The sequence below is a fragment of the Brassica napus genome, chromosome C4 (assembly GCF_020379485.1).
Source record: "Brassica napus cultivar Da-Ae chromosome C4, Da-Ae, whole genome shotgun sequence".
NCBI classification, from domain to species: Eukaryota; Viridiplantae; Streptophyta; class Magnoliopsida; order Brassicales; family Brassicaceae; genus Brassica; species Brassica napus.
The window spans coordinates 30,560,064-30,629,584 of record NC_063447.1 but is presented as its reverse complement, the minus strand read 5'-3'; the positions used below and the strand labels follow the sequence as shown (position 1 = coordinate 30,629,584).

At 38.5% G+C, this 69,521-nt stretch overlaps 11 protein-coding genes across 16 annotated transcripts in view; 8 read left to right on the top strand and 3 right to left on the bottom strand.

Annotated features, from left to right (window-relative positions):
• The window catches only part of LOC111215411 (expansin-B5-like), a 2,419-nt gene extending 2,281 nt beyond the window's left edge, over positions 1–138 (top strand). The window contains exon 4 of the mRNA XM_022718896.2: positions 1–138. This exon is cut by the window's left edge and continues 777 nt beyond it. The gene's annotated coding sequence lies outside the window, so the exon portion shown is untranslated.
• A 195-nt stretch (positions 139–333) lies between these two features.
• Positions 334–3,338, top strand: LOC106395328 (zinc finger protein ZAT9-like). The gene has a single exon (XM_013835822.3). It carries the CDS (start codon positions 2,202–2,204, stop codon positions 3,093–3,095), a length of 894 nt encoding a protein of 297 aa, XP_013691276.2. The 5' UTR covers positions 334–2,201; the 3' UTR covers positions 3,096–3,338.
• Positions 3,339–10,412: 7,074 nt separating this feature from the next.
• On the bottom strand, positions 10,413–10,928 carry LOC111215292. Its single transcript, XM_022718737.2, has one exon. It carries the CDS (start codon positions 10,926–10,928, stop codon positions 10,413–10,415), a length of 516 nt encoding a protein of 171 aa, XP_022574458.2.
• Positions 10,929–13,479: 2,551 nt separating this feature from the next.
• LOC111215151 lies at positions 13,480–15,056 on the top strand. 3 transcript variants are annotated; one of them, XM_022718490.2, is made up of 2 exons: positions 13,480–13,613; positions 13,938–15,056. In XM_022718490.2, exon 2 carries the CDS (start codon positions 13,965–13,967, stop codon positions 14,928–14,930), a length of 966 nt encoding a protein of 321 aa, XP_022574211.1. In that variant the 5' UTR covers positions 13,480–13,613; positions 13,938–13,964; the 3' UTR covers positions 14,931–15,056. The 3 variants fall into 3 exon arrangements, with proteins under 3 accessions (XP_022574211.1, XP_022574212.1, XP_022574213.1); XM_022718491.2 differs by having other exon boundaries at positions 13,494–13,613; positions 13,933–15,056; XM_022718492.2 differs by having other exon boundaries at positions 13,502–13,613; positions 13,918–15,056.
• A 331-nt stretch (positions 15,057–15,387) lies between these two features.
• Positions 15,388–17,373, top strand: LOC111215152 (vesicle-associated protein 1-1-like). Of its 4 annotated transcripts, none has more exons than XM_022718496.2 (8): positions 15,388–15,541; positions 15,642–15,712; positions 15,807–15,888; positions 15,982–16,097; positions 16,166–16,324; positions 16,418–16,462; positions 16,831–16,908; positions 17,043–17,373. In XM_022718496.2, the coding sequence occupies exons 1-8, from the start codon at positions 15,490–15,492 to the stop codon at positions 17,151–17,153; spliced, it is 714 nt and encodes a 237-aa protein (XP_022574217.2). In that variant the 5' UTR covers positions 15,388–15,489; the 3' UTR covers positions 17,154–17,373. The 4 variants fall into 4 exon arrangements, with proteins under 4 accessions (XP_022574217.2, XP_022574215.2, XP_022574214.2 ...); XM_022718495.2 differs by having other exon boundaries at positions 15,389–15,541; positions 16,412–16,462; XM_022718494.2 differs by having other exon boundaries at positions 15,807–16,097.
• Positions 17,374–30,831: 13,458 nt separating this feature from the next.
• On the top strand, positions 30,832–34,163 carry LOC111215412. The gene is made up of 3 exons (XM_022718897.2): positions 30,832–30,983; positions 31,072–31,156; positions 31,295–34,163. Exons 1-3 carry the CDS (start codon positions 30,931–30,933, stop codon positions 32,288–32,290), a joined length of 1,134 nt encoding a protein of 377 aa, XP_022574618.1. The 5' UTR covers positions 30,832–30,930; the 3' UTR covers positions 32,291–34,163.
• A 196-nt stretch (positions 34,164–34,359) lies between these two features.
• On the bottom strand, positions 34,360–36,495 carry LOC106391896 (scarecrow-like protein 22). The gene has a single exon (XM_013832628.3). It carries the CDS (start codon positions 36,199–36,201, stop codon positions 34,507–34,509), a length of 1,695 nt encoding a protein of 564 aa, XP_013688082.1. The 5' UTR covers positions 36,202–36,495; the 3' UTR covers positions 34,360–34,506.
• Positions 36,496–41,948: 5,453 nt separating this feature from the next.
• On the top strand, positions 41,949–52,196 carry LOC106394214 (root meristem growth factor 10-like). Its single transcript, XM_048753659.1, has one exon. The coding sequence runs from the start codon at positions 44,660–44,662 to the stop codon at positions 44,966–44,968; it is 309 nt and encodes a 102-aa protein (XP_048609616.1). The 5' UTR covers positions 41,949–44,659; the 3' UTR covers positions 44,969–52,196.
• A 6,813-nt stretch (positions 52,197–59,009) lies between these two features.
• LOC125585123 lies at positions 59,010–64,909 on the top strand. The gene has a single exon (XM_048753658.1). It carries the CDS (start codon positions 62,532–62,534, stop codon positions 63,693–63,695), a length of 1,164 nt encoding a protein of 387 aa, XP_048609615.1. The 5' UTR covers positions 59,010–62,531; the 3' UTR covers positions 63,696–64,909.
• On the top strand, positions 63,812–64,887 carry LOC125575541. The gene is made up of 2 exons (XM_048755745.1): positions 63,812–64,167; positions 64,278–64,887. Exons 1-2 carry the CDS (start codon positions 63,812–63,814, stop codon positions 64,885–64,887), a joined length of 966 nt encoding a protein of 321 aa, XP_048611702.1.
• Positions 64,910–67,517: 2,608 nt separating the features above from the next.
• Positions 67,518–69,247, bottom strand: LOC111205283 (protein RGF1 INDUCIBLE TRANSCRIPTION FACTOR 1). The gene is made up of 5 exons (XM_022700904.2): positions 68,961–69,247; positions 68,682–68,858; positions 68,515–68,589; positions 68,250–68,390; positions 67,518–68,078 (listed from the first exon to the last, which is right to left on the bottom strand). Exons 1-5 carry the CDS (start codon positions 68,961–68,963, stop codon positions 67,746–67,748), a joined length of 729 nt encoding a protein of 242 aa, XP_022556625.1. The 5' UTR covers positions 68,964–69,247; the 3' UTR covers positions 67,518–67,745.
• Between the last annotated feature and the right edge of the window lie 274 nt (positions 69,248–69,521).

Genomic DNA, 69,521 nt, shown 5'->3' with positions numbered 1-69,521 from the left:
GCCTCAGAAGCCCACGGTGTTATAAAAAGGGGTGGGGTACTTGCTACTTAACTTGCTTTGTACTAGTAATAAAATTTTTGAATTGTACTTAACTTGTTAAAAATGAATATTTGATCAAAAATAAATTACTTGCAAGTTATTTATCCCATTTTATTACTTGTTATTTATGAATACTTGTGAATTATTTACGAGTACTTGTGAACTATTTACGAGTTTTTCTGAGTATTTAAAAACTACTTACTAAATAATACTCTATAAGAAATAGACATGAAAATTTGTTTTGTTTATTCTACTAAAATTAACATGTGAATTACTTTAAACAAAATATTTGTTCATATTTTAAAGAAGACAAAAAGAATATATATATATATATATGAATATTTTGATATATAAGCATTGTATAATTTTCACGATGACGAAAATATCTTCTCTAAATAAATAACATGTGATAACAAGCCGTATTGCCAAAAATTTAATGTGTGTTACTATTTAATATTAGTCAAATATTTAAAAGTTAAGACGGATACGAAACAAGTAACAAGTATAAGAAGAGTAATTATGAGTATTTGTGTTCATCTTATATACAAGTAAAAGAAAAGACAATATGAACAAATATTTAATAGATTATTTAACAAATAGCAAGTAATGGGCAAGTAACGAGTCAAGTACTAAAAATAATAATGATATTTGATACTTGACTTGGTTTTGCGAGCAATATAAATTGTCGACTTGTTACTTGCCTTGACAATACCGAGTACTTGAATTTTCAAGGCGGATAAGAGTCAAGTAGCGAGTTTAAGGCGAGTAACGAGTAATAATGCTCAGCACTAGTTATAAATATAGAACCCATGCTATTATTGGCTTAGGGTTTTGCTTTTCTTTTCTTTTTTGTAACAACTTAGGGTTTTGCTTTGAATATTTTTTTGTTTGCTAAGAGTTTTGCTTTGAATATGGAACGTAAAGTCTTTAGACCAGATCGGACCGATGTAGGAGAGGCGTTAAATGGTTTTCACGTGAAAGAAAAGGTGACTGATGCTGATGCACATAGCACAATTGGCGCAAGACTAACTTTTCACAAGTTTGGTAAATAAAGATTACTCAAAGTCTTGTTGTAAATCACCTAACTATTTGAAGATCGTTGAGGTTAAATGTTTAAAACGTTTTTGTTAAAAAAAAATACAAATATGAATGGAAAAGATATACAACGGTTTTATTTTGTTACAAGAAAAGAAAAAAACTCTAAATTGGTAATGGGTTTGCTCAACTTATGGCATCTTGACTTGTTCTTCTTTTCTTTTCGGTGTAAAAGACTTGTTTCTTCTTCCTATCACAACCGTACCTTTCTTATATTTTCTTTTAACCAAGAAAGATCTAAACTAAAAGGAAATATTAATCACACGTTGCATGTTACTTTGGTTATCTATAATGATTCTTTGCATTGAAGCTTAATTCATCCGTTACAAAAGTATATTGAATATGTTATGAATAACTTGTAAGAAGGTCAACTCACATTGAATATAACCAGGTTGTTTTGCTTTATTCAACCTTTGATCGGTGAGGGTAATTTTAACAATCGTCGTTGGAGTACTACGTGGATGTCACGTACTGCAAACTCACAGGCAAATGATGTTAACATTCTCTCGTCATTTATCTCGACAACGTTTTTGTTTTTGCTGGTCCGTCGGTATACAACCAAACCTTCCTCAGACTTTTGTACAAACAGCAAATTTTAAAACTCCGAATATATCCTTACTAGAGTTTGACGTAAACTAATTTATTTTAAGCGAAAATGTTAAAGTTTTTTTTTTCATACGAACCTAAAAATAGTTAAAAGCATCTATTTCTGGTGAACAGAAAACTTTGTTATGACTATTTTAAAACAAAATTTGAAAAGAAGGTTAAACCGGGAATATTCAAGAAAAATATTAGCAGAAACGGGCAAATTCGCAATGTTACATTCTGTCGCTTCTTCAACTTAATGCATAAGCTTAATTAGATTTATTTTATTACACTTTCCGTTTTTACAGATCAAAATTTAATTAAGTTTTGTTAAACAGTAAATTTAATTTAGTTGTTTTTAGTTTTTATTTTTATAATATTCTTACAAATACATTAAGCTTATTGGTGGAGAGGAATGCTTGTAGATTCCACCTTTTTCTTCTTCTTCTTCTACTTCTTGAACTCTGTATTCACTATTGAAGATGGAGAGCTACAAGTGCAAGTTTTGCTTTAAGAGCTTCGTCAACGAAAGAGCTTTAGATGGTCACGTGAGATCTCACATGCCTACTCTTCCCAACTTTTGCATTGAGGAAGAAGAGGAAAAGGTAAGACCGAGTCAACTCAGTGGTGATACTGAGTCGGATGTTTCTTCTTCTTCCCCTGAAGAAGTAGCGAGAAAGAGAAATGGGTTGAGAGAGGAGAGGCATCGGACCATGGATGACGATCAGAAGTTTGCTTTTACCGGCTCCCAGAGGAATATTATTAACCTGACACGGAAACGATCCAAGCGAACTCGGAAGCTAGACTCGTTCGCGACGAAGAAGATGAAAACGAGTCAACTCGGTTACAAGACCGAGCCCGAGCCGCATCACAGCTCAGCTTCTGATACAACCACGGATGAAGATCTCGCCTTTTGTCTCATGATGCTCTCAAGAGACAAATGGAAGAAGAAGAACAAAACTAGTAGTAGTCATAAAGAACTAGTGGAAGAGATCGACGACAACTCGAGCAAGATGAATCGAGCAACAACGACGAAAGGGAGATTCACGTGCGAGACATGTGGGAAAGTGTTTAAATCTTATCAAGCATTAGGTGGGCATAGAGCAAGCCACAAGAAGAACAGAGTTTCAAACAAAACAGAGCAACGAAGCGAAACAGAGTACGATAATGTAGTTGTTGCTCCAGAGAAGAGGATCCATGAATGTCCGATTTGTCTAAGAGTTTTCGCGTCAGGACAAGCACTTGGTGGTCATAAAAGATCACACGGACTAGGGAACTTGTCTGTAAATCATCATCAAGTACATCGAACAGAGTCGGTGAAACAGAGGATGCTAGATCTTAATTTTCCTGCACCAACCGAGGAAGATAAAAGGTAGCAGACTTTGCGTGATTTGGGTCGTCCAAATTTTCATAAAGTTTGAATCTTTTTGAAGTTATGTTTTAAACTATTGTTATTATTATTATTTAGACCAAAAAAACTATTATTACTATTGTTATATAAAAATGTTTGTTTTAACTGCAAGGGAGGCTAGTTTCACATGTTCTAACGCCGGTTCTTGTTTCGTATTGGCCTCACGTCTTGTTCGCCTGACCATATCAATCGAAGAACATTCAAATTAGTAGTTTACTTTATAGACTTTTAATGTACATGTATGTTGAATTATAACTTCTTGCTTCTACTCTGTTAATGAAAGCTACTACTTCTAATTGTGCCCACTTGACTGATACCGTTTAGCTTTGTATTAGAGTTAGCCAAGGCTCTTGAAAAGTTTTAGTACATTTTATAATTATTTAGTTCAAAGTGGTATAAAAGACTTGGTTGCATAAGTAGATTTGCGTTTGGTCTACCACAAATGTAATACTTTATTCTTTACTTATGACTTGAGGCAAACCCTCCCCCCCCACTAGCTTTCACCGCCCAATAGAATCCAACACATTGTGATTCAGAGTAGTTGTATCCAAGTTATTGCAAACTTGACTAATCTCACACTAATTCTTTGGTGAGACTAATGACTTGGGATTTGGTGAGATTAGTCTGCTGAAACCATTCAATCTGATATGATCATTTTTCAAAATTTGGAGGCATTAAAGTGTTTGAAGTTGGAATGAAAAAAATACAGTGAGTGGATTTGAAAAACCGTAGAGTTAAATAGTTTATGAAACCACTTTTTAATAAATGTATCTTCTATATGTCTTAAACTGTGAGCCCATGAACTAAATACCAGCCGTTTGTAAAAAGATCCCGAGACTGACACTAACCTTCACTAATACTCGCCTATGAAAAGAATAAAGCTAAAGCAAACCCAAACATTCAACAAGAAATATATAAAGTAAACACGATTAAAAAGCTGAACTAGTTTGGTCTACTCAACTTATGGCTTACTTCACAATTTTGTTGCTATTGATTGGACAAAGCACTCATGCTTACGAAAGACTAAACCCTATTTCTTCTACTTCTTATTTTACTTATCTGATATCTCATTTTATATACATATATATATATATATATATATATATGTGTGTGTGTGTGTGTTTTGTTGTAAATATTACTAGTATTTTTTTATTAAAAATTGATAACAAGAGAAGCAAACAAAGGGGACACATCACATTGGGTGTGGTTTAAAACAGAGAGGCACAAAGAAAAGATGTGTGGTTGGGCGTGATTAAAGTGACTCTCTGACTCAATGCACCAGGCTTGAGAGCTCAAGTCTTCTTCATTTAATTTTCTTTCCGTAGTTAATGTTTTCCAGTGCTCCCTCTTCTGCTTTTCCTAACTTCAATTTGTTTTATGTAGACAAAAAAAAAACTTGTGAAAATGACTTATACTTCACACATATCAACCCTCATATATCAATCAAATACTCCTTCACTTATAAAATTTTCAGGTAACAACATTATACAGTATTAGGAAAACGGCATGTTCGAAACTATGCTAGGCGTAACGTGTGCGGTCGCGTAGGGCCTAGCGCCGAATCAATTAATCGGAGATTAGACGTGGATTAATCGGCGCTTTATTTTGGTTATATATGATATAGTTTTACAATATTTCAGTAAAGACGGTGTGGTGCAGTGGTCAGTTTTGTTCACATTTAATCTAGCAACTCAGCTTCGAATGTCAAATAGAGCGTTTTTTTATGGTTTTTGAGTTTTTCATTAAATGAGGGATAGAATCATCATTTCCATTTCGTCTTCTTCCCTAGTTTTTTTTCCTGCAACTTCAGAATGCAAGTTACGCGGCGGCTGTATGATTTTGACGATTTCTAAAGCCGTTTTCTTCGTTTTCCTTATTGTTTTTGCCTACACTTCATAGATCTTGAGTAGATAAATCGATTTGCAAGTTGAAATGAGTGAAACTTTTAGATTTTTTTCAAATCCGATTTTCTGAACGCATAACTTAAATTTGCCACGGTTACTCACCGTTGAGCGATTTCTCGGCCGTTAAATCGGCTACGCGGCCGAGTTTTAGAACTGGGGGAAAACTGAAAGGACCTGACCCATTTTTTCGTAACATCAGTACGAGTCTGGCTCGACTTCCTCGATCAGACTTGGGCCGTTTTCAAAATTTTCCTTACTTAGAATTATTTCAGAGTGTTAGTTCTTTCTCAGACAGTCAAGTAAAGCATAATACGATTTGAATAGATAATCTGAGGTTCGAGTTAACAAGTCAGTTTGCTATAGGCTATTACATGTTAATCTCGTCCTATATCTACCCAAACCCACCATCCTTCCTTCCTGCCCCTGTCCCGCGTTCAAGCTATGTCTTTACCCTTTCGGGTCTGGTCCTGATCTGCATCCAAACAAGGAGGCATAAGCAAACAGTAAGCTTAGTGAGAGCGGTCATTCCATCCCACTCAGCCAAGTAAAGCAATCGAGTCAATCAGTCAATAAACGGACATGCTTATCATCAGTCAGTTACTTAGCCGACCCAATCGTTCCAAGCCAAAGCGCCATCAGATTCAGTCAAGCCCTAGTAGGCCAATACGGCTCTAGGCGCATGATCCGATCCAGATGCGTCGATGGAAGGAACCGACTGTTCAGACCAAGCCAGAACTTAGCAGATAATTCGAATTAGACAAGCAATCAGAACATAGAACATTCCTATCAATCAGACTACGATTCAGTACGATAGGCTACGGTCACGCACTCACCTTTTTCTTAGAGCCGGTTTGTTCTGTTTGATTCGGTTTCTTCTGACACCTCTTGAGCGGTTTCCGTCGAATCTTCAAACGCTCAGACAGTCGGATTCACCCCACATATCGTTCTTGACTCGGACTTGATCAATCCAGCCAAATATCGAAAACTCTCTCTTAATCGGACTTTTCTCTTTCTGAGTTTCTCTCTGGTTCTTTCTTTCCGTTTCCCGTACAGAAAATGGCGAAATAAGACGAAGAAGACGATTAAAATGGGCAGTTGGGCGGTTTAGGCCCGAGAAACTGCCAAGTTAACCATTCCCGCTTATTTTACTCGCGGCTCTTAATCCGTAACCGCCACCCTGCGCTCCAAAGCGTTCCAGCGCGAGTTTTTCCCCTTTTCGGACTTTAACTGTTCCCGCCAGTTTTACTTAGACGAAACTCGAACTAGAGCTGACTGATCCAGTCGACAACTCTAACCGCCTTGTCTGAATCAGACTGATACTACTGAATCAGCTCATCTCAGCTTAGTCGACAGTCTTGACTGTCTTGTCTGATTTCAGACAATCGCTGTCTAGCCAACCAGTTCAACCGTATTGTCCGAATCCAACAACACTTGTCCGGATCCGACCATCGCTGTCCGAAAATTCTACTTTGCCTGGATTTTCATCGAGTTGCCCGAACATCCTGAGTTTCAACAAACCGAACGGCCTGTCCAATAACCCGAGCGTAAGACCAACTGATGGAGCTTTGTTTGGCTCAAAAATAGATCCGTTCCCAGCTTTAATCGGGTACATGGTTCCGCTCTAGTCGCTACTAATCAGGCGCCGATCCAAGTTCTCCCATCCACCCACGGAAAGTCCTTCGAACTCTGATCAGCTCTTTCTAGCATCATCCAATCCATTCAGTACGTTCTCACAGTTCGGCCAGTCAGTCCTTAGATCATCCTAACATCGATCTTCGGAACACGGTCGCTACAAGTTCTCCCCCACTTGGCTCAGACTCGTCCTCGAGTCTTTCTTCCTGAATCTTCCGTGAGTTTGTCTAACCACTTTGAAAATTCTGCTTTCATTCTCGCCTCTGGCTCCCAAGTCATTTCTTCTTCTCCATCGCAGTCCCAAACGACTTGGATCATTTTGATATTCTTTCTGCCTTCAGGTTTGGTTTTTCTTCCAATGATCCGGACTGGTCGTCCCTCTACAGTAACGTTCTCTCTCAAGTCAGATGGTGGTTCAGGAACCACGTTGTCTTGATTCCTTATGCATTTTCACAGCAAAGATACATGGAACACGTTATGGAACTGAGCCATCGATGAGGGCAGCTCCAGTTTGTAAGCGACCTTTCCAATCCTTTCCAGGATCATGTACGGCCCCATGTATCTTGGACTTAGCTTGGCATTCTTTTAGGATCGGTCCTTGCCTTTGTAGGTGACGTTTTTGAGATATACCATGTCCTGAGACTCTTTCATCTTCAGTTTCAAGACTCGGATTCTTTCAGTTGTCTCTTCTACAAAATCTCGGCCAAATATGCTGCGCTTCCCCCACTTGGGTCCAGCATAACGGTGTCCTACACGGACGTCCGTACAATGCCTCGTAAGGCGACATTCCAATGCTTGCATGATAGCTGTTGTTGTAAGAAAACTCAGCCAGATGCAAGTGCTGATCTCATTTGTCTTCCCAATCCAGAACACAAGATCGCAGTAAGTCTTCAAGTGTTCAGATTGTCCTCTCTGACTGTCCATCTGCTTGCGGATGATATCCTTTACTCATATGGACCTTGGTCCCCATCGACTTCTGCATAACTCTCCAGAAGGCCGAATAAAACTTGGAGTCTCGATCTGACACTATGCTTACCGAAACTCCATGAAGTCTGACGATCTGTTCCACGTACAACTTGGCTAGCACCGCTGCATTGTCTGTTTTGTTGATAGCCAAGAAGTGTGCAGACTTGGTTAATCTGTCCACGATCACCCAGATAGCGTCCTTGCCGTTCCTCATTGGCAAGCCAGTCACGAAGTCCATCGTGATCTTATCCCAAGGCCATTCTGGGATGGGTAAACTTTGAAGTAGTCCACTCAGGACTTGATTTTTTGCCTTCACCATTTGGCAGATTGGGCACCCAGCTACCCATTTTTCAACATCACGCTTCATTCCAACCCAATAATAGTATCTCTTCAAGTCTCGGTACATCTTATTGGCTCCTGGATGTATCGAAAACTTTGACTGATGTGCCTCCTTTAGGATCTCATCCCGCAATCCTTTGTCGTTAGGAACACACACTCGGCCATTAACCATAATCATCCCATTGTTTGAAGTCTGATACTCCATTTTCTCGTTCTTGGAAGCTTTGATCAGATCTTCATCCTTTTCCTGTGCAAGGCGAACTCGGGACAACAAGTCCGCCTGATCCGCTGCACCAAGACCCAACGGTTCCACTTCGTCAGTCAAGGCAGCTAGTCGTAAGGTTCCAACCATGTGAACTAGTTCCTCCATGTCTTTCTCTGAAGCCGAAGCTACTCTCTTCCGGCTCAAGGCATCCGCGACCAGATTTGCCTTTCCCGGATGGTAGGCAATATCCAAGTCGTAATCCGCAACCAGTTCCATCCAACGCCTCTGTCTAAGGTTTAGCTCTGGTTGAGTAAAGATATACTTCAAGCTCTTATGGTCCGTGAAGACTTGGACCTTAGCACCATAGAGATAAGACCGCCATATCTTCAGGGCAAACATGACAGCAGCCATCTCTAAGTCGTGTGTTGGATAGTTCCCTTCGTGTTTCCTTAGTTGTCTAAACGCATACGCGATCACTTTGCCTTGCTGCATCAATACGCACCCAAGTTCAACTTTGGATGCATCTGTGTACACCACGTATGGCTCGTTGTCCACTGGAAGAGCCAATACTGGAGTAGTCGTCAACATCATCTTGAGTTTGCTGAAACTCACATCACAGCCTTCTGTCCACACGAACTGAACATCTTTCCGGGTCAACTTTGTCAACGGTTGAGCCATGCTGGCAAATCCCTTAACAAAACATCGGTAGTATCCAGCCAGTCTGAGAAAGCTCCTGATCTCTGTTGCGTTCCTTGGTCTGGGCCAGTCCGCAATGGCCTTGATCTTCTCTTGGTCCACAGACACTCCCTTGTCTGAGACCACATGACCCAAGAAACCAATTTCTCTTTGCCAAAAGCTGCATTTGCTGAGCTTGGCGAACAACTTATGTTCCCGCAGCTTATCCAAAACCATTCTCAGATGGTCCTTGTGCTCTTCCTGATTCTTTGAGTAGATCAAGATGTCGTCTATGAAGACTATAACGAATTCATCCAGGTAGTCTCTGAAAACGTTATTCATCATCTTCATAAAGGCTGCAGGGGCGTTGGTCAGTCCGAAGGGCATGACCACAAACTCGTAGTGGCCGTATCTCGATCTGAAGGCTGTCTTACGGACATCCTCTTTAGCAATCGGAATCTGATGGTATCCCGAAGCTAAATCAATCTTGGAGAAACAAGTAGCACCTCGGAGTTGGTCCAATAACTCGTCAATCCTTGGAAGAGGGTACTTGTTCTTCACTGTGACTCTGTTAATCCCCTGTAATCAATGCATAGCCTGAAGCTACCATCTTTCTTCTTCACGAACAGAACCGGCGCGCCCCAAGGTGAACTGCTTGGGTGCACACACCCTTTCTCCATCAGTTCATCTAATTGTTTCTTAAGTTCTGCCATATCAGCCGGAGCCATCCGGTACGGAGCTTTCGAGATTGGCTTTGTGCCCGGCTCAAGCTCAATCGTGAAAGGATCAGAACGGTCCGGTGGTAATCATGTCAAGGATTCGAACACGTTCTCATACTCCTTTACAATCGGAATCCCTTCCAACTCAGTATCAGTTCCGACTTCCACAGTTGTGATTGAAGCCAGATAAGCCTCACATCCTTTTTCCAGCATTCTTTCTGCTTGAAGTGCTGAAATGATCAGACTCCCATTGGTCGGTCTGACCCCTTGATAGACAAGCTTTTCATTGCCTTTCTCAAACTGAACTCGGCCACGATGACAATCAAGATGTGCCTTGTATTTGCTCAGCCAATCCATTCCAAGGATCACATCGTATGATTTCACTGGGCAAACGACCAAGTCGGCTGGCATGTTCACTCCTCCGATCATCACAGAGACGTTTCTGATTTTTCCTGAAGTGTACATGATCTGACCACTAGCTGCCCGAACCACTCTTACTTCTTCTTCTGGTTCTTTCTGAAATTCTCCAATTCCAATCATCTCGGGTTGCACAAAGCAGTGAGATGCACCGGAATCAAACAGAACATGGGTTGTCACTCCACCCATGACTAAGGTCCCTACATATTCACCCAGAACACTAAGGACCTACTCTATAAGCAAGAAATTTCACACAGAAATTCTTAAGGCAAAGGTGAGAGATAGGATGACTCACCAGTGATCGGACGAGACGTGCTTGGGTCCATCGACTCATCACCGATTGTGTACACCCGCGGCATGATGGCCTGTCTCTTTGCCGCCGGCTTAGGCCCATCACTCGGACGCTTCCCAGTAGATTGTGCGTCCTATGGACACTGATTCTTGTAGTGCCCCGTTTCGCCGCAGTTGTAGCACACACGTTCCCCATCACCCTTGTTCTGGCTCTTTGGCCTTAGATCTTCCTCAGGGCAATCACGCACCTTGTGATCCATACTTCTGCAACGGTGACAAGCTCCCGTAGCAGCACGACAGACACCAGAGTGCATCTTCCCGCAAGTCGAACACGCACTGCGACCTGTTGCATTCGGCTTGCTGGAAGAGCCAGCCTTCACCGGCTTTTGATTCTTTCCCGCATGCTTACCAGGATGGACATGTGCCACTGTGCCAAACACCTTGGCTTCCTCACTGATTCCAGCTTCCTGTTCTGCGGCCTTTTCCACCAGTTCAGCCACAGTATCATAGTTGCGGATCTTACAACGAGTTCGGAGATCAACCCTGAGTCCGCGCATGAATTTGCGGACCAAGGAGATTTCCCACTCAGCCTCACGCCTAGCATACTTCTTGAGGCTGTTGAATTCCGCTTCATACTCCCTTACAGTCATAGTTCCCTGTTCCAGTCTGAGAAATGCTCCCTCGAGCTGATCAAATGCTTCCGGCAGAAAATACTTTCCACGGAATTCGGTCTTAAAGTTGGCCCACGTGCAATGCTCAGCACCAATCCGAGCCGCTACACCTCGCCACTAAAGGAGCGCATCACCGTCCAAGTAGTGGACATCAATGTCCTTCTTGTAAGAAAGAGGACAACGGATTGACTTAAAGTTCCGCCCTATCCTGTCAATCCATTGATCTGCTTCCTTTGGTTTGGAACCACCCGAAAAGAACTTTGTTCCTAGTTTCTGCATGTGGTCCATAACCTTGAGGTAAGACGGATTCCTAACAACGTGTGCCTCCTCTCCTTCAGGCACCACTTTATCCACTTCCTCCACGACAAGTGGAGCCACTGGAGGTGCCGCCGCAGCAGGCAATCTTGCCAAGACTTGCGCCAAGATAACCAAAACGGCTTCCAATCCAACCGGAGCAGCAGCAGCTCCAGCAGCACCAGCCGCTGCAGCATTGTTCAAATTCGCTGCATTCTGAGCAGCATTCCGAGCCTCTTCCGTACCAGCTTCATTCCTGGCCACGTTGCTCGCAGACCCCTCAGCGGTCTCATTCACAGTCCTTCTTGTGTTACGGTTACTTTTTTCCATCTGCAACAAGATCACAGGCAAGTTAGTCAAAACTAACTTGGGATCAGGACACGGAACACAGAATTTACCGCGAGACGGCAGGCTTGGAAGGATGGTTTGCCCCAATAACCCACTATACTTAGATTGTCCTAGAACTCGACTCCGCTCTGATACCACTTGAAAGGACCCGACCCATTTTTTGTAACATCAGTACGAGTCTGGCTCGACTTCCTCGATCAGACTTGGGCCGTTTTCAAAATTTTCCTTACTTAGAATTATTTCAGAGTGTTAGTTCTTTTTCAGACAGTCAAGTAAAGCATAATACGATTTGAATAGATAATCTGAGGTTCGAGTTAACAAGTCAGTTCGCTATAGGCTATTACATGTTAATATCGTCCTATATCTACCCAAACCCACCATCCTTCCTTCCTGCCCTTGTCCCGCATTCAAGCTATGTCTTTACCCTTTCGGGTCTGGTCCTGATCTGCATCCAAACAAGGAGGCATAAGCAAACAGTATGCTTAGTGAGAGCGGTCATTCTGTCCCACTCAGCCAAGTAAAGCAATCGAGTCAATCAGTCAATAAACGGACATGCTTATCATCAATCAGTTACTTAGCCGACCCAATCGTTCCAAGCCAAAGCGCCATCAGATTCAGTCAAGCCCTAGTAGGCCAATACGGCTCTAGGCGCATGATCTGATCCAGATGCGTCGATGGAAGGAACCGACTGTTCGGACCAAGCCAGAACTTAGCAGATAATTCGAATTAGACAAGCAATCAGAACATAGAACATTCCTATCAATCAGACTACGATTCAGTACGATAGGCTACGGTCACGCACTCACCTTTTTCTTAGAGTCGGTTTGTTCTGTTTGATTCGGTTTCTTCTGACACCTCTTGAGCGGTTTCCGTCGAATCTTCAAACGCTCAGACAGTCGGATTCACCCCACATATCGTTCTTGACTCGGACTTGATCAATCCAGCCAAATATCGAAAACTCTCTCTTAATCGGACTTTTCTCTTTCTGAGTTTCTCTCTGGTTCTTTCTTTCCGTTTCCCGTACAGAAAATGGCGAAATAAGACGAAGAAGACGATTAAAATGGGCAGTTGGGCGGTTTAGACCCGAGAAACTGCCAAGTTAACCATTCCCGCTTATTTTACTCGCGGCTCTTAATCCGTAACCGCCACCCCGCGCTCCAAAGCGTTCCAGCGCGAGTTTTTCCCCTTTTCGGACTTTAACTGTTCCCGCCAGTTTTACTTAGACAAAAATCGAGCTAGAGCTGACTGATCCAGTCGACAACTCTAACCGCCTTGTCCGAATCAGACTGATACTACTGAATCAGCTCATCTCAGCTTAGCCGACAGTCTTGACTATCTTGTCTGATTTCAGACAATCGCTGTCTAGCCGACCAGTTCAACCGTATTGTCCAAATCCAACAACACTTGTCTGGATCCGACCATCGCTGTCCGAAAATTCCGTTTTGCCTGGATTTTCATCGAGTTGCCCGAACATCCTGAGTTTCAACAAACCGAACAGCCTGTCCAATAACCCGAGCATAAGACCGACTGATGGAGCTTTGTTTGGCTCAAAAACAGATCCGTTCCTAGCTTTAATCGGGTACATGGTTCCGCTCTAGTCGCTACTAATCAGGCGCCGATCCAAGTTCTCCCATCCACCCACGGAAAGTCCTTCGAGCTCTGATCAGCTCTTTCTAGCATCATCCAATCCATTCAGTACGTTCTCACAGTTCGGCCAGTCAGTACTCAGATCATCCTAACATCGATCTTCGGAACACGGTTCTAGAAAAACCCCATTCAAAATTTTGGTTAAATGGTTAATTTGCTTTCTGTAGATAGGTGGTGGGCTTTTATGACAAGATGGGCCGATTATTCACTCTGTCTACACGTCGAGTATAACAAGATGGGCCGACACTGTTTCTGTTCCGACATTTTGCATCCAAACACCTCTGTTAGTGTCTGTTTCCAGAATTTTTGCCTGGAGACGTAAAGAGAAATACCCACCAAACGATCTAGGGATCTTTGCCGTTCTTCGATTAGCCGGTGAGTTTTAATTGATCCGATTTCTTCTTTAATTTACTTAGATGTTTCCGGTTTACTTCCCCGAGAATTCATGGTATAATCGATCAGTATAGATTTTGAAAACCGGCTTCAATTTGATCAATCCTTCTCCTTTAAGCCACTAGAACTAGTAAGAAACCTAAAGTTTGCGTATTTGATCTAATCCTTACTCGTTAATTGAATACCGTAAGTGATATAACTATTTTACTTACAGGTTTTTTTATTCTTATTTGCATTGGTTTGACTTTGATTATTTGTGTGCTTTGTATGATTTTGAAATGTTCAGTGTGTTTATGTTAAGAACAGATAGTTGAAGCTTTTTAAGAGACATCAATGGTGAGCCAAGGAATGGTGTCTCTCACCAAATCTCTATGCACTACAACTCCAAGAATCCGCCTCAAGAATCCAAAGATAATGCACAACCTAAAGACCGGCACTTCTCATCATCTCCGCGTCTTATGCACAAAGATGTCTCAGTGGGAACCATCACCTTTCATTCGTTCCTCTGCACAAGAAGCTGGTAACATAGTACTGGAGAAAACCCCAAACGTGTTCGAATCTATCATATCCGAAACTGAACAGGAGGAGCAGACTACTAACTCTCACCAAGTTCAGGTTTTTAAATGGCCGATATGGCTTTTAGGTCCTTCTGTTCTACTCACAAGCGGTATGGCACCTACGTTATGGCTTCCATTGTCATCGGTTTTCGTGGGTTCAAACGTGGTTAGCGTGCTTTCTTTGATCGGTTTGGATTGCATTTTCAACCTCGGAGCGACCCTTTTCTTGCTAATGGCTGATTCTTGCGCTCGTCCTAAAGACCCATCACTGTCCTGCAAGAGCAAACCACCGTTTAGCTACAAGTTCTGGAATGTTTTCGCGCTCTTAACCGGGTTTCTCGTCCCAACGCTACTTCTCTTCGGTTCCCAAACCGGTTTACTCGGTTCGCTCCAGCCTGAGCTTCCTTTTGTATCGTCAGCTGTTCTTCTCTTGCCGTACTTTATTCTCCTCGCGGTTCAGACGTTGACGGAGATCCTCACGTGGAGTTGGCAGTCACCGGTGTGGCTAGTGACGCCGGTTGTCTACGAGGCGTACCGGGTTCTGCAGCTGATGAGAGGGTTGAAGCTAAGCGCGGAGGTGAACGCACCGGTTTGGGTGGTTCATATGATACGTGGGCTTGTCTCTTGGTGGGTGTTGATCTTGGGGATGCAGCTCATGAGAGTTGCTTGGTTTGCTGGTTATGCATCTAGAACAACAACAACAACTAATCAGCAACCAGAATCATCAGTGACTTCTAAGTAATGATAGATAGTTTTATCTCTTCTGTGTACCTTTGCAGTCAGACATGTCTGAAAGAAAAGGATATGTAATTCTTTTACTATATAGTTTTAAATTTTTGGTGATAATAGCAAAAACATATTCTTAATATTCCTCTGTGTATTAGTTAGGTATATGTTGTTGTTGTTCAAAGACAAAGCGTATATGTCAGTTATGTTACTGAAGGCATCAGGCAGAATCTATAGCCTCCAAGTAAAGATAGATATTTATTTCTTTGCCTTAATTAAATTATTACTAAGCTTTTCATCCTTTCTTTGGACGATCCCTTCTGTTTAGGAGAAGAAGCGGGAAGGAACAAAAAAACAACGAACATAACAGCAAACGTACCGAAGATGCGACTGGCTTTGACACGTGAGAGCCACGTGACAAACGCTCCTTATTCAAAAAAAAAAAAAAACATCTACTGAAAAGACTATAATACCCTTGAGACAGAACAAGACAAATAGCGATGTCCCTCTCTCTCTCTTGATCGACGGACTGGTCTCTCCCCTCTCTCTCTCTAATCTCCGGCGATCTGATCGCGATGAGTAACAGCGAGCTTCTCTCCGTCGAGCCTCTCGACCTTCAATTCCCTTGTAAGCTCCTTTTCGGACATGTCTTCTCCTTTGTCGGGACCAGATCTAGATCTTTTCTCGCTGAGTTAATGATTCATCGTGATCTTGTTATATGATGTAGTTGAATTGAGGAAGCAGATCTCATGCTCTCTTTACTTGACCAACAAGACCGACAATCATGTCGCCTTTAAGGTGTGATTATATATTTTCCTAAATTTCCAGATTTTGGTTTGTGTTGTTTGATCTCGTGTTTCTGAGGCTTCTCGGTTTTTGTGTTTTCTTTTAGGTGAAGACAACGAATCCGAAGAAGTATTGCGTTAGGCCTAACACTGGAGTTGTTCTTCCACGGTCCACTTGTGAAGTTCTTGGTTCGTTCTCGCTTGATTTATTGTGTTTGGTGTTTAATCGCCAAAGGAAAACTCCTTTCGATATATTTGTTCTTCGTTTTGGTGACTGTGTAGTGACAATGCAAGCTCAAAAGGAAGCTCCTTCCGATATGCAATGCAAGGACAAGTTCCTGCTTCAGGGTGTAACTGCTAGTCCTGGCGTCACGGCCAAGGATGTTTCTCCTGAGATGGTACTCTACTGCTTTCCCTTTTGTTTATTTTTGTATGGATAATTGATTAATCTAATGAAACTTTGCAGTTTAGCAAAGAGGCTGGGTATCTAGTTGAGGAGACTAAGCTGAGAGTTACTTACGTTGCTCCACCGCAACCGCCATCACCCGTTCACGAAGGTTCAGAAGAGGGTTCTTCACCAAGGGCTTCTGTTTCTGAAAACGGAGGACAGGCTTCTGAATTTTCTGTAAGTATTACATTTTGTCAGGGCTGTGATGTATAACATTTCCTCTTTTTTTACTTAGTGTAGATTCTCATGTGTGTTTGGTTTTAGTTTCAGAGATTTAGCGCGGACAAGGTTGAACCTCAAGAAAACACACCTGAGGTATATTCACAACTCTTAAAGCTCCTTTTTTTTGTTGTTGCAGTCAAGTCTTTTTTTTTTTTTTTTTTGTGTGCAAATATTAGTGTTCTTCTTGTTTTAGATATGTTGAAAATCGCCATTAGTTACAACTTGGGAACTACTTTTATTGGAAAGTTGGCTTTAACAGTTGATGTAATAGGCTGGGAATCTTTCTTATTTGTTGATTACTTAAAAGGTTCATTACACTCTTAGAATCCTGCCAAATCATTAAGCCGCCCATTATACTTTGTTGATGTTTTCCACTAGCTCTAACTTGACACCAGCTAATAGGAAAGTCAAGTTGTTGTACAATATTATCTAGTAAGAGCTGAGTTTTGTGTGTGTTTCAGGCAAGGGCTCTCATCACAAAGCTAACCGAGGAAAAACAGTCTGCCATTCAACTTAACAACAAACTTGAAAGAGAATTGGTAAAACAACTTTCACTTGAATGAAGATGGTTGATGTATCTAGCCTTAAAGAGTATCAACCAAAACAAGTCTTAAACATGTTCCAAAGTCTTACTTCGTTTGTGATTTTTGACAAAGATTTGGTTGATGTGCAGGACCAGTTAAGGCGTGACAGCAAGAGAAGCCAAAGTGGTATCCCTTTGATGTACGTTCTCCTCGTCGGACTAATTGGTCTAATTTTGGGATACATTATGAAGAGAACATAACCAACCACCTCGGACACGCCAGCACGAAGAAAAAAGAAACAGACTTTTCTTTGTTTAACTCATTTTCCAGTCAGAACATTCGTTTTCTCTTTCTGTATTTGACAATTTCACCTAAGAAAGGTGTATCTCTAGGGGATTTATAACTCAGTTTCCTTTTGTGTTTAACTTTTGTAATCCAGTGACTTCATTACATGCTTCTTTGAATGTTCACTTCCTAAAAGCTTCCTTGAATGTTACGCCACTGTCATTGAGCTCTCTCTGTTCATGTCTTGAATGTGATGCATAGTGACAATGTATTTTGCTTAGCTGCAAGGTTGTCCAACGATTTTAATAGAAGAAACATGTTGCACAGATGATGCAAAGTGGCTCGGGGAGCTTTCCTAAAATGTTAAACCTGAAATTCACATATCATAACGATTAACCACAATAAAAATTCACGTATCATAACCATTGACCACAACAAATTCACAAAGACTAAACGAGCTTTAACCATGGAATCAATAAATCATGAAAACCATCAGGTTTGACCAAGGCAGAGACGAAACGAGAGTAAATCGATCGTACCAACGAACCAGAAGATGACTTGTGACCTCGAAAAATCACCTGAGAGATTTGAGAGAGAATCTGATCGACTGAAAACTTGCGAGAAAATCCAATGATTTTAAAAGTGTTTTGAAATCCGTAACGGTAGACTTCGTTAAAGATGACGGAAAGGGCACGTGCCATTTACCACCCGTAACGGCTGCTTCTTGATTAATCTAACGGCCGGATTGTACAAGAACAGATCCAAGAGAGGTAAAAGGAAAGTGAAACAGGGTGGGTCGTATGCTCCCTGATAAGGACAACAAACGGACCCATCGTCCAGCGAGTTAAGGAAATCCTAGTTTCCGAGAACATTGTGTTGGTCTCCACATAACTCGCCGGGAAGCTCGAGTGTGGCGTAACGAGAGCTGTGGGATGAGGAAGAAGAAGATTCCACGTTTTTGGGTCTATTCAATTCCAAATTTTGGAGGCTTTGATTTGGTCTAACTCAAAGTTACATAAAAACAAATTAATTGGTCCAAAATGTAAATGACTGAAGATGATTTATCCGATTTTGTTTGGTTTGGTTATGAAGTAATATAAAGGATTTGGTTAACAGGTCGTACCTACATATAACCTGGTCTATGCCATTGGAGAAGAACGATCAATGATTGTTACAGCCACTACTTATCAACTATAGTTTCAAGTCAATTGAATTTGGATCAATCTATGAATCGACTTGGCACTTCAACAACGAATCTATCCCCAAAGAAAATATGAAATGTCTCCACGAATTTGAATTCCAAGACCAAATGAATTTTACCTTTATTTACATCTTGATCAAGACCAAATGAATTTCTCCATCGAAGAGTAGTTCATGTAAAGTTTTGTTTTTTTTTTAAGTTAGCACTTGATCCCATCTTCATCTCTACAAAAGAGCGATTTGCTATCCTTTGAGTGAGCTTCTTGAGAATTGTTGCATTCGTTAAGATGTGTGTTGCAAACTCGGTTTCAGCTTTCCTGCTTCGCTCTTGGCCGTGCTCGGGCGTTATTTTTTTTTTTTTGTCTCCACATACTCTATAGATGTTTTAGAACACTGTGGCACAGGTGAGTTACGCCCTATTTGGATGAGCACGCCTCTACAAAGCAAGCAACATTATAGTCGCTACAATCATCAAGCACCTAAACTAAAAACTTGCCAAACAAGGAATCTGTGACAATCCGTCCCGCTCACTCGGACCGCGGTTCACAGCCCTACGGGCACCGACCCTAACCCCTCACATGTGAGCCCTCACTGACTCTTCCATGTAGATTATTAATGCGTTTGGCGTTCTTCAAACCTAAGACTTCACTCCCCTTTAACAATACTCATACAGGACAAGTTGTCACCAATTGAGCTTTTTATGTGACAATATATCTGACAAGGCAGGATAGAAACAAGCATTCAGATGAAACAAGTTTTGGAATTAAGGCAGTTGTTGCACTTTGTAGCGAGGATAGATTCTCTGTCAGAACCAAATACTTTGTAAGCAATAAGAAGAATATAGAGAGAGTTACATATTTAGACACATTTGTCTGTCTTTCTTCTTACTCAATTAGACACTTTATGTTTGTAAGACACAATTGCTGATTTTGATGCAATATTGAGACCATAATACCCTTCTGCTGAAGAAACAAGATTGGTTGTGGTAAGGAAAGCATAAAGGGAGCTTATTAGATCTTTTATTAGTTTAGTTGACATTAATTGGTTTTGTATTTCTACAACATATTTTATTGGTCATTATTGCAAATTATAATGTATAAAATTTTATATTTATGCGTAAAACAAATTATGATTTTTTTTCTCTTGTACATTTTGATATCCATAATGTATATATTTCTTGTAAAATTTATAATATATATATATATATATATATGGATGGTGCAGTCGTGGATAGGATATATGTGAACTTGTGGACGAGATTTCGTGGACGAATTCTCGTGGACAAGGTTTTTAATCTTACAAGAGGTTCCGTAGACGGGATTTCGTGGACGAAGTCTTGTGGATGGTTTTAGTGGGTTAAGTTCATCATTTTCATATATAGTAAATTTATCATCTAGAGGACAATAACTAATTTCAAATGGACCAAAAAATTGTAACTAAATTTTTTTTAAGAAAGTTCCATGGATGAGATTGTATGAATGAAGTTTGTGAATGAACTTTTATCAACCTCTGTATACACTACCACCTCTATATCCATAACCACCATAACTTCCACTCATGTATCCACAACCACCCCCACCGTACCACCACAACCTCCACCTTTCGAATAACCACATCCACCATCATTGTATCCACGAGTCTCTTGTATCTACCTTCACGTTTTCCATCTTCGTAACCACCTTCTCCTCCATAACCACCACAGCCTCCACTGGATCTATCTTCTTCATCATCAAAGAGATTGTTGGACATGGAAATTGCTGGATATGAAAAGCATGGGCGACATGTGAATAAAATGTTGCAGGAGAGACATTGGCTTCACTGTTATGCTTAAGAAGAAAATCAAAAAAAAAAATATTTCTTATTTTCTTGTATATCAATTAAAAATAAGCATAAAAGAGGGAAAAAAAAGAAATCTGTATATGAAATTCATAGTTCAATTAAAAGTAAACCTTGGATGTATTCGTGATCTGGAATTTTCCAACCAGAGATTTCAGAATAGATTTTTCTTAGCTCCCAATCTGAGGCTTCCATGAATTTTAGATTAAATGGAAAAAGATAAAGACGCGATAACAAAAATTAGTGATTTAAAATTATAAAGAAAAAGTCTGCAAATTTAGCGAAGAAGAAGATTCAAAAGGATGTGGAAGATGAGAGATGAAGATGACAGACAGATTGAGGCAAGATTAAGTTTATGGAATTAGAAAATATGAAACCAAAAGGTAAAAGTTAAATAGAATAATTTTAGAGAATATTGAAGATAATTTTGACAAATGTTACGATACTTTCTCTAGTTAAAGGGCAATTCAGACAAATGAGTATAAGAAAGTGTTCTTTTGACCCAAAGTGTCTTTATGTGTAATTGATAACTCATAATGTGTCTTAGAAAATAATTTTTTCAAAAATATATGAGGATATTGCGTTGAAATATATATATGCGTATCGTTTAGCGATGTCAAAAGGGCAGGATGACCATAGGCAGACCATATCCAAATTATAATAGACTAGTTATAGATATGTCTTTTGGATGTGGATTTAAATAAGTAAATTTAATTTTCTCCGTAAAAAGGGCTTTGATGGATTGAAACCACATGGTTATTGGGAAGCCCAAAAAAATTAAAAAAAATTAGATTATTTTTTTTTTATGAAAATCATTTACCATATTTATCCCATATTTTATTTTCCAACAAAACTTCAAATATCATATTTTCTGCTAAAATTGTAAGATTATTTTTCTTCAAAGTGAAAAATCATATTATTCCCCCAATACTGCAAAACATTTTTTTTCCAAAATCGCAAAATAACTGCCAGAAACGCAAAGTTACATTTTCGTGTTCGAACCGCAGTGTCCAAAAAATAGTTTTTCGTTAAAACCGTAAAATAAAAAAAAAATCATGTTTTTCTATCAAAACACAAAATCATGTTTTCCACTGAAACTGTAAAATAACATTTTCCGTCGAAAATAGAAAATATTTTTTCGCCACAATCACATACATATATGGGAGAATTGCCAAGTGTGACTCAAAACTTGGAGTCAAACCCAAAACAATAACCCAACTTGGGTCAAAGGCAAAAATAACCTAAAAGGCTATTGAAATTACAACTATCCCTTTGTGACCAAACAAAAAAACGGAATTTTTTTTACGTTTCTACCCCTCGCAAGTCGTCTGTTTAGACGACTTGAAAATAAGTCGTCCAGACGACTTAACTGAAAGTCGTCTGGACAGTTAGTCTTAAACATAATTTAAAAATTTTGTAAAAAATATTTTGATAAGTGAAAAATGGGAATTATGTAATTAACATATGTCTTAGGAGGTATAAATTAAGATATAACAAATTTCAATTGTTTTCAGCATATATGAGTGAAAGTAGTGAGTCATGATATTCTTTAGTTTATGTTTCATCAACATATGTTGTAGTATTGTATGTGTTCTTAGGGTTAGATTTTGGAAAGCATTAAAACCGTTTTTGAAAATTTTTAAAATTACTTATGCGTGTACATTTCTGTGTATAGTAAACACTATTTAAGTATAATTTGATTTTATAACGTGGTTAGTTAGTTAATCTAGTCATTTTAGTTTAGGGGTTCATTTTAGGGTCTAGGACGACTTAATATTTTGTCGTCTGAAAACAGACGACTAAATATTAAGTCGTCTGTTGTACATTATCAGCCAGAATAAGTCGTCTAAACCGGACCAAACCTTAAAGTTTACCAATGTACTTTTAAAGCTAACCGGATTATTTACCCAATATATAAGGTGATTTTTTTTTTGTTTCATTTTTCGCGAAATTCAGAAACCCTAACAGTTCTCTCTCAAAGGCGATTTCGAATTCCCACGATTTCCGAACAAACCATCGTTCTCAACGTCGGCTATCTATCTCACTTCATTCTCACCGTTGTCGCCGCAGCTTCTTCTAACCCTAGCGCCGCCGATTCCTCTAAACCCTAGCGCCGCCGCTTCCACTATTTCCGAACAAACCGTCGCCCTCGCCACCGTGGTCACCAACGTTCTCACCGCCGCTTCCTCTAAACACTAGCGCTGCCGCTTCTTCTAAACCCTAGCGCCGCCGCTTCTTCTATGTAAACCTTAGCGCCGTTTCTCTGTAAACCCTAACGCCGGTAAGTCATCAATCTCGAGGAAAAGATGAACATAAAACGTTGTCTCTATCAATTTACTCATTCTCACCGTTTCACGTTTATTTTTTCAGATCTATAACCGCAATGACGAGTACTCCAACTCCTTCTGCGACTAATCAGGTCCGCTTTGTACTGGAAGACTTGTAAGTAATTTAAGTCATCTGGAAAGTCTTCCAACTGGACGACTTAGTAGATGACTTAAATATAAGTCGTCCATTTGGAAGACTTTCCAGACGACTTAATTATAAGTCGTCTACTAAGTCGTCTGGACTTATATTGTTGTCTTTGATTATTTTGCAGACAAAAAGGATGGATATTCCAGAACTCCCCCGTAGGTTATACACATCAGGGGAAGAGCCAGAAGCCCACAATAGCATTTCGTATCATACGGATAACAGCAAGTTGCATACTGCTCTTAGGGAAGCTCTTACTGATGACGAATTTGAAGAGTTCAAGGAGTCGAGTTTGGGAGTTTTCATCAAGTTCAAGGAGCAGGGATTTGGTTGGGCTTCAAGGCTGGTTCACTACATGCTCAGTTTCAAGCTGGACATTAAGAAGAAGTATGAGATGTGGTCTCTCGTTGGTCCAGAACCTTTGAGGTTTTCACTGTTAGAGTTTGAAAACCTCACTGGTCTAAACTGCGAGTACATCGAGGACCTTGAGACACCAAAATGTGACGTTACCCAAGAGATGGTTTCTTTCTGGGGGATGCTGGGAGTTCATCTGGAAGCTGGGCCAACTACTGATCAGATAATAGCAGCACTGAAGAGATGCGGGGATTGGTCCAGGGAAGATCGCAAGCGGCTCGCGTACCTCTCCATCTTCACTGGATTCATTGAAGGGAGAAAGTTTTCAACCGCTACACGATCTACTCTGGCAAGGCTAGTGATGGATTTAGAACGGTTTGAGAATTATCCATGGGGGAGAGTCGCGTTTAAGGTGCTGATGGACTCTTTGTGGAACAAAGAAATTACTGGCTGTTACACCGTGGATGGGTTTATACAAGTTCTTCAGGTCTGGGCGTACACAGCTATGCCGGAATTGGGTGCTAGTATTGGTGGTCCCAGAGCAGACAGTCCGTCTCCACCGATACTGGCTTACGAGGGCAGCAGAGGCCGCAGATCAATGAAAGCTGCTATCTTGAGTCAGGTATTTACTTCAATCCAAAAGACTGCGCAGACGACTTATAATAAGTCGTCTGGAAGGTCGTCCAGCTGGACGACTTATCGGACGACTTAATTAAGTCGTCTGGAAAGTCTTCCAGCTGGACGACTTATTAGACGACTTATTATAAGTCGTCTGGAAGGTCTCCCAGCTGGACGACTTAGTAGACGACTTATAATTAAGTCGTCTATTTAGTATTTTTTTTCAAATATCTAACTCGATTCTTCTATTTACTGCAGACCCGCGTGATCAACTTTGTTGAGAAGGACATTAGTGAAATGTGGCCAAAATGGGACATTAGTGAAATGTGGCCAAGATGGGACATTAGTGAAATGTGGCCAAGATGGTGTCACCTCCAAAGAGATTGTTGCTGTCACTTCCACCGATCACCAACCGAGCCTCGCTTCCACCGATCAACAACCGAGCCTCGCTTCCACCGAGCCAAGCGATCCAGTTTCAGAACCGAGCCTGGTTGTATTGGACAAGCGTGCAAAGAGTAAACGAGCGAAGAAACCTGCTCCCACTGTGAGATCTCCTTATACGGCAAAGAAAAAAAAAGATAAAGTGGCAGCCTATAATCCATTTCCGCCAGTAAACAAAGATAAGTTGAAGGAACTCGCTGATTGGTTGAAAACTGATCCGTAAGTGATTGATTTACCCATAATAGCTTGATTTAGTCGTCCAAAACTGATTGCTTTTTTGTTTGCAGTCATTATTCAACTAAGACCGAGGACAAACCACGTACATCACCAACAAGGTGGTACCACTTTCTCCGGACAGCCAGAGAATGGCTGGAAGACTGCGTAAGTCTTCTGCACACGATTTAAGTCGTCTACAAAGTCGTCCAAGTAGACTACTTTCCAGACGACTTAAAGATAAATTGTATGGAAAGTCGTCTACTTGGACGACCACGTAGACGACTTATATTTAAGTCGTCTGGTAACTTCTAACTTGTTATATTTAATATGCACCATATAGATGCTTGGATTAATGTGCTAAGGCAGAGGTATCAGGAGAACCCACAAGCTTTCAGGAGCGAGCGAATGTGCTTCCTGGATCACAACTTTTCCCAGTCTTGGAGAGAGCAGTATCAGCTCTTCAAAACATCGGAACCTGATCACAAAGGTTTAGGAAGAGTTCTACCTGGTGGGGCGTCGAATTTTTATGACGGATCAATACCTTCATTTTGCCAACCAAACAAGAAGTGGGGGGAGGACATTGATGATATCTATGCGCCAGTGAACTTGAACGACAAGCATTGGGTTGCTATTTGGATATCGATCCCTAAGAGGCACATAGTCGTCTGGGACAACATACCTTCATCTAGTGTACCAGACGCATGGGATGCGATAATGGAGCATTTTCTCCAGATGGTCCCTTATCTGCTTGTTGAGTGCGCAGCCACCGACGAAATACGGGTCAAATACGGGTTGGAGCCATACACATATGAGAGACCGCTGAAAGGTGTACCCACGGCCAACAATGGTGATTGTGGCGTGTACGCTGTAAAGTACATTGAATGTCATGCTCTTGGGGTCTCCTTTGACCCTAAAGACTTTGCTAGGTGCAACGCGAAGAAAATGAGGGATAATATGGCCGTGGATATATGGAAGGAGCTTGTTGATCAGCATTTGAAAGAAAATGTGGATGGTGATAAGTTCGTGGGCATGTATGATTAGATTTGTGTTTGTATTTGAACTTGTCTTTGTATTTGAACATGATTTTTTAACGAGCGAAGTATTTGTATTTCAGCTTGTCTTTGTATAGATTTGTATATATATAAGTTGTCTGGAAGAAATAAGTCGTCTGGAAGGTTTTCCAACTGGACGACTTACAAATAAGTCGTCTAGAAGGTTTGGACGACTTATTATAAGTCGTCTGGAAGGTTTTCCAACTGGACGACTTACAAATAAGTCGTCTAGAAGGTTTGGACGACTTATTATAAGTCGTCTGGAAGGTTTTCCAACTGGACGACTTACACTGGACTTCTAAAAATAAAATACGCTGGACGACTTAGTAGAAGGTCGTCTAAAAATAAAATACACTGGACGACTAAAAATTTAGTCTTCTGGACGGGTAATCAAGACTGGACGACTTAAATTTAGGTCGTCTGGACAACTAGTCAACTGGTTGTGTACATTGTGGTTTCGTATGGCCAGTTTCCTTGCAGTTTGAGCATCTCCGTGCCCTGTGTTTCTTCCTGGGTTTGTGTCCTCTCATCCTAGATAGCTCCAACCAAGATTGCCATCTTGATTTCTTCGGTCTCCCCCGACCACGCTTTAGTTCTGGAGGAAAGCATTCTCGTTCCTCAATATGTTGTGACACGATAGGATATATATTCTCTGAGTATCCTGCATACAAATAATTCTTTGAGTACAGTGGACATACAAGTGTGGAGATATGCAAACCAGCATGTGTTCCAGCAGCTATAGCATGAGAGCAAGGTATTTTCTCCACTCCATAGACACCACAATCACACTTTGCATGTTCCAAATCAACCACACAGTCCATTTTGCCACCTTTGACAAAGAAATGCCATCCATCAATTGGTTCGACCGTCATCGTATCCGCTATCTCTTCTCGAACAGCAAGCAAGTATTCAACACCCCCGTTATGTTCAGTTGTGAGACTCAAAGCATCTTGTCTCCTTTTCCAATACCATTTTCCTAACTTCTGCCTTATGAACTCCAGCAGGAACGTAATCGGAAATCCTCTTGCTCGCTTCAGTGCGGAATTAATAGATTCAGCAATATTGCTTGTTTTTATGTTGAACCTGTTCCCCTTACAATAAACCCTTGACCATAGCCTGACGTCGGCTTTCTCCAAATACGTTGCAAGTTCCGGGTTTGCACTCCGTATCTCAGCCATGTACCGGTCAAAATCGTAAACCGTGTGAGCATAAGCAGCCCCTTTCACCAAGTACATGAGATGTTTCCCTTTAAACTTTTTGACAATGTTATCTTGAAGGTGATAATAACATATTCCTCGGGTTGCCCAAGGAAACACCTTATCACACACACTTTTAATGGCCTTGTGCCGGTCGGAGACTATCACCAGAGGCTTGTCATGAGATATACAACTAGCCAATTTTGTGAAAAACCATTCCCAAGAAGGTACATCTTCCTCATCCACGATCCCAAAAGCCAATGGGAATATCTGAAAATTGCCATCTTGTGCGGCTGCAACTAACATAGTTCCTCCATACTTTCCACTTAGGTGAGTTCCATCCACCACAATGACCCTTCTCTGATACTTAAAACCTTTGATAGAAGCTCCAAAAGAGAGAAATAGATACTTAAATCTTTTCATAGAATCAAGTTCTATCGCCGTGATAGAATCAGGATTTGCAATGGAGATTTGCTCGAGATATGATGCCAGATGCGAATACCCTTCTTCTGCTGATCCTCTCACCAATCTTTGTGCATATAACAGTGCTCTGTATGAAGTGGTGTAATCAAGCGCCATGCCAAACATGTTCCTCATTGCATCAGTGATATGCTGCGGAGTTATCCCATCAATGATTCCAACACGATCAATGAAAAGACTACCTACATACTTCGGAGTACAGTGTCTCCGCTGAGCGATTCGGTCTCCCGCTGAGCATAAATGTTTTTCCACATACTTTGTTACCCAAAATGTGTTTGTCCCATGTTTGACACTCGCTCTGACCTTCCATCCACAATAGCTAACCCGACATGTTGCCACAACGAGAGTTTTCGTTGATTTGTATAATCTGAAAGAAAACTTACCCCTCACTGCTGCCAACCGCAGCTCTGAAACCAGTGCACCCTTGCTAACAAAACTCTGGTTGACATAGATACTGGTACCATTCGATTTTCCTCCTTCAATAGCATTTGTCTTAGCATATGTCTTTTGGATTTCTTCAAAACAAATATTATCATCATCTTCCTCGTCCTCATCTGGAACATTTCCATAAAGACTGTAATCCCCACCATTCTGATCTATTTCACCAACAATAGAATTATCAGCATCCTCCTCCCCATTTTCCTCCTCCCCATCTTGATTTTCATCTTCAACAAACTCATTATCACCAACATCTTCAAAACATTCATCAGCTTCATCATCATCACCAACATCTTCTTCCCATTCACCAGCTTCATCATCATCACCAACATCTTCTTCCCATTCACCAGCTTCATCATTATCACCAACATCTTTTTCCCATTCACCAGCTTCATCAATATCCCTTTTCTCTGAAACTGTTTCGACCTTGCTGCGGCTTGATACACAAAGACATACTCTATGGGTTTTTAGTATCTCCAGCAAGTTTCGAACTTGTCTATCACTTGTAACATGAATGAGAAGACTGCCTGGAGCCATCATCATTTCTACTGGTAATGAGTAGCTAATCTCCACACTCACTGTTCTCATGTCCAGGTTATAATCTTCTTGAGCCATTGCAACAAGTTCAGCATGTGTTGAATCTTCATTCAATAAAAACAATCTTGCTCCTTTGAGATCATCAACCACAAAATCCCAACGGAAATCTCTCAACAACCATTCTCCATACACTGCATGTAACTGAAAAATCATCTGCAAATATTCAAAATAAAACACATTAGTAAACATAGAGAAAATGAAGAAGTTCAATAAACATTGCCGCAGACGACTTAGCATTAAGTCGTCCAGAAGACTTAAAGGTAAGTCGTCTAAAGAGGTCACTTTTGCAATTGAAAATTAAAAGGGACGACTTAATTCTAAGTCGTCCGGCTTTGTTTGTTAAAAAAAAACTTCAGACGACTTATATATAAGTCGTCTACGAGAAACGGGCTAGTTTTGCATTTGACCGAATCGTGTCAGATCTTTGACTATTTCTGGACGACTTATAATTCAGTCGTCTCTGGGAAAGTTAAAATTTCAATATTTTATGAAAACTTGACGACTTACGTGTAAGTCGTCCTAGGTTAGTTTTGTAATTGAAAAATAAAACTTGAAATTTAACTTTCTCCAGACGACTTAGATGAAAGTCGTCCAGCTAAACGACTTAATTTAAGGTCGTCCGGGATAAGCAAGGTTTGACCAGAAAATTGGGAAAAATTCTGGACGACTTTGCTTTCCCCGGACGACTTTAAATTAAGTCTTCTGGAGGGACGACTTTATATTAAGTCGTCTGGTTAAAGTTAAATTATGAAGTTTTATTTTTCAATTACAAAACTAACCTAGGACGACTTACACGTAAGTCGTCAAGTTTTCATAAAATATTGAAATTTTAACTTTCCCAGAGACGACTGAATTATAAGTCGTCCAGAAATAGTCAAAGATCTGACACGATTCGGTCAAATGCAAAACTAGCCCGTTTCTCGTAGACGACTTATATATAAGTCGTCTGGAGTGTTTTTTTTTAACAAACAAAGCTGGACGACTTAATTTAAGTCGTCTGTTTGACCAGAAGACTCATCAGTAAGTCTTCTACATACAGATGACTTACTAGTAAGTCTTCTACGCGAACAGATCTTGAAAAAAAATTCAAATTCGTACCTTAAACTAGGTGAGATGACTTCGTTTGCACACAGGGTCTTCTCCAACCACCCAGAACCTCAAACGAAAGCAACCGTAAGTCAAAGCGAAAGAAATATGGCTCTGTCAACCATAGCCCATATTTTGAATCAAAAGCTTGAGTTTTTTGGATGAATATAGAGAGAAAGTGAAAGAAATGTTGTTTTTAGTTCATAACAATTGAAACAGAGAGAGTGTAAAGAGATTTACGTGCATTAAAAGGCATTAAAAGCTCCAAACAGTTCGTACAAGGTTGTTGCCACTATTCATTGCAGTGGCAATATTGTAAATACTTGAAGAAGATGAGGTTGAGACAGTAAAGAAGCCATTTTCGAAAAAAAAAAATGTTAATGGCATTTTCGTAGATAAAATGCAGGTGTGGGGTTAAAATCTCAAAAAAAAGGAGTCAAAAGAAAAGGTTAGTTTTCTGTTTGACTCCAAGTTTTGAGTCACTTTTGCAAAAAGCCCTACATATATTTATCGGCCAAATTTGTAAAATTGTGTTTTTGCCAAAACTGTAAAATCATGTTTTTTGTTAAAATCGCAAACTTTTAGATCTTGTGGACAGTCCACTTGATTTATAATTTTAACTAGAGCTTAACCTGCACGTCTGTGCGGATGCTTGTTTTAATTTTTTTTGTAAATTGTTTAGTAACATTTTTAAACATATAGGTTATTTAGATATTTTAAGTTCCTAAAAAGTTACCCGGATTGGGAAGAACCCAATTAGAACCATGTCCAAAAAATTATTATATCTGAACATAATTTAGTTTTAAAATACAAAAACCCGATACCCGTAAAAGCTGATCTATATTCGAATATATATATATGAATGCCCATGTCTAACTGATTATGTAAACAAATAAAATTAATTTTGTTAATCGGTTTGAATTATTTTCACTAATGAAACAATTTCATTTAAATGACATGTGAAATTATTATGGTTAATACGTAACATAAATGACATCTAATTATTATGATAGATACAATTAATGAAGTAATTTGTAAGAGTAAAAAAGAATGTAAGAGATGTAATTAAAATTTTTAATGAAAATAATAAATGAACTAGTTAGAATTAGTCAAAAAGAAATGAAAATCTATAAGAGTTCACTTAAAAATAATCAAGTACTCCCTCCGTTTCACAATATTATTTTTATTGTTATTGCTTAGTAAAAATATAAAAGATGTTATTGCTTAGTGCATAAAGATTAAGAAATTTATTTTTCTCTAAAAATTAGTTTTAAAAATATAATTTAAAAATCATCCAACCAATTACAAAAATGACTACAACATCTAAATTGGTTACACAGTTTTCAATAAAGTTAAAAATAACATAATAATATCAAAACATCATCTATTTTGAAACAACAAAAATCTTCTAAAACATCATCTATTATGAAACGGAGAGAGTATTATTTTATATTTCAATTTTAAAATAGTACTTAAAACGAGATTGATTGGGGGTTAGAGTAACCATCAATCTGCATGCAGAAAACGAGATTGGCGTTAAATATACTTAAAACGTAAAAGCCCAATTATTTGACAGTTTTTCTTCTGGACAAGCCTTGTTCGCAGTCCAATACATTCTGGACCAGCCGAATTACGAATCTCTTTAATTCTTTATAACCTAAAAAGAAAAGCTCGTGTTTATAAAAGATTTAGCTCCAAATTTTCCAGTGTCTGTCTATCTCTTTTGATTCGCTCCGTCTGTCGAAACTAAATCCCGTTCTGATACAATGAGAAATCGAGCGAGTGACAGAGATCAAAACCCTAAGCATTCAACAGACAGGTCCGTTCTCGCGCCTGTTTTGATTGCGCGAAAGTGGTATATACTGATTTTTTTTTTTGTTTGTTTGTTTACCTGTTGGGCAAGTTAGATTTGATACAGTCTCGATGGGAAGCGCCGATGATCGGACCTGCAATGGTGGGGAAGAAATTGTCAAGTTGAAAGAGAGCTTGAAGGTACGATTTAAATATATTTGGGTTTGTGATTGATTGATTGTTTGTCAGGAGGCTGCATGCTTTTATATTATGATGGTGTAATGCGCTTAACAAGTCTCTTAGAATTTCCAAATAACTTTTGTTTGTCTGTTACTGCAGCTCCTGGACATTGGCGAAATTATTGGGAAGGCTAAGATGCATGCAGCTGAAGCATATTCTCATGCTAAGGAAGCATATAGTCTGAGAGATGAATTTTTCAAGCTGATCGAGCAACATGCATATGCTGACCTTGATTCTGGAACTAAAGAGAGATTGTCTTTGGCTGCTGCTTCCTTGAATGCTGCTCTTGGTGTGGCAGATGCTGCAGCTACTGCCGCCAACATTGCTGCTAGTGATGCAGACTCTGATCAGGGTAAACCAACGTTATCTACAAAGCTTGATTCACGTGAAAGAAGCGCGCATAGAGAGGCTGTAGCTCGAGACAAGAAAGTTTTGTCACGTGAAGAAGAAGAAATAAAGCTGGAGCAACAAGGCTGTGAGAAAATGGCGCATCTAGAGGCTGTGAGAGAGGGCTTAGCTCTTGAGGAGGTGGCAGATGCCGCCAACATTGCCGCTAGTGCTACCGACCCTGCTCAGGATAACCCAGCTTTACTAGCTGCATCTACAAAGCTCGATTATGGTGAAAGATTGGCTCGGAGAGCGGTTGTCAGAGAGGGGCTAGCTCGAGGCAAAATAGATTTCTTACGTGAAGAAGCAAGGACAAGGCTGGAGGAAGAAGGGAAAGCAGAAGAAGATGCTGCTTCAGTCGATGCCGCCAATGTTGCTGCTAGTGCATCAGACTCTGATCAGGGTATCCCATCTTTATTAGCAGCACAAACTGCATCTTTTTTTTCGTCACTGACACAAACTGTATCTACAAGCCTCGATGCTGGGGAAAAAAGGCCTCGGAGAGAGGCTGTGAGAGAGGGGCTACCTCGAGGCAAGCAAGATTTGTCACGTGAAGAAGAAAGGATAAGGCTGGAGGCACAAGTGAAAGCAAAAAACGAATGTAAAAAGAAAAAGCGTGAAGAGGAGAGTAGGATGAGAGATGACAAGAGGAAACAAAAGATGGATAAAAACACGAAGCCAAAGGACAAGGGCAAGGGCAAGAAGTAAAAAACTATGAAGACAACAAACGTTTTGCACCTTTAGTTTTGTTCTGTGATCTTTCTTTTTCTAGTTATAACTGAAACAAGGTGTTTCCAAAACCAACCCGCTCAGTTATATATTATATGTGCCCTTATGCCCATACATTGTGAGTAGTCTCATTCAAGTGAATCACTTCAAAAGCTTGTGATCAAAAGGGTTTGATCTTTGTGATGAATGTTGGTTTGTAGGTATTTTGGTCATATAGATATCTCGGTGACATCAGCTGCACTTGTTGTTTCAGTGACATTGTTGTTACATAGAGGAAACCCACGTTTCTCTCAGCTGAGTAGTACTGTCTCTGGTCTGTTTTTGGCTGTCTTCCTTTTTTCGGGTGAAGCTACGTTGCGGTTTTACCACTCCTGTTCTAAACACCGGCAAGCACTCAATTATTACTATTGTTCTGATAGACTCTAGATGTATTCAGAGATAGAGACTAAGAACTTCTACTTCGTATTCCAATGTAAAGAGTTACAACTTTGTAGTAAGATTCTGGTTCACTCTCATAACGAGATCACCATTCACGTCAGTCTCATAACGACTGTTAGCTCAAGACTCATAACGTCTGTGAGTTACAACATACAAAGCATAATCTCTACAAAAGCAATACCATCTCTATTTATAACAACTCCCTGCGTAACTGCAAAGCCTCCACTCCAACTAGAAGTTTCTGCACTCCTTTTATTTCAAACTCCTTCCACATATCTTCAACTCTCTTCCTCATCAGACTCCATCACTTCTTTCCCTCCTCTCTTACGCACATACACCTTCTTAAACCTATCATGTTCTTCTTTCAGTATAATCTGTGTCGTAAAGTATCCAAAGAGAAGTCTTCTGAGCAGTTAAATAACGTATATGAATTGGAAGAAGATGGCCAGTTCCCCTCGGTGGTCAAAAGTATGGACAGTTGGCCTTGTGGCAATATTGGTTTCATTTTGCGGTATAATTGAGTCAGAAACATTTGCTTTCCTCGGTGGCAAGGTATGTCTCTAATGAGGCTTAGATCTAAGCCATATATACATTGTCTATGGGATTATGGTAGATAAAACCGTTTAGACTTTTTTGAGTGTTAGTTATGGTTTTGTGCATTGATTAGTAAAGTAGTGAGCTTTCAGGCATTTGGTAAGAACACATAAGTCCAAAGAAGATATGGGAAGGAGCGGTTGCATGACTTGTTGGTTGTATTGCCATTACCAGTGTCTCTCCAAATCTACCTCATGGCCTCAGTCTCTTGTCAGCACCAATAGCTTTTGGGGTTCTTAACTTCTTTTAATCGGTCTTCGGTGACTTAACCGAGTCAATGACCAAACGTAATGCGGGTGTCAAAGACTCAGGTGGACCGTGGACATGGTAATATTATGAAACAGACCAGTTATTGTTCTAGCCATAATGTATTCTTTAACCGACTGCAGGTGGACAGAGAGCCTACTCGTTCGTAAGGGTTCATGGAGTTTCATTCTACTGTGACTGGTCACCTTAAAGAAACCCATTATTAGAGCTTCAAGAAGGCTTACATTTCCCTCCACGACAGTGAAATTCAAGTAAGGATATAGTAAATGATGGTGATGTGGCTGTATATTCTGGTTGGAGATGAAGCTTCCGGTTTATTGTCTGATTGAAGCTGTATACAACATTTTGGTTCAGTGCGGGTACCGGTTCGGTAGAGCGTTTTCTTTTCTAGGAAATGGATTAAAGAAAAAAAAAAGACTGAAATCATGTGGGGATGTTAATGAATGCGTTGTTCCCAAGCAGACTATTGTAGATTTTGTTATATAAATAAATAAAAAAAAATCTGAATTTAAAAGGAAATCATAAAATGAATAATCAATTATCAATGATAATAAAAGGTGCGGTAATTAAGAAATGATTGGAAAGAGTAAAAACATGGGTGAGAGATCTTATTGGCATCGATTGCAATAAAGAATGTTACACCTTCACAACTTCACTGCAGAATCTTAACACTTAAAATTAAGCAGCTGGATTTATACGTATAAAGTGGTATTACTTTGATTACCATGTGATTTCTTACTGCATTGGACTAACAAAAGGATACTTATATATATCATATGATTGGTTAATAACATCACAATCAAAGATTAATAACACATTAAAACATATGATTAAACCCAAATTAAAAAGCTAAAAACGAAAGAAAGTGACTGATGTTTTTTTTTTTTTACCCTCTTTTAACATTTCCAGGCTGAGACAGCAACAAGTTCTTTCTTCTGCCAACATAACACGAGCGAACTAGTAGTAAAAGACGAAGACTGTCTCTTCTCCAAATGAAACCCTCTCATCGGATTCCTCTGAAGCAAATACTCGGCCTGCGTCTCCGCCGTCTGACTCATCGCCACGGGAGTAAACCCGCATTGTCCAAACAAGCTTATCCACGGCGGAGATTTGTCCATCCAACGGTAACGATTAGTCAACAGTCTATGTATCCACGGCTGCACGCAAAACCTCTCGATACTCGCAACAGCTTCCTGACTACTACTATTCGGTGACTCGAGAGACTCGAGGAGAGATGTGTAGTAGTGAAGCGCGTCGACCACAGCGTTGGGAAACGGCGCGTCGGGGATAGTGTCTGAGCAAACGACGACGTTTGGAGAGATTTGTTTGAGGAAACGGAGGATTAACGGGAGGTAACCGGAGATAACCGAGCTGATCGGGAGATTCACTGCGATTGCTTCTTTATCAGATGATCGAAGCAGAGAGAGAGGTGGATTCAGGAGAGTCTCCATGTTCAGCATCTCCATCTCGAACGTTACTCCGGTCTCTCCGGCGAAGGCTCTGAGATTCTCTTCGGTGAACCGGAGCTCGAACTCGTCGGAGACGGTTGAAGGAGAGGAGAAAGATGTAATCTTTAGCGATGATAACGGAGCTGATGATGATCTGTTCGCGAGTTCTTGAATCAGAGACGACCATTGACCGCCGAAACCGACGTCGAAATCGACAATGCGGATCCGGTCGAACCGTTCCAAAGACTCGAGGATGGTCTGGTTTGCTGTGAAGTTAACGAATTGAAGAAACGGCGACGTTTCGGAGAAGGCTCTGTAGGCTGCGATTTTAAGGAGTAGGGTGTGAGGTGGAGGGAGAGACGGTTGGAGTAGAGATTGGAGAGATTCGGTTACGTACAAAGCCGCTCTTTGAAACGGAGGCTTCGGATTGTGAAGGTTGTTGTTGAGGTTTTGATTGAGCCGCGCCAATATCCCTTGCGCGAGTACGGGATTGTTGTTATCGGTTCCGGTTAGCTCCGCCGCCGCGTTGAATAGCTGCTCGGTGATTACCGCCGTTGTTTCGGTTCCAGCTAGCTTCGGCGGCGGCGCGAGAAACGGGTGACCCGGATCCGAGAACGGGAAGCCCCACTGGTGCGAAACGGGTTGACCCGAGTTGAGTCTTTTCGCCGGAGGAGACGACCCGCCGGAGAAGAAACACGGGTTCGGGTCCGTCGTGATCTGAAACTTCAAGTCTTCTTCTTCCGGTGGCGGCTCGTCGAGAGGGAAGCCGTAGCCGAAGAGTGGATTCGGGTCGGATCCAGAACCCGGGTCGAAGCCCATGAACTCAGAGCCCGGATCCACTACATCTCCGGACATAATCAGTCTAAAGATGCTCTGCTCTTGTCCCGGAGAACCGGAGAGAACTCCGTCGAGATCCTCGAAAGCCATCTGATTGCATTTCCCGGCGGCGGCGGCGCCGGGACCACCGTGAGAGGAAGACAGCGTGGTGGTTGAGGAAGAGAGGAAGGGGCTTGGGCTTCTGCTAGAGTCTAGAACAGAGGTGGGCTCGCTACTACCATTGTTAACACCGACAACACAACAGAGATCTTCACGTGTTCCGTAAGAAAAACCCAGTCCTTGTAGCTCCTCAAAGGGCAGGGGCATGACCAATCTAAGAGAGAGAGAAAGGTTGGGTAAGAAGAAACAAAACCCTAGATCTCAGAAGAGAAGAAGATGAAAGCCTGAAACTGAGATTGGCGCCCACATTTTCTTTATTCTATCTCATGTGTCGTGTCTTCCCTCTACAATAACATACCAAAATGATGATCTTATTCATCAATGCCCTCTCTCTATCTCTCTAGATTTTGTTTTTCCCTGTGTGTGGTGCCTTGTGTCTGTAGATTTACTTACTTATCTACATCTGTATCATTTCATATTCCCCTCTCTCTTAAGCCTACTCGTATTTACAGCGCGTGGTTCTTACTCTCTCTCTCTCTATGGACGACATTCATTTGTATTTTTCTCGTATTTTGACTTCAAAATTCGTATTTATGTGATCTGTTTTTTTTGGCAAATAGCTCTGAATTTGTTAAGAAAATATTTGACGTTTGCAAAAACAGAAAGTTTAATGTAAGATTGAGACTCTACTTGCATTATTCAAACTTTGATTTACCATTACTGTTTTATTTCTCGTTGAATATATGTCTAAATCAAATCATAGTACTGACCAATAAATAGTATACAACATTACTATTTGCTCACGATTTTCACATTTTAAAAACATTTATATACTAATTGTATTATTTATATTTTTTTATCAAAATTCTTATGCCTTATTCTTTAAAAAGTGATTTTGTTATCTACAATATGATACAAACATTTACTAATCCACTAAAACTTAATTTTCAGCGCTTTATAATTATTCTATAAAATCAACTCTAATTAATTTTTCTGCTAATAAAATATTAGATACTTTGTTATTCACTTGATATATCAATCATACTCAGCGTCCAGTCAACTAACCTTACTAAACTAGTGAGTCTAAAAGTATATTTCAGTGTTAGTGTTGAGAAAATATAGTTTACATAAATTTAGTTACATGTCAAAGTGGGAACCAAATTTAAATACTACTCTTATTTTGCCAAATAATGTAAAGTGAACCTAAAAATAATAGTTTCTGCTTTTCTAAGGAGAATCTGTTTAGCATGCTAATATGGAATAAACAATAAAAATAAATTTTACGATTCAAACTGTACATAAAACCTATTTTATTTTGAGTTATTAGTTGATTGTTTTATAATTCAATATTTATAAATATTAAATAGGAGCGTTTAACAAAATTGTGATTGATTTGAAAATATTGTATAGAAATCTATTATGCTAAGATTTTTGTAACCGAAGATTTGTAGTGTCTAAAAACAAAAACAGTATTGATCCTCTGTGATTTTAGAAAGACAATACATGTCTCAAGTAAATACCTTTGACAAACTGGAAATATATTTGTCATTGCAATTAAATCAAAAATATATATGAAGGAAATCAAATAACTCATAAATCACCAAGGTTGGAACTGTTGAGGGTTTTGTGTGTATGAACGAAGGGGGAGACATTGCTTATATGATTGTCATAAAGCCAATTCCATGTTTCTGTTTTTTCTAACCAAGACATAATAGATTAGTCATATTAATTGGATATTACAATAACAAGAGACATGTTTTTTTCAACACAAACAAGAAAAAGCCATGTGAACTTCCACCATCTTTGTAATCTGCCTAACATGTATTGTATTAAATTATAGATTTTTTGCTTTTTGTTATGTTTACTGTTTAAAAATACCAAATTGCGTATATTTACTTAACTTATAGACCGAATGTTACCTTGCATACATATTAGACTATTTCTTATTTTTACCTCTAAAATAAAGTATCTCTAAAATAGAGATGAATTTCTCTCTAATGTATATTTCTATTGTTGCCTCTATCAATGAATATTCTCAAAAGATTATATTTTAATTTTACAAGAAATATCTTTTATTTATAAAAATTGATGACCAACCCTATTTACTTTTAACTTTTAAAAGATTTTCATAAAATTATGAATTTTTTAAAACTAAAGTTTTATTAAAAGACTATTAGGTAAATAAAAATGTAATTATGTTCTTACAAAAACTTTATTTCTCTATACAATAATTATTTTGATTATAACTATAAAATTTGAAAGTTAGAGAACTATTTTGAAAATAAAAAAATATGACTATATAATATAGAAATGCTATTTTTTTCTCTATAAATAGAAAAAATAGCAAATTCTATTTTAGAAGTGAAAATAGAGGTGAGATGGAACACATTTGAGTCTATTATAACATATAGAATCATAGAGATGAAAATAACAATGGGTTGTAGATGTTCTTAGACCATTTCCATTGATTTACTTTATTTTTTCCTTTAAAATAGAGTGATTTTATAGTAGAGTTGAATGTTTCTCCAATAATACTTTATTTTGGAATGAAAAACAGAGTGATGAACAAAAAAAAAATATAGAGTAAACTTATTTTTTATTATATTATAGAGTAGAAAATAGAATACTATTTAAACATTTTTACTCTAAAACTCTATTTTATAATGAAAAATAGAACGAGATTAGAGATACTCTTACGTACTCATGATCAGGGCCGGCTTAGATAGGGGGGCGAGCGGTGCGACCGCTCCGGGCCCAATCCCTTGTCCCCTTATTTCTTAATAGATAAGGGTCCGATTTTAAAAAAAAAATACATGTATTTTTATATTAAAAATAAGAAAAGGGGTCCAATTTTTTTTATATGAAAGTATTTTTTTTATTTCCATAAATTTATTTTTAAAAATACTTCTGGTATTTTGAAAAAAACATATATCTATCCGATTTTTTTTTAAAAAACAAAAGTTTGGAAATTAAAATTTTTTTTTGCCCCAGGGCCCATGACACACGATTGAACCGGCCCTGCTCATGATTCAGTTGCACGTACATAATTAACGCGGCTAATATTGACACAAAAAATCTGGTGCGGACGGAAGCTTTGTGGTACGGGGCATGTCCCCTTACTTTTCTTTATTTTTCTTATATGATTTAACTTAATTTAAACAAATGTTTTTAATCTGAATAAAAGAAAAAAAATATCCTGACTCTTGAAAATAAAATAATAATAAAAGAAAAAAAAATGGAGTAAATGATATTACCCTGGTAATTATTGAGTGGAAACAAGTAGCCTAGAAACAAGTGTGTATTTTTTCTTTGTTTCAAATAGTAATTAGAGCAATATAAAAATATTACACTTGATTGATAAATTATATGTAAATTTAGAGTGATACAATACTTATAGTAAATATTTACTCCACAGTGACCAATTAATAACAGCCTATAAGTTTTAACTGTTTCTAGAGTAAGACGATATATGTTGATTCTCTACTTTCGATTTGGCGGTCTAAACCGGTGGTTTCTTAGTAGAGTAGTTGCTGTTATATAAAAAAAAGTTTCAGTTGTTATGTTAAAGAATATAAAAAGGAGATAACTCCGATGAATCACCAGCTAAAAAATTTCTTACCAGTAGTCTAGTTAGCATTTCATAAATAAAATGGAGTAAAAACGTGAAAATATGAAAATAAATAGATAAAATGGAATAAATGTTATTAATTTGATAAATTATAGAGTGAAAATAAGTGTGTGCTTTTCCTTGTTTTAATAATATTAAAAACAGTATTTCACTTAGCTGATAAATTATTATTAAACTTAATGTAATACAAGACTGAGAGTAAAAAAATAATTTATAATGACCAATCAGTCGGTCACAGCTTAAAAGTTTTTATCGTTTCTGGTCAAGAAAGTTTCAATTGATATGTTAAGGAATTTCGAAAGAGGGGTAACTTAGATGAATCATGTCATATCCAAAGTCACAATCCAAAACAAGGACAGTTTAATTGTTATATGTAACCAGTTATGTTATTTTTGTTGGTTTATGATTGGTTATCAATACTTATTATGATGCACACACTGCTACACAAAACCAATAATCCTGGTTCGAATAAAAAAAGATATAGCGACGGCGGAAACAAAACATAAAAGTAAAAGATGGTGAATAGATTGTATGAGCTTATAATTTGTCATGACAACAACCAACATAACCATGTAGTACTAACCTTATGTTTGCTGGTCAAACTATATAGTATTTGTGATTGACACATTATTAACGTCCCTAATTTGTAATTTCTAAAATCTAGAAACAGTTGACACCAAATTATTAGACAAACAAATCCGACCGGGGCATGGCAGTGTTACTATTCTATTATAATTTATAAGGAGTTCATCTAAATTATTTAATAATTAACAAATAAGGTTACGTCAGCTATGAAATTATGTCGATATTGTTCTAGAATTTAGATGACTACTGTTAAAGCTTAGTTTTCAATCCGTTGACAACTAAAAGTTCAGTAATTTTGGAAGCGAAGAATTAAATCTTGTTCCATTGTTTATTAATCCAAATATAATCCGAGTTGGTCATAGATGATAGCTGGTTCGCTAATTGCTAGTCAATAATCCCTCATTTCTTGCAATGGATTTATGGATACTTCTTTTCGTAAGAAACTCAATTTTTGGAAATTAGACGAAATGTATTTTAAGTTTTGGAATTTAAGGATATCTATTTTTTTTCTCATATTGATGGTAACTTGTTTGGGGGGGGGGGGGGGGGGGGGTTTATGGAAGACTTTTTCTTGGATTCACCCCTAGGGTGATTCACCAACCAATAAGATTATGTTATTTCAAATTTGATATCTTTTATAAAAGGAAATAAAATATTGTCAAGTTATATTATGTTTTAAAAATAAAAAGATAAAAAATAAAAAATAAAAATAGTAGTAATTAAAAAATATATATTTTTAACATCGTCAGGAAAAAACTAAACTCTAAATCCTAATCCATAAACCCTAAATCCGAAACCCTAAACCCTTGGATAAACTCTAAACCCTTGGATAAACCATAAACTCTAAATCAAAAACACTAATCACTAAAATGGATAAACCATAAACTCTAAATCAAAAACACTAATCACTAAAACACTCAAGGGTTTAGGATTTTAGTGTTTAGTGTTTTTGATTTAAAGTTTATGATTTATCCAAGGGTTTAGGGTTTACCCAAAGATTTAGGGTTTACCCAAGAGTTTAGGGTTTCAGATTTAGGGTTTAGGGATTAGGATTTAGGGTTTAGTGTTTTGCTTACGACGTTAACAATATTTTTTTTAAAAAAAATCTTTTTTTTGTAACTACTATTTTTTATTTTTTTATTTTAAAAACATAATATAACTTGACAATATTTTATTTCATTTTTTAAAAGATATCAAATTTGAAATAATGAAATCTTATTGGTTGGTGAACCTAGATGTTCATTCTAGGGGGTGAACCCAAGAATAACTCTTTATGGAATCATTTGAACTTCATTATCTCCTGTTAACTAACTATGGGCCTTGGTCCATAGCTTAACGGTTTAACCAATAAAGTTTAAAACGTTCCTTAAATCACGTTTACTTGCCGAAGAAATCAATCAAATATTACCTCCATAAGCTTATAGACAGTAATAGTGGGTTAGCTTATAATAACAGTGGAAGCCCTAGTCCAGTGGTTTGAGTAAGCCCCCTTACACTAGGAGATCTGGTTTCGAATTCCAGCAAAGGCGAATTATGCAGATTTATGGAGAAAAGCATAGAAGAGATCTTCTCATAAGACGGCTAATATTTATCATAGTTTGTAATAGCGTAATTAACCATCCACACGGAAAAAAAAAAACAGGAAAGAGGAATCGCGATGTTTAATTCGGGTTCAGTTCGTTAACATTCCCGGATCAGGCCCATGGTATATGTTGGGCTTTACCCAAGACAATGATGGGTTTTGTCTGTACTCGATCCGTAGCCGACATGGCATTAAAAGACAAATCACATGGAGAAGAGACACGTGTCGAACTTAACGGCAATGGAGGCTTCGGGTTGTGGTTAGGGCACGATCTTTCGCAAAGCAAACATAAAAACAGAGCGGTGATGGTCCCACGCACACTTGTCTGCTGCATTGTGGGACCCCACTTTGCTAACATGGACCCACACGTTCTTTGCTCTTTTCTTATTTCCATAAAATGTTTAATCCCATGTCAACTACTCTATTATTTATACCCAAGTCTAATCTATTGCATTATTTGACAAAACGCACATAATCGTCTCATCATGTATAGATGTGTCTTTTAACCATGCAGATATTTTCTCGTTAGGTAACACGTTTATAAGGTTTCAAGAAAAGTGTCAGATCACATCATTGAACAAGTTTTCCACCACCATCCGATCAAATCGTTGATCAAAACTCATGAGCATCAAGTTCTTATCATGTCTGCCAAGTTTAGTGTGAGAGTTTATAGACATTTCAGTATTGAACTGCAAGGTTTTAATGAGTAGTACGTTGTGATACTTTAATTGGTCTTATGTATATCAGTACAGTTTTGCATGTCTTCAAACCATAATTAAACTTCAAAATCTATATATCCATTGAATTGAACTAAGTCAAATATATATATATATATATATATATATAAATTGCATGTATTCAACCATATATAGTAACTACAAATTATATTATTTGTATTGAATATAAAATACAAATATCTTTTGAGACTTTAGCAAAAAAAAAAATCTTTTGAGACTTTTGGGGGGGGTTTTAGCAGACACTACCAGTGTCCACTTGTTGATAACATCAAACTATATATGTCCGTTGTTCATTAGAAGCGTGGGAATTAGTACTTTATTAGCATTAGATATATACTATATAATTGCCATAAAGTCAACGTAATGCAACGAAATACCTAGGTGGTTGTAATGTCATTATGTTCAAGTAGATACGAACAACTAAACATGTATCATGTATAAAATTGACCAACATATATTTCAATGTAAATGATTTAATGATACGTACGCATACCCACACAATGAATGAATCATATACAGGACCGTTGCAATACTTGATAGTTATATATTCAATTAATCACAGATAATATATCTTATACATGTGTGGTGTTAGACTTTGAATAATGCGTTAAGTCAATGAATAAGCCATGCGTATGATGAAATAAATTAAACAAACTTGGTTCAATGTTTCTGTGAAAAGAAACGTAGGTTTTACCTGTCAGAAATGCAACAATCCGTTTGGAGAATGTTTTGGCAGAAAAAAAAACTGCTAACCTTTTTGTCAATCGCCATTAGAAATATCGATCTTACCCCGTATGCTAAGGTTCCCGAGAAACATACACATGAAGTGAATGAAAGACGAGTTATAGGGGACAAAAGTTAACAAGGTAGCGTAAAACCATGCAAAGTGTTTGAAGGGTCCAACGTAGAGACAAAGAGTTAGGAGCTAAAAACCGCTTCTTGGGATAAACAAAAGAAGCATATGCATCAAAAACCCTAATCCTCCTTTTTGCACGTTTCAGTTACCAGCTAGATTTTTGCTCCATTTATTAATACAAATATAGATATATACAAAAAATAACTAAGCGGTGTCAATCTGAGGATGCTATAACTTCGAGAGAGAAGACACAAGTTTGGTCTTTTCACTTTTGCTTGGAAGGTTTCTCTGGTTTGAATCAGTGAATCCTTCATAGACATAAGAGGGGCCACATACAAACACCCTAATCTGACCTTCGCTACAGTTTTTTTTCTTCTCATTCAGACATTTGCATGTTCTCTTCTTCTCCTCTACCATCACAATATCTTCAAAACGTCATATCTCTCTCCATCTCTCTATATATATTGGTCTGCAACTGTCTCGGTTATAGTCCAGGTCATATCTCCTTTTTGGTCGCTATTACTGGTATGGATCCGTTGAGGACTACTTGCTTCTATTTCCTTTGTATCGTCTTTGTCATCCTTTCTCCGAGTTGCTTATGCGATTCTCGCCGTCTTGGACCCATGGAGAAGAAGCTTGGTGTGAATCGTGACCACTTAATTGCGGAGGTAATCCCCTTTGCTTTCTTATGTTAGAGCCTGAGTTATTTTCAATGATGTTAGGGGGTTTTTCGTGTGTGTGCAATATATATAGGGTATCTTCTTAAGAAAACGTTTTGGCTGATTCACATACGCATATATATAGTATATTATATAACAAAACACGGATTCAAGTATATCATGATCGTTGATACTAGCATGTGCACAATCCCTTAAAAATGCATGTTGGTTCATTGTGTATTAGGTAGGTTATCTTTGAATATGCCTATTTGACAAAAAAATAAAGAAGCTTTAAATATGCTTGTTTTTAACATATATATAGATGAACTGAATTTCATATTTTCTTTCTCTTCAAACCAAATCTATTTATATTTATGATTTGTAGGCATGGTCCAAATCAACGTACTATTTAAAATCAACACTAGAAGTTTGGGAGCAGATTATATGGTCAAGTAGTGTAACTAGTTTCTCTTATATTTCATAGAATCTCATGTTATGTGATCGGGTTTGTACTAAGCATAAAACGTACTTAGTGTACTTAGATAGAACTATAAACCAAAAGAAAAATAAAAGCTAATTAATCATACACATATACACAACGATACTAATTATTTTTCCATGGCACAGAACAACGAAGAAATTACAAAACAAGGCGTTCCTTCAACAAACGTGAAGAAAACCTTATTGAGTGAAGCACCGATCGAACATGACGTAGCTAATCATGGTTGTCAGATAAATGGGAATAGTACGAAGGACGATTTCAGGGTAAAACGTGCTTCACTAGACAAAACCGTGCCGTCCAAAAGAGTCTCGAGAACTTGGAAAGTTCCTAAATATTCAAAGAAGCAGCCTAGATTAGATCACGAACATCCAGCATTCAGTCTCGACTACATGCAGCCCAGCACCCATCCGCCTCATCATAATTAACTTTCTCTTGATCAAATTTCTACATTTTGACTCGTTTAATGTGGTCACAAACGACCTAGTTTGAAGCTTTATATAAAATATACTATATGTTAACTAAAATAAACTAGTAAAGCAGGTTCTTGATGTTGTACGATACTACTCCGGTTGCATTTCTTGATTTTGTGACTATATCACGCATTCGTGCGCATATATCGATCATGATGCACTACTATATTTACTCGTCTCTATATACATGCATGGGTACCTCTCTTTTTTTTTTTGTCGTTGTTAAAGCAGTCCTTTGAATGTTATGCTAATACTAAATAAGAAGGTACTTTTGTTGTTGTAAAAAAATTGTAAAATTTTTCGTGATATTAGACTAACTTACTAACGATTGATTGATCATGATTCAAATTTTAAAAAGCAGCTAAAAATTTGAAATACTTGATGGTTACTTAGTTTACTACTAGCTATAAGTTCTGATGGCATTAAAACTTTGCATAAGCAAGTCTGTAGTATGTACATATGTCAGTCAGTAAAGTTGGAGCCGAGGAAACAAAAGATTGCCCATAGTGACAAAAACCATATAAATTTCATTTGGCACGCATGATGGTTGTGCATGGCGTTCGGTGTCTCGTTCGAATTAGTTGGTTCAGATTTTTAGATTTTGGTAGCATGTTCATGAGTTCCGTTCGGTTTTACTATTTCTAGTTCAGGTTAATTATTTGGGTTCCGTTTGGATTGAATTATAACCAATATTAGGATCGGTTCTGGGCTAAAGCCCGCAAAACAAGAGTTTTAGGCGCCATGGTTTATGAAATAGTAAGGAGCGCCAAAAGACAATAAATTTCTTTAGTGTAGTGGCTTGGGATTTGTGTTGAAGTCTTATAGCTTGAAGGTTCCAACCCCTGCTCTTTATTTTTTTATTTGTTTCATTTGTTCACTTTTGATAATGAAACGAATGTGATGAGATTGAAGATCTTAATTAATATCCGATCCATTTAGGAAAAGATCTTAGGTTCTTCCTTTTGACAATTTTAGTATATTTTTTCATACTATATTAAGTTGAATATTGTATTCTAACAATATTTATGTTTTAGTTTTTAATATTTACATCCGTTTTTCTTCTGAAAGTCTTATGTCATATGTGTGTTGATTGATTGTTGGTTCCCACTGGAGTTACTCCATCTTCCATGTATTTTTTTTTTCTCTTTTGTCATAATTTTTTTATAATCTATAAAAAATTGAAATGTATATGTGCCACTATGTCTATGAAGGAACTAGATGACTTATTAATAATATCAATAGAAGAACACAAACCAAAACACTGAATCATTTATAGTTGATATATATTATTGTATACATCTCTTTTTCAGCTGTCCATATTCGTTTGCTGTGTGGGAATGTCTAGTCAAAGGAATTCTAAAGGAGAGATTCACTGCAGTGTGGGATGATATAGTGGAGATAATATATGATTCGGCCTATCTAGCTACGGAGATGTTCCTCCTAAGATACTCTTTTCAAGCTGCTCTTCACAATATACGGTGGGAGGGAAATGCAAGGAGGCATGGAGAGGAGCCGAGAGATGCGAGATTGTTGAGTAAACTTGTTGATAAAACTATTCGGCTCCAACTTTTGGCAGTAAAAGCACAGGACCATGAATATTTGGAGAAGGGGCTGAGAACTTGGTTTGGCACAAGACTTATTTCAGACCCACCATAAGGAGGAGATAGAATTATTTTTTTCATTGGTTATGGATAGAAGTATATAATCAAAAACAGATGCACTTGATGTAAATAAGTTTTCTTGCTTGAATAAATTTTACATTCATTCAAAAAAAAAAAGATATATATTACTGTAGAAAAAGAGAAAAAAATTGTTATGAATTTATGTTTGTGTATTATACTTCGAAAAAATAAGCTTTAATACTGTTTTACATTATTCTAATTATATACATGAAATGTAAAAAAAATATTTAAAGGGGCAACATTTTTATATTGTGCTTTAGGCGCCAGTTAAGTCCGGACCAGCACTGCCAATATATATTTGAATCACCCAAAATCTGAATAAAAAAATCTATTAAGATGGATAAAAAAATATTGAAAACATAAATCATTCAAGAGAACTAATTAAAAGCTAGTTATACTATTTAAGCCAACTAAAGTATTTGAAATGACAGAAAAATCTGTATACAAACAAAAATAATCTGTAAAACACTCTAAAATATATAACTTACATCAAGATATGTAAAAGTTTAATAGACTTAACTAATTTCAAGTATTGTTTTTTAATAAACACTCTACAACAGATAGAATTCAAATTTTTTCGGTTTAGGTTCGGATTTCTGATTTATAAACGCTCATGCCTAGTTTATACAAAGTAAGATTTGAGATATGTTTATGCTCAGTATATAATCTCATAGTACTCTGCTCCTTGTTTTACATCATGTACAAAGCCAGTAAAACTAGAAAGGCACCGAAGTTATGTATCTAGTTCGGTGGACGTTAAAATAGTTTAAAAACCTTTGGTAGTGATGGCTCACTTTATCGACTTTTGAGATACAAGGCTCATTTAGTCATAATGGCATGTAAGCCCACTATGGTTTAAATTTTGCCGCCAGAAAGAAAGTCATGTAAACAGTAAACTCCAATTTGTAAAAACTAAAAGCGAGAGAAGGGGGAGATAGTGTGGATTGGAGACTGAAGAATGGAGGGGAAGCAAGCTAGATCTTCTCTAGATCTGTTTGTTAGGGGATTTTTGTGTACAAGCGATCCGTGCTCAGCTCTACGGAATGATAGGAGGAAGGAGACGCGTCGTCGTTGAGTGTAATCTCCTGCTTTGATAGTTGATAAACCAGGAGATCATGCTCTTTGGATACAGCCATATGGGTATGGGCCAGTATAGGTCACCGGTGCCTTAGTAGCAGCAGGGGAGATTGGTCATTAGGCGGGGACCGCCTATCGATAGTGAAGATCGCGGGGCCTTCATGATCTATGATCGATGGTTCCGGCTACCAAAGTCGGTCCTTGGGGGCCTCCTGATCTGTACTTGATGGTTCCGGTTACCAAGGTCGGTCCTTGGGTATCTATGCACGGGACCATAGAAGGTGTTTGAATTTATTGCTGCATCCTTCAGTGGGGATTGCCTACGTACCCTTCAGGGGGGGATCAAGCCGTTCGTAGTTCATGTATATGGAGGCACGGAGCCTAGATGGACGCGGAGCCTAGATGGAGGCACGTAGCCTGATGGAGGCACGTAGCCTGATTGAGGCACATAGCCTGAAGGAGGCGTGTAGCCTAATGGAGGCATGTGGCCTAGGGAGCATGGGGCTCTAGTGGGCACATGGCCTAATGGGCACGTAGCCTTGGGAGCACGTAGCTCTGTAGTTGGTAAAAGTCATCTGTTCTAGGGGGCACATGGCCAGAACAGATGGTAGACCTGTCGATATGCTGCAGTGAGCATGATGTGTCGAGGTGCTTCCGTGAGTATGAACGGACCCTGCGGATGAGCTGGAGACTGTGGCCTGAGCCGGTAAGTAGAGTTGTAGACGTGCTGCAGTGAGCATATATCTTCATCTGTTTGATAGTAATCGCCGGGTAGAACCTTCTGAGACATGGAGGTTTCCGATTGCTGGTGAGCTTCTCTGTCTTCCTTGCCAATGACCTTTGTACCTCTGGCATATGGAGCAATATGTTTGCTCTTTGCATCAGGACGACACTCCATGTGTGCTTCTGTTCTTTCAGGTAAAGCAACAATACTTCTCCGTCCTTGAGCTTGGAGAGTATGGGTTAACATGGTCTCATATGATTTTGGACCCAGATTGGTCCATAGGCAGGGATTGACCTGGGTTTGGAGTCGGAATCCGTTGTTTGGATAGCAGGGGTTGGCGTATTCTATCACGTATCAGGAGATGATTGATCATCCACGAATATTGATTTTCTCATATTCCTTGGATTTCCTTCTTTGCAGGCGTCGTTCGATGACTCATTCTAGCTGCTCTCTGCCCCCGCTTGGGTGAGCCACTCTCAGCGTTTTCTGGACGTCGTTTGATGACTCGTCGCCTCATCTTGAATCTTCTTTGCCACGGGCATGTTGATGGGAGTTGCTGATGCGTGTAACCCCGTGGGTTAACGCTTAGCTCATCTGCCCCTGCTTTCCTCGTGGTCATGTCTTCCTCAAAGATATATCAGGGTACATGGCCAGAAAAAACGGTAGTAAGGTGGTCAGAACCCTGGATCCGGAACCTGGAAGCTGGAACCCGGAACCCAAAGGTTTTCCTTTTCCTTTTAGATGAATAGTAATGGGAACATGTGTTCTCCGGCTTCTTTTACTCCCATTTGCTCCAAATGAGTAGAGGGTATGAAGACCAGCACTCCTAGATGTAGTATTAGCATTTTCCCTGGCTCCTTTGCAGGAGGTAGAGCAGCAGTGTTCTCGGCACTTAGGCAGGGTTTCTTCGCAGAACAACTCCAATGGAATTCGACGAGTACTCAAAGGCGTTCAATCAACCTAGCTATCAGGCTTACTTGGATTCCACTATCACTTAGATTCTAGAACCTAAAGAGAAAGGTGGTTCTCCAGTTACTTCTTAGTGGTTGCCCGATATGCATGCAGTATTTCCTGGAGCTCTTCTTCTGACTCCTCCTGTCTGGAAGCATTGATGGCGTCTAGGGCTTGCTATATTGCTGCTGGTTGATTACCCGCTGATATTGATGTTGGTGATATTCATTATAACAACCCCTGCTCTTTATTTTTTTATTTGTTTCATTTGTTCACTTTTGATAATGAAACGAATGTGATGAGATTGAAGATCTTAATTAATATCCGATCCATTTAGGAAAAGATCTTAGGTTCTTCCTTTTGACAATTTTAGTATATTTTTTCATACTATATTAAGTTGAATATTGTATTCTAACAATATTTATGTTTTAGTTTTTAATATTTACATCCGTTTTTCTTCTGAAAGTCTTATGTCATATGTGTGTTGATTGATTGTTGGTTCCCACTGGAGTTACTCCATCTTCCATGTATTTTTTTTTTCTCTTTTGTCATAATTTTTTTATAATCTATAAAAAATTGAAATGTATATGTGCCACTATGTCTATGAAGGAACTAGATGACTTATTAATAATATCAATAGAAGAACACAAACCAAAACACTGAATCATTTATAGTTGATATATATTATTGTATACATCTCTTTTTCAGCTGTCCATATTCGCTTGCTGTGTGGGAATGTCTAGTCAAAGGAATTCTAAAGGAGAGATTCACTGCAGTGTGGGATGATATAGTGGAGATAATATATGATTCGGCCTATCTAGCTACGGAGATGTTCCTCCTAAGATACTCTTTTCAAGCTGCTCTTCACAATATACGGTGGGAGGGAAATGCAAGGAGGCATGGAGAGGAGCCGAGAGATGCGAGATTGTTGAGTAAACTTGTTGATAAAACTATTCGGCTCCAACTTTTGGCAGTAAAAGCACAGGACCATGAATATTTGGAGAAGGGGCTGAGAACTTGGTTTGGCAGAAGACTTATTTCAGACCCACCATAAGGAGGAGATAGAATTATTTTTTTCATTGGTTATGGATAGAAGTATATAATCAAAAACAGATGCACTTGATGTAAATAAGTTTTCTTGCTTGAATAAATTTTACATTCATTCAAAAAAAAAAGATATATATTACTGTAGAAAAAGAGAAAAAAATTTGTTATGAATTTATGTTTGTGTATTATACTTCGAAAAAATAAGCTTTAATACTGTTTTACATTATTCTAATTATATACATGAAATGTAAAAAAAATATTTAAAGGGGCAACATTTTTATATTGTGCTTTAGGCGCCAGTTAAGTCCGGACCGGCACTGCTAATATATATTTGAATCACCCAAAATCTGAATAAAAAAATCTATTAAGATGGATAAAAAAATATTGAAAACATAAATCATTCAAGAGAACTAATTAAAAGCTAGTTATACTATTTAAGCCAACTAAAGTATTTGAAATGACAGAAAAATCTGTATACAAACAAAAATAATCTGTAAAACACTCTAAAATATATAACTTACATCAAGATATGTAAAAGTTTAATAGACTTAACTAATTTCAAGTATTTTTTTTTAATAAACACTCTACAACAGATAGAATTCAAATTTTTTCGGTTTAGGTTCGGATTTCTGATTTATAAACGCTCATGCCTAGTTTATACAAAGTAAGATTTGAGATATGTTTATGCTCAGTATATAATCTCATAGTACTCTGCTCCTTGTTTTACATCATGTACAAAGCCAGTAAAACTAGAAAGGCACTGAAGTTATGTATCTAGTTCGGTGGACGTTAAAATAGTTTAAAAACCTTTGGTCGTGATGGCTCACTTTATCGACTTTTGAGATACAAGGCTCATTTAGTCATAATGGCATGTAAGCCCACTATGGTTTAAATTTTGCCGCCAGAAAGAAAGTCATGTAAACAGTAAACTCCAATTTGTAAAAACTAAAAGCGAGAGAAGGGGGAGATAGTGTGGATTGGAGACTGAAGAATGGAGGGGAAGCAAGCTAGATCTTCTCTAGATCTGTTTGTTAGGGGATTTTTGTGTACAAGCGATCCGTGCTCAGCTCTACGGAATGATAGGAGGAAGGAGACGCGTCGTCGTTGAGTGTAATCTCCTGCTTTGATAGTTGATAAACCAGGAGATCATGCTCTTTGGATACAGCCATATGGGTATGGGCCAGTATAGGTCACCGGTGCCTTAGTAGCAGCAGGGGAGATTGGTCATTAGGCGGGGACCGCCTATCGATAGTGAAGATCGCGGGGCCTTCATGATCTATGATCGATGGTTCCGGCTACCAAAGTCGGTCCTTGGGGGCCTCCTGATCTGTACTTGATGGTTCCGGTTACCAAGGTCGGTCCTTGGGTATCTATGCACGGGACCATAGAAGGTGTTTGAATTTATTGCTGCATCCTTCAGTGGGGATTGCCTACGTACCCTTCAGGGGGGGGATCAAGCCGTTCGTAGTTCATGTATATGGAAGCACGGAGCCTAGATGGACGCGGAGCCTAGATGGAGGCACGTAGCCTGATGGAGGCACATAGCCTGATTGAGGCACATAGCCTGAAGGAGGCGCGTAGCCTAATGGAGGCATGTGGCCTAGGGAGCATGGGGCTCTAGTGGGCACATGGCCTAATGGGCACGTAGCCTTGGGAGCACGTAGCTCTGTAGTTGGTAAAAGTCATCTGTTCTAGGGGGCACATGGCCAGAACAGATGGTAGACCTGTCAATATGCTTCAGTGAGCATGATGTGTCGAGGTGCTTCCGTGAGTATGAACGGACCCTGCGGATGAGCTGGAGACCGTGGCCTGAGCCGGTAAGTAGAGTTGTAGACGTGCTGCAGTGAGCATATATCTTCATCTGTTTGATAGTAATCGCCGGGTAGAACCTTCTGAGACATGGAGGTTTCCGATTGCTGGTGAGCTTCTCTGTCTTCCTTGCCAATGACCTTTGTACCTCTGGCATATGGAGCAATATGTTTGCTCTTTGCATCAGGACGGCACTCCATGTGTGCTTCTGTTCTTTCAGGTAAAGCAACAATACTTCTCCGTCCTTGAGCTTGGAGAGTATGGGTTAACATGGTCTCATATGATTTTGGACCCAGATTGGTCCATAGGCAGGGATTGACCTGGGTTTGGAGTCGGAATCCGTTGTTTGGATAGCAGGGGTTGGCGTATTCTATCACGTATCAGGAGATGATTGATCATCCACGAATATTGATTTTCTCATATTCCTTGGATTTCCTTCTTTGCAGGCGTCGTTCGATGACTCATTCTAGCTGCTCTCTGCCCCCGCTTGGGTGAGCCACTCTCAGCGTTTTCTGGACGTCGTTTGATGACTCGTCGCCTCATCTTGAATCTTCTTTGCCACGGGCATGTTGATGGGAGTTGCTGATGCGTGTAACCCCGTGGGTTAACGCTTAGCTCATCTGCCCCTGCTTTCCTCGTGGTCATGTCTTCCTCAAAGATATATCAGGGTACATGGCCAGAAAAAACGGTAGTAAGGTGGTCAGAACCCTGGATCCGGAACCTGGAAGCTGGAACCCGGAACCCAAAGGTTTTCCTTTTCCTTTTAGATGAATAGTAATGGGAACATGTGTTCTCCGGCTTCTTTTACTCCCATTTGCTCCAAATGAGTAGAGGGTATGAAGACCAGCACTCCTAGATGTAGTATTAGCATTTTCCCTGGCTCCTTTGCAGGAGGTAGAGCAGCAGTGTTCTCGGCACTTAGGCAGGGTTTCTTCGCGGAACAACTCCAATGGAATTCGACGAGTACTCAAAGGCGTTCAATCAACCTAGCTATCAGGCTTATCTTGGATTCCACTATCACTTAGATTCTAGAACCTAAAGAGAAAGGTGGTTCTCCAGTTACCTCTTAGTGGTTGCCCGATATGCATGCAGTATTTCCTGGAGCTCTTCTTCTGACTTCTCCTGTCTGGAAGCATTGATGGCGTCTAGGGCTTGCTATATTGCTGCTGGTTGATTACCCGCTGATATTGATGTTGGTGATATTCATTATAACAACCCCTGCTCTTTATTTTTTTATTTGTTTCATTTGTTCACTTTTGATAATGAAACGAATGTGATGAGATTGAAGATCTTAATTAATATCCGATCCATTTAGGAAAAGATCTTAGGTTCTTCCTTTTGACAATTTTAGTATATTTTTTCATACTATATTAAGTTGAATATTGTATTCTAACAATATTTATGTTTTAGTTTTTAATATTTACATCCGTTTTTCTTCTGAAAGTCTTATGTCATATGTGTGTTGATTGATTGTTGGTTCCCACTGGAGTTACTCCATCTTCCATGTATTTTTTTTTTTCTCTTTTGTCATAATTTTTTTATAATCTATAAAAAATTGAAATGTATATGTGCCACTATGTCTATGAAGGAACTAGATGACTTATTAATAATATCAATAGAAGAACACAAACCAAAACACTGAATCATTTATAGTTGATATATATTATTGTATACATCTCTTTTTCAGCTGTCCATATTCGCTTGCTGTGTGGGAATGTCTAGTCAAAGGAATTCTAAAGGAGAGATTCACTGCAGTGTGGGATGATATAGTGGAGATAATATATGATTCGGCCTATCTAGCTAAGGAGATGTTCCTCCTAAGATACTCTTTTCAAGCTGCTCTTCACAATATACGGTGGGAGGGAAATGCAAGGAGGCATGGAGAGGAGCCGAGAGATGCGAGATTGTTGAGTAAACTTGTTGATAAAACTATTCGGCTCCAACTTTTGGCAGTAAAAGCACAGGACCATGAATATTTGGAGAAGGGGCTGAGAACTTGGTTTGGCAGAAGACTTATTTCAGACCCACCATAAGGAGGAGATAGAATTATTTTTTTCATTGGTTATGGATAGAAGTATATAATCAAAAACAGATGCACTTGATGTAAATAAGTTTTCTTGCTTGAATAAATTTTACATTCATTCAAAAAAAAAAGATATATATTACTGTAGAAAAAGAGAAAAAAATTTGTTATGAATTTATGTTTGTGTATTATACTTCGAAAAAATAAGCTTTAATACTGTTTTACATTATTCTAATTATATACATGAAATGTAAAAACAATATTTAAAGGGGCAACATTTTTATATTGTGCTTTAGGCGCCAGTTAAGTCCGGACCGGCACTGCTAATATATATTTGAATCACCCAAAATCTGAATAAAAAAATCTATTAAGATGGATAAAAAAATATTGAAAACATAAATCATTCAAGAGAACTAATTAAAAGCTAGTTATACTATTTAAGCCAACTAAAGTATTTGAAATGACAGAAAAATCTGTATACAAACAAAAATAATCTGTAAAACACTCTAAAATATATAACTTACATCAAGATATGTAAAAGTTTAATAGACTTAACTAATTTCAAGTATTTTTTTTTAATAAACACTCTACAACAGATAGAATTCAAATTTTTTCGGTTTAGGTTCGGATTTCTGATTTATAAACGCTCATGCCTAGTTTATACAAAGTAAGATTTGAGATATGTTTATGCTCAGTATATAATCTCATAGTACTCTGCTCCTTGTTTTACATCATGTACAAAGCCAGTAAAACTAGAAAGGCACTGAAGTTATGTATCTAGTTCGGTGGACGTTAAAATAGTTTAAAAACCTTTGGTAGTGATGGCTCACTTTATCGACTTTTGAGATACAAGGCTCATTTAGTCATAATGGCATGTAAGCCCACTATGGTTTAAATTTTGCCGCCAGAAAGAAAGTCATGTAAACAGTAAACTCCAATTTGTAAAAACTAAAAGCGAGAGAAGGGGGAGATAGTGTGGATTGGAGACTGAAGAATGGAGGGGAAGCAAGCTAGATCTTCTCTAGATCTGTTTGTTAGGGGATTTTTGTGTACAAGCGATCCGTGCTCAGCTCTACGGAATGATAGGAGGAAGGAGACGCGTCGTCGTTGAGTGTAATCTCCTGCTTTGATAGTTGATAAACCAGGAGATCATGCTCTTTGGATACAGCCATATGGGTATGGGCCAGTATAGGTCACCGGTGCCTTAGTAGCAGCAGGGGAGATTGGTCATTAGGCGGGGACCGCCTATCGATAGTGAAGATCGCGGGGCCTTCATGATCTATGATCGATGGTTCCGGCTACCAAAGTCGGTCCTTGGGGGCCTCCTGATCTGTACTTGATGGTTCCGGTTACCAAGGTCGGTCCTTGGGTATCTATGCACGGGACCATAGAAGGTGTTTGAATTTATTGCTGCATCCTTCAGTGGGGATTGCCTACGTACCCTTCAGGGGGGGATCAAGCCGTTCGTAGTTCATGTATATGGAGGCACGGAGCCTAGATGGACGCGGAGCCTAGATGGAGGCACGTAGCCTGATGGAGGCACGTAGCCTGATTGAGGCACATAGCCTGAAGGAGGCGCGTAGCCTAATGGAGGCATGTGGCCTAGGGAGCACGGGGCTCTAGTGGGCACATGGCCTAATGGGCACGTAGCCTTGGGAGCACGTAGCTCTGTAGTTGGTAAAAGTCATCTGTTCTAGGGGGCACATGGCCAGAACAGATGGTAGACCTGTCGATATGCTGCAGTGAGCATGATGTGTCGAGGTGCTTCCGTGAGTATGAACGGACCCTGCGGATGAGCTGGAGACCATGGCCTGAGCCGGTAAGTAGAGTTGTAGACGTGCTGCAGTGAGCATATATCTTCATCTGTTTGATAGTAATCGCCGGGTAGAACCTTCTGAGACATGGAGGTTTCCGATTGCTGGTGAGCTTCTCTGTCTTCCTTGCCAATGACCTTTGTACCTCTGGCATATGGAGCAATATGTTTGCTCTTTGCATCAGGACGGCACTCCATGTGTGCTTCTGTTCTTTCAGGTAAAGCAACAATACTTCTCCGTCCTTGAGCTTGGAGAGTATGGGTTAACATGGTCTCATATGATTTTGGACCCAGATTGGTCCATAGGCAGGGATTGACCTGGGTTTGGAGTCGGAATCCGTTGTTTGGATAGCAGGGGTTGGCGTATTCTATCACGTATCAGGAGATGATTGATCATCCACGAATATTGATTTTCTCATATTCCTTGGATTTCCTTCTTTGCAGGCGTCGTTCGATGACTCATTCTAGCTGCTCTCTGCCCCCGCTTGGGTGAGCCACTCTCAGCGTTTTCTGGACGTCGTTTGATGACTCGTCGCCTCATCTTGAATCTTCTTTGCCACGGGCATGTTGATGGGAGTTGCTGATGCGTGTAACCCCGTGGGTTAACGCTTAGCTCATCTGCCCCTGCTTTCCTCGTGGTCATGTCTTCCTCAAAGATATATCAGGGTACATGGCCAGAAAAAACGGTAGTAAGGTGGTCAGAACCCTGGATCCGGAACCTGGAAGCTGGAACCCGGAACCCAAAGGTTTTCCTTTTCCTTTTAGATGAATAGTAATGGGAACATGTGTTCTCCGGCTTCTTTTACTCCCATTTGCTCCAAATGAGTAGAGGGTATGAAGACCAGCACTCCTAGATGTAGTATTAGCATTTTCCCTGGCTCATTTGCAGGAGGTAGAGCAGCAGTGTTCTCGGCACTTAGGCAGGGTTTCTTCGCGGAACAACTCCAATGGAATTCGACGAGTACTCAAAGGCGTTCAATCAACCTAGCTATCAGGCTTATCTTGGATTCCACTATCACTTAGATTCTAGAACCTAAAGAGAAAGGTGGTTCTCCAGTTACCTCTTAGTGGTTGCCCGGTATGCATGCAGTATTTCCAGAAGCTCTTCTTCTGACTCCTCCTGTCTGGAAGCATTGATGGCGTCTAGGGCTTGCTATATTGCTGCTGGTTGATTACCCGCTGATATTGATGTTGGTGATGACTGCTCACGTCAGGCCCAAAGGTTGTAGAGGCTTGATATATAGTTAAGACCCGGAACCAGCAGGAACCAAAGATTGTAGAGGTCGGCTTTGAGGTTGGGACCTGAAACCGGTAGGAACCAACGACTGTAGAGATCTGACTTGTGGTTTAAGCCTGGGACCAGCAAGAACCAAAGACTGTAGAGGTCTGACTTGTGGTTTAGGCCCGGGACCAGAAGGGACTAGCAGGAACTAGTAGGTAATTCCCTTATTGGATCTTGCTACTGATGTTAGCATGGTGCTACCCTCCCATGGGGAGGTGTTTCCAGCCGTGCGAACCATGGGTCCAGTAAGAAGAAGTTGTTTTTTGCCCCCAGGTGGCTGGGGTTGATAGATTTTGCAGGAATAGATGTAATGTCTCTTCCGCCTATCACATTATCAATTAGTTTAAAACTGCCCCTCCTTCTAGCGCCAAGCTGTTAGGGATTTTTGTGTACACGCGATCCGTGCTCAGCTCTACGGAATGATAAGAGGAAGGAGACGTGTCGTTGAGTGTATTCTCTTGCTTTGGTAGTTGATAAACCAGGAGATCCCGCTCTTTGGATACTGCCATATGGGTATGGGCCAGTATAGGCACCAGTGCCTTAGTAGCAGCGGGGGAGATTGGTCGTTAGGCGGGGGCCGCCTATCGATAGTGAAGATCGCGGGGTCTTCATGATCTATGATCGATGGTTCCGGCTACCATGATCGGTCCTTGGGGGCCTCCTGATCTGTACTTGATGGTTCCGGTTACCAAGGTCGGTCCTTGGGTATCTATGCACGTGACCATGGAAGGTGTTTGGATTTATAGATGCATCCTTCAGTGGGGATTTCCTACGTACCCTTCAGGGGGGGATCAAGTCGTTCGTAGTTCATGTATATGTAGGCACGGAGCCTAGATGGGCGCGGAGCCTAGATGGGCGCGGAGCCTAGATGGAGGCACGTAGCCTGATGGAGGCACATAGCCTGATGGAGGCACATAGCCTAATGGAGGCATGTGGCCTAGGGAGCACGGGGCTCTAGTGGGCACATGGCCTAATGGGCACATAGCCTTGGGAGCACGTAGCTCTGTAGTTGGTAGAAGTCATCTGTTATAGGGGGCACATGGCCGGAACAGATGGTAGATCTGTCGATATGCTGCAGTGGGCATGATGTGTCGAGGTGCTTCAGTGAGTATGAAGGGACCCTGCGGATGAGCTGGAGACCGTGGCCTGAGCCAGTAAGTAGAGTTATAGACGTGCTGCAGTGAGCATATATCTTCATCTGTTTGATAGTAATCGCCGGGATCTGCCTATCATAGGCCCGTCGAAGAAGAAGGTCTTCTAGGTGTGAAATTTCGCCTTGGCGGCTGTGGAGTTGATGAGCTCTGGTCATGGACGTCGTGGACCCTTTTCTTTAGGTTTAGAAACCTATATTTTATAATGGAGGTCGTGCCTCCTCTTTGGATTTGGAAATATTCATTATATCCTTAGATAATAGAATATTTCTCTTTTTCTTAAGGAATGTCATATGTATTGGAATACTTCCTTTTTCTCTCGGATTTAGGGAGATTCCCTCTTGTCCAAGCTGGTTATTTTATTAAAGAAAGATTTCAATTTATCCTAAAGTATGATAATTCACTCGGCCTGGAAGCTGGAGGCAAGACCCATACCCGGAAGCAGAGACCTAGACCGGGGGTAGGAACCCGAAACCTGGGGGCAGGAACCCGGAACCTGGGGGCAGAAACCTGGAAGCTGCAGTAATCTCTTAGTGGAAAATTTTCCCCCAGCACTGTTGATAGCTTCCTTTAACAAACGAGTCAGCGAGTTGCAGGAACTCGTCATCGCCCGGAACAGTAAGTCGAGTTTTATTATCACTTTGTTCTCTATGTCCATTTGATTGACCTAACTTAGATTTTTTTGCTACAGTGTATCCGGCGAGCATCATCCCAGATTTAGCGGCGATCGACACATAGTTAAGCTCGATGGAGCTTCAAGTACAGTCGATGGCTACGTGAAGAGACCAAAGCTATCCCAAAAGCCAAGGTACGGCTTGATCACTTCCATTGATTTCGAAATTAGATTCTAGAAACAGTGTTTAGTTTGTGTAATTGATTAGGTTAGTGTACATCTGGACCTAGGTTTCGTTTATTACTACTGAAAAATCGAAACTTGATGTTGCTTGTAGAAACTTATTGAGGCATCACTGAAACAACAAGGGAAGTTGCAGAAGATGTGTGTTTATGCACCCTCACACTTTCCTGACAAGACTACAATGTTGAATTCAGAAATAAATAGATGGTATATATTTATACATTAAGTAGCCTTTTACTTTCATTATCTTGGTATATCCTATGGTTTTGGGAATAATTTAGACTAAGATTAGTTGTTGTTTTTATACGAGTTTGCTCCAAGAAAATGTCAAAATGCATGAACAGATTTCTGCTTTAAGATCTATGAGGTATTTGTGATTTGCTTCGTATGTTACGAATGTCAAATATTTCGATATGCTTTGCTCCGAAAAAATACATCCGGTATGTAAGTATTTACAGATATTTACAAGATAATTTTTTCATAATTTTTTTTTTTCAAATATTTTTATTAGATATATAAAATATAAAATAAAAGAAGCAGTGAACCTATATGTTTTAAATTTTAAAATTAGTTATAAGAAAGACAATCTTAAGAAAAAGTTATAGATATCATAAAAAAATTCTTCTCTTTTTTTTATTTTAATACTTTTATAACTAATAATGTGAATATAATTTATTAAATCATATGTTAAAATAAAAATTATATAAGCTCATACATTTAAAAATCTACATTTAATCAATATGTGTGTATTTATATACATGTCGGAGCGAACAGATATCCGGTTCTTAAAATTTTAGTATTTGTGATTTGCTTCGTTTTTAATGTATACTAGATTCTGATCCGCGCATCCGCGCGGGTGTTTTCTAAAAATTTTATATTGTTCAAATTTTTTCTTATCTGATTGTAGAGCTGGTCAAAAATTAGTCAAAAGTAAATATTTAAAGTAGCTAAACGATATTCAAAACACCCAGAATACTTAAAATATATTTTTCACATCCAAATATTCAAACCAAACCAATTTTTATTTTAAATTTAGGAAATTTTGCTTACATTGCTCAAATTTATATGTTATATTATTTTTATTTTAAATAATATATGAATTTTAAAAATTTAAAGATAATTTAAATAGATTATCCGAACCCGAAATGAACTCTTAAAGATATGAACCAAACCAGAATGGGTAACTAAAGGCCTACCCCTACATCATTGATTGTATATATTTTTATCACTTACCAATTTTTAAAAAATGTTTAATATAATTTTTATGAATCAATTTTATTAATTTTTTAAAATTGTCATTTGTTTTAGTTGTTTATATATATCTTGATGGGTCATAATTGAAATGTAGATTTATAACAATAATGGTAAATTATCATTATTTGTTTTTAGATATCTATTATTTATGGGAAATTGTCACAAATATCAAATCATAGTACCACTTTTTATCTTTTACACTAACCATTTTTAGCATCATTTTTAATGAAGTGTAAAAGATTTTTATATCTCTATGGTTAACTAATCTAGATTTAGGGGTTAGAGTTGAGGGGTAAGGTAGGGTTTTTGTAATGTAATATTTAGGAGTATTAGTTCTTAAAAGAATAGATAAATATGTATTAGATGATATTTTTATAATAAAATTATACACATTTATTATATATATTTTTTTAAAATATGTATTTTGTGCAATATGTTATATTTTAAACTATATTAGATAAAATAGGTTAATTCCTTTATTACTTTTAATTATATATACATTTTCTTTGGGATTTATATTAATCTATTGTACTAAACCCACCTAATCATACAAGTAATCAAAATGGGTAATTATGATATAATAGTAACAAACCTGTGCTAAAATAATTAATAAAATTTATATAAGCCCAATTAATAAAATTTATATAAGCCCAAAAAAAATCAAAAAAAAAAAGGTAGGTATGTGGAATATTGGTTTTAAGTGTAACTGAAATTTATGATTAAATCGATAGATTTCTAATTTATTTTATAGTCTACATATAAGGAATGTTCTATAAATTAGGGTAGTGCAGATTTTTTATTTAAAAATTGATATGGATTAGTTATTGTGATTACTTAAATATAGGAGTTGTTATTAGTTAAGGGCTAGTGGCATAAACTTGTAATACTAAAGGTGAAGTGAGGGTTAATTTCTAGTTGTATTTAATAAGTTAAATTTATTTTCAGTATTTGCTCTGATTCGAAACTTTATGGATATCCAGATTTTGCAGATCAAATCAAAGCAAATAATAGATCGAATAAAATTTAAGGGATAAAATGTCCAGTCCTAGGTATATACTTTGTTCTTGGCCAAAGAGACTTTAGCTAGTGGTGATGCATTCTATTCTACGTAGCATGGAATCGTTGGTGGTCATGCGTTTCGTGCTTCCGAAGCGGAACCGGAAACGGAATCGCTCGGAATCGCCCGGAATCGTCATGGAATCACGTTTCGGATAGTGAGACGTTTGGAACCGTAATGGAAGCACGCGATTCCGGATTGGAAGCGTCGATGGATAGTTGACGGAAGCGTCGATGGATAGTTGACGGAAGCGTCGATGGATATATGTTCAAAAAACTGAAAATTATTTTGGGCTTTTAAATTTTGATTTGTTTTGTGAATATGTGATCCAATTAGCCCATTATAATAACAAAACCCTAGTTACCAAATAAGCTAAAAAGATTAAAACTCTTGAAATTCAGTTACCGTACGAAGCAGTTCTGATATTTCTTCAAGTTCAACATTTTATCCAGATTCTGAGAGAAGAGAAGCAAAGGTACGTAACTCATATATATATAAATACTCAGTTATTGTGCTTTGTTTGATGTGTTGTCACTTGTTTGTGTTTTATGCATGTGGTTTGCATATTCTATTGTTTGATCGTGAGTGTATTAAAGTCATGGCTGCACTTTTCTGGTTTTCAATTTCAGTGCAAGGAATATTTTAAATATAGTATTATTATAAGTTGCTTTGTGTACGTAGCTTTGTGTGATATTGTTGTAGTCTTTTGCAATTTTATGTTTCATATTTGTATTATGTTTGGTAAATTAAGATATTATATATTAGTATTCATATAACTTTTTCACAGGACTAATGTCTCAAGATCCTCTAAACATTGATGAGTCCTCGAACGTGGATGACAAGGCACCTTTGTGGATCTATGTGAACAAAATTGAGAAGTTAGCTGGAGGAGGATCATGGAGGTTTGAATGCAAGTTCTGCAGTAATTCATATGTTGGATCTCATAGTAGAGTTATGACTCATCTGCTGCAAGAGGGAAAAGGAATTAAAGGATGCTTGAAAGTCACTCCTCAACAAAGAGTTAACCTTAAAAAGCTAGTTGATAATTGCAAAGAGAGGTTAAAGCGTGCAACTTCCAAAGCAGTTCCACTTCCTTCGTCATCAAGGAACATGTCTAGTTCTTCTCTTGATTATGATATGAGCTACAAAGTTCCAAATGCAACTGAGTCTGATCCAAAGAAGAGAAAGGGTCCTTTGGAAAAAGCATTCCAGAATGAAGCTAGAGAGCAATGTGATGGGGAGGTATCTAGGATGTTCTACACAGGTGGTCTGTCTTTTAACCTTGCAAGAAATCCTCACTACCGCAATTCATATGTGCGTGCTTCCCAAATTCCAGGATATGTTCCACCCGGATATAATGCATTGAGAACTACACTTCTTCAAAAGGAAAGAAAGAACATTGAGATGCATTTGCAACCTTTGAAGAACACATGGAAACAAAAAGGAGTGAGTATATGTAGTGATGGTTGGTCAGATCCACAACGAAGACCAATATTTAACTTGATTGCTGCAAATGAGAGTGGTCCAATGATGTTAAGGGCGATCAATACTCATGGTGAGACAAAAACCGGTGAGATGATTGCAGAGCTGATCATAGAAGGCATAAAGGAGGCTGGGCATGAAAATGTGGTTCAGGTTGTCACTGACAATGCTTCAAACTGTGTAAAAGCTGGTGCGCTTATTTCAGCCAAGTTTCCTACTATTTTCTGGACACCATGTGTGGTTCATACCTTGAACCTTGCTCTGAAGAATATATGTTCACCATTACTGAGCACAAGAAATAATGAAGCGGTGTATGATGCTTGTTACTGGATAAAGTCTATCAGTGAAGATGTGAATTGGATCAAGAATTATATTATGAATCACGGGATGAGGCTTGTAATGTTCACTGAGCATTGTGATCTTAAGCTCCTCACAATTGCTTCTACAAGGTTAGTTTTCTATATTTTTAATTGAGAGCTTACTTATATTCTTAATCTTTAAGTTAATAATCATTAGTTTATTTTTACAGGTTTGCTTCCACGGTTGTAATGTTAAAGAGATTCAAAAAAATAAAGACCGGGTTACAACAAATGGTGATCAGTCCTAAATGGGATGACTATAAAGAAGACGGTGTAGAGAGAGCATCTGCAGTGAAGAAAAAGATATTAGATGAGTTGTTTTGGGAGGAGCTTGAATATGCTTTATCTTTCACTTTGCCCATCTATAGCGTGATTAGAGCTGCTGATACTGATAAACCTTCTCTTCATCTGGTTTATGAATGGTGGGAAAGTATGATTCAGAATGTCAAAAGAGCAATCTTCAAAAAAGAAAGGAAACAACTTAATGAAGATTCCGTCTTTTGGACTGCGGTGCACTCGATTTTGACTTCTCGTTGGAGTAAGAGTAATACTCCTCTTCATTGTATGGCACATTCTCTAAACCCCAAGTAAGTTTATAAATCTGTTTTTATTCTGTTTTTCTTATCAACTTATAAAATGGTAAAATTGGTTTTTGATCAGTAAGATTTTAATTGTTATATATATTTGTTGGATGCAGGTACTATAGTTCAGAGTGGCTTGCAGAAGAAGACAGTAGAAAAGCTCCACATCAAGATTTGGAGGTTACTAGAGAAAGAAAAAATTGCATCTTAAAGTATTTTCCAAATCAAGATGAAAGGAGAGAGGTTAACGTTGAATATTCTAACTTCTCTTTATGCATGGAGGACTTTGGTAGTGTTGATGTGATTCATGATAGGTTTATCTTAGAACCTTTGAGATGGTGGGCAGTTCATGGATCTTCGGCACCAAAACTTCAAATCTTAGCATTCAAGTTACTTGGACAACCATCTTCATCCTCATGCTGCGAAAGGAATTGGAGTACATACAAGTTCATTCATTCTGCTATAAGAAACAAGATTGTTCCCCAAAGAGCTGAAGATTTAGTATTTGTGCATACTAACCTCCGTCTTCTATCAAGAAGGAGCTCTTCTTATAAAGAAGGCCCTAGCTGTATGTGGGATGTAGGAGGTGATCAATTTGATTCGCTGGATGAGATTAATTTGGGAAGACTTGAGTTTGAAGATCTTTCTCTTGATGAACCAGAATTGGAAGCTGTTTTGTTTGGTGGAGATGGGGAAAATGAGAACAATGATGAGTTCGATATTTGACTTGAAGCTTGATTTTTTTTTATGTTATGTTGAGTTTTTTTTGTTAACTTTTATGTTGAACTTCATTATTTAAATTATGTGTTGGATTATTATTATTATTATTATTATTATTTTATTAAGTGCTTCAATATTATATATATATATATATATATATAAACGCTTCCAACACGTACCCGCTTCCTAAATATTTTAAAATTTTCGCTTCTACGCTTCCTTACGCTTCCGCTTCCGCGTCCCCGCTTCCGATTCCATGCAGCACAGATTCTATTATCTTGTGTATGGTTAATCTTTGGGTTTCGTTTTCTGGAGAAGAAAGGTCGTGGGCCTCGTGGCTCTCCTCCGCTTTGGTACACAACTGTTGAAGAACTTAGTTCCCTCTCATCGTAAGTACACTTTACTAATGTTTTATGGAAATGCACATTGAGTTTCTGAGATGTTGTTTCCCTGAAAACAAAAGATACATGAGAAGAAGTCTCACCCTAGAGAAAGTGAATGCGGCTATCAATGACATGGCTTCATACGCTGAAGCAAATGCTCATCCAATTTCAGCCCCAAAACAAAAGGTATCACTTACATATACTATGTTTATCGGTTTGGGGGTTTGGTTAATTAACAATACTACTATCTCTTTGTTTGTTATATTGTGGAGCTTGCCAAAACATCTGGGAGAAAGCTCTGGTAAGCTACTTCTTTTGAAGAATGTATTGGAGAGAATATCCCACATTGAAAATATGAATGAAACATGAATAATATATAAGAGATTTGAGCCAATTCATTAATTGCCAATTGGTTTTAAGTTGGAAGCTCAAGAAACTTGTCATGGTATCAGAGCGGGTCCAACAACTGACCCAAATCCGGCCCGAACAGTGGCACGATCATCCCATTAGCTGATGGCCCATAGAAGGTTCGGTTCCGCCGAGATTGCTAGAAAAAAAAAGCATTGTCTCAAGGGGGTACGATGGATTCTGCGAGATTAATGGTTATACGCACTATTATCTCGAGTGAGGGTGTTGGAGAGAAGATCCCACATTGAAAATATGAATGGGACATGAATAATATATAAAGGACTTGAGTCAATCTACTAATTGCCTTGAAACTTCTCAGAATGTTAATAATGTTAATGTAAATATAGTGTGAATATCTTGTTAGACTTCTTCTATATGCTGAAACTACGAGACATTGTAGCTGCATATAGAAGCTAAACAACACAGGCAAAGCAATACTTACAGTAAGCAACATCTTTTTCCTTGATTACAACAACATAAGAGCACATTCATTATAATTGTTATATTTTCATGTATTTAAACAGGTTCCATACTGTGAGAAATTACATAATAATTGTCATATTTTGATGTATTTAAACAGGTTCTTAGACACCTTGGTCGTGTTAGTGAGACTCGCATCGGTCAAAACCGTGTCATTATCCTTAGAAATCAAATCAAGTTTGTCAGTTTCCACATCGTAAGAGGAAGTGGATCTCTTCACCATCTTGGAAGCCTCCTTCTGCGTTAGAAGGTCTACTTGTTTTTTGACCATATTGAATTTGAAGCTACTACTCTTTAGACTGTTCTGCCCAACAAACCTCCTCGCTAGGCCCGGTACGAACTTCGTTGCTCTTTTTAATACTATCTCATATTTGCACAAAAGTAGCAAAACTCGATATCCGTTACTACGTTATAGACTAGTTTCAAACTCCAAGCATTTGTGGAAACTATTTTATTATATATGGTTCAAGTTCCAGTGCACACAAATGGCCTGTCGCATTCAAATCTACAAAGCAGCAAAACTCGGTTTCCGTTTTCATTTTAGTGAATTTTGAATTAACTTTAACTTTACATAGCTTACTAATTATTTTAATCTTTTTGGTCAATACATAGCTTACTTTTTTTTTAATTTTTTTTTATCAAATACAAAGCGTGTACTTATTAATATACACAAATAGAGCATGCAGTTCAAAAAAGAGAGGCATAAATAGAGCAATAGTATTGAGCAGAGCATTATTATTAGTATTCATATGAGTCTAAGAACGAGAAAATATTAAGAGGAAGTAGAGAAGTGGAAAGGAGAAAGGTGGTCCAGGGAAGCAGGAGAGCAAAGACTATTTGCCTCAGAAAACATTCACAATTTCACGTTTATCCATAATGTCTGTCCCAATCTTTTTGTCTTCTTTTCTAATGTAAACCCAATTATTCAATTTTCATTCGTGCATAATCACAAAAAACATTATGCATACAGACAAATCTCATATTCACATACCACAAAACACACTCTTATCGTGGAAAGATTTTCTGAAAAATCTTGTGTCACATTTATTACCAACCAACTGATATCAAATGATTCATTTATAAGTTGTGTAACCTATATTTTCTTTAGAATCTATAAGACGAGACTATCATAAATTATTTTGCAGCCACGTTTTTAGACTATATACGAACTAGTATAGTTCTCCATCACTGTTTTACTTGGTCTCTTTTTAAACGTATCATTTAACTCAGCTAAAGAAAAGATATGGTCGGCCCAAGGCATTTATTGATTTAGATTCATAATCCTCGAAAGTTGATAATTTACTACACCGCAGTAAATAATACTAGTGAACTGAATATTGCAATCATGGAAGTAAAATTATTACCTCACGAAGACATTATTCATTATTTCCATATGCATTTAAATTATTCGAAACAGATAAACATAGAATTTCCACCTTTAAACAAACCATACACAGACCAGACAAAATCAGGAGAACTGCTTTCCTAAACTTTGATTATTTAGATAATGATTTTTTTAATTTAAAAACATATACTACTTTTAGACGACTATATTGTTACGTTACGTGTATTCATTCTACTTACCATACGGACCTAATAGAGCGGTGCTCGTTGCGGCGGAGTATTCTTCCTCCGGTTGAAAAAGTTCACCGGAGCTTCCGAGTTGGTCGAAGCAACCGCCGTCGTGACTCTCCGGCAAGTCGCCGTCAAGCTGCTTCTCTTCTTCCTAACGACTTCAGTTGACGCGGTGCAAGCGAGCGCCTGACACCAGAACATGTCCACTCCTCCGTCACCGCCTGAATCTGTTGCTTCGAGCGTGGAGCTAGGCGTAGTAGATGTTGTTGCTCCTTCGTCCGTTAATTGAAGAAAGTTGCAGACGTGGAGAAACCCCGAGAGTCCTCTTTGTCTCATTATGACGTCACTAATCTACAATTTAAAAAAAAAACAAAATTTCCTTTAATTATTCGTACACGCGTTTAACTTTAGTGGTGCATCGAAAAAGTAACAAACCAAAAATCCAAAATCGAATTGGGTATTTGATGAAATTTAAAATGAAAACGTAATTAACGAAAAAGGATGTTTCTTTAGATTAGTAACCTTGCAGGAGAGAGAGCAGAAGACGTAAGGAGACTGGAGAGACCGGTCACAGGTATAGCAGAAGTTGCCGGAGCCACGAAACTGTCGTGAGTGTGGACGTTCATTGATGAACACAACCTTTGAACTGTTCGTTATGTATGGCTTTAATCATCATCATCAACAACACATACACACAAAACGATAAAGAAACGCGTATTAATTGAAAGCAACGTACTAGCAGTATAACATGAACCCATGTAAATTAGTGGATTAAGTGTAATTAAACCTGAATTAAAGAGCAGTCCATTAGCTTGGAACCATCCTCTACTCTCAAAACGTCGTTATACACATACCTTCTTATCTACAAAAGATTACAGTACCAGAAAGTTCAGAACTTTGAACGATAATTTGAAAAAAAATAAGTGAAAATTTTGTTTTGTTTTTAAAGGAGACCTGAAGAAGACGATGAGAATTGTGTGAAGGGAGACAGTGAGGGCAGATGGAAAGACAACAGTCAATACACAAGATGTTCTTCTCGTTCTTCTTAACTGCTTCATGCTCCAAACAAGCGTTGAAAAACTTCTCCTTAAGCAAAACCTCAAGCCATGCAGGGAATTCTTTTGTTTCCATCTGCAAAATTGAACCAAGACCCATGTTTCAATTTCGGATCTTTTGTCTAAAAAATGAAAACTTTATCCGAACCCAGAACGAAAAAAAGTGATCATAACGCACCATGACACAACTTTCTGTCTCTGTGAGGTGATTTACTCGGGGAAGGGGATAAAGTAAGCGAATTTTGAGCTCTCAGTGGTGAAACTGAGTCACCATTCCCAGAAGGAGAGAGAGAGAGAAAAGAGAGAACGGCGCCTGGAGAGAGTGACTACTAGCTTAATGCTTAATTTAAATGAGTCACTCGAGCCTAGGATGTGCAATCTCTTCGTTAATTAATGTGTTTTTAATTGTTTGACTAGAGAACTTATGATCGAATAGGAATTAGGATCAGGTCTATTTGAGGTTACGTGTGTAGATGAGAACACTCAATGATCAAAACTGATAATTATCATTACCTCAAATAGTTGTAGATGAAAAGACCTTTGACCTACGCTAGCAGTGTTTAAATGTTTAATATGGAATTAATAAAATGGTTCCGTGTTAATAAAGTTAACATGTTAAGAGCATCATTAACATAAAGTTGCTTGAGTGGGGCGCTTAAAAAAAAAAAAATTGTCTGAATTTTTTTTTTTTTTTTTAATAATTAATGACGGACCGCCACGTGTCAGTGGGATCCGCAAA

What these genes read in the sequence shown, in the direction of transcription:
- LOC111215151 (XM_022718490.2), top strand. Translation starts at nt 13,965, where the DNA reads ATGGTGAGCCAAGGAATGGTGTCTCTCACCAAATCTCTATGCACTACA.
- LOC106395328 (XM_013835822.3), top strand. Translation starts at nt 2,202, where the DNA reads ATGGAGAGCTACAAGTGCAAGTTTTGCTTTAAGAGCTTCGTCAACGAA.
- LOC111215412 (XM_022718897.2), top strand. Translation starts at nt 30,931, where the DNA reads ATGAGAAATCGAGCGAGTGACAGAGATCAAAACCCTAAGCATTCAACA. An exon ending in CCTAAGCATTCAACAGACAG is followed by an intron (nt 30,984 to 31,071) that starts GTCCGTTCTCGC and finishes TGGGCAAGTTAG; the next exon opens with ATTTGATACAGTCTCGATGG. An exon ending in AGTTGAAAGAGAGCTTGAAG is followed by an intron (nt 31,157 to 31,294) that starts GTACGATTTAAA and finishes CTGTTACTGCAG; the next exon opens with CTCCTGGACATTGGCGAAAT.
- LOC111215152 (XM_022718493.2), top strand. Translation starts at nt 15,490, where the DNA reads ATGAGTAACAGCGAGCTTCTCTCCGTCGAGCCTCTCGACCTTCAATTC. An exon ending in TCTCGACCTTCAATTCCCTT is followed by an intron (nt 15,542 to 15,641) that starts GTAAGCTCCTTT and finishes TATATGATGTAG; the next exon opens with TTGAATTGAGGAAGCAGATC. An exon ending in ACAATCATGTCGCCTTTAAG is followed by an intron (nt 15,713 to 15,806) that starts GTGTGATTATAT and finishes GTTTTCTTTTAG; the next exon opens with GTGAAGACAACGAATCCGAA.
- LOC106391896 (XM_013832628.3), bottom strand. Translation starts at nt 36,201, where the DNA reads ATGCCCCTGCCCTTTGAGGAGCTACAAGGACTGGGTTTTTCTTACGGA.
- LOC125585123 (XM_048753658.1), top strand. Translation starts at nt 62,532, where the DNA reads ATGTCTCAAGATCCTCTAAACATTGATGAGTCCTCGAACGTGGATGAC.
- LOC106394214 (XM_048753659.1), top strand. Translation starts at nt 44,660, where the DNA reads ATGGCACAGAACAACGAAGAAATTACAAAACAAGGCGTTCCTTCAACA.
- LOC111215292 (XM_022718737.2), bottom strand. Translation starts at nt 10,928, where the DNA reads ATGACTGTAAGGGAGTATGAAGCGGAATTCAACAGCCTCAAGAAGTAT.
- LOC111205283 (XM_022700904.2), bottom strand. An exon ending in ATTCTCATCGTCTTCTTCAG is followed by an intron (nt 68,590 to 68,681) that starts GTCTCCTTTAAA and finishes AATCTTTTGTAG; the next exon opens with ATAAGAAGGTATGTGTATAA. An exon ending in TGGACTGCTCTTTAATTCAG is followed by an intron (nt 68,391 to 68,514) that starts GTTTAATTACAC and finishes TGATGATTAAAG; the next exon opens with CCATACATAACGAACAGTTC.
- LOC125575541 (XM_048755745.1), top strand. Translation starts at nt 63,812, where the DNA reads ATGGTGATCAGTCCTAAATGGGATGACTATAAAGAAGACGGTGTAGAG. An exon ending in GCACATTCTCTAAACCCCAA is followed by an intron (nt 64,168 to 64,277) that starts GTAAGTTTATAA and finishes TGTTGGATGCAG; the next exon opens with GTACTATAGTTCAGAGTGGC.